The 72,089-nt window shown below is 38.4% G+C and overlaps 3 protein-coding genes and 1 non-coding gene across 4 annotated transcripts; all 4 read right to left on the bottom strand.

The window, feature by feature from the left end:
* Positions 1 to 25,989: 25,989 nt before the first annotated feature.
* On the bottom strand, positions 25,990 to 26,346 carry LOC148568969 (uncharacterized). The gene has a single exon (XM_088484842.1). The coding sequence runs from the start codon at positions 26,344 to 26,346 to the stop codon at positions 25,990 to 25,992; it is 357 nt and encodes a 118-aa protein (XP_088340968.1).
* Positions 26,347 to 26,382: 36 nt separating this feature from the next.
* On the bottom strand, positions 26,383 to 27,032 carry LOC148568970 (uncharacterized). The gene is made up of 2 exons (XM_088484843.1): positions 26,543 to 27,032; positions 26,383 to 26,423 (listed from the first exon to the last, which is right to left on the bottom strand). Exons 1-2 carry the CDS (start codon positions 27,030 to 27,032, stop codon positions 26,383 to 26,385), a joined length of 531 nt encoding a protein of 176 aa, XP_088340969.1.
* Positions 27,033 to 43,817: 16,785 nt separating this feature from the next.
* Positions 43,818 to 43,925, bottom strand: LOC148568971 (small nucleolar RNA R71). Its single transcript, XR_015882549.1, has one exon. It is a non-coding gene; the product is annotated as a small nucleolar RNA R71 (small nucleolar RNA).
* Positions 43,926 to 56,224: 12,299 nt separating this feature from the next.
* Positions 56,225 to 56,938, bottom strand: LOC148568972 (uncharacterized). The gene has a single exon (XM_088484844.1). The coding sequence runs from the start codon at positions 56,936 to 56,938 to the stop codon at positions 56,225 to 56,227; it is 714 nt and encodes a 237-aa protein (XP_088340970.1).
* Between the last annotated feature and the right edge of the window lie 15,151 nt (positions 56,939 to 72,089).

A 72,089-nucleotide genomic window follows, 5' to 3' on the forward strand; every position in this document is an offset into this window, starting at 1 on the left:
AAAAATAAGTGTTGCAGCAGCCCAACATCAAACAAAAGATATCTGCTAATGGGCTGAATGGTAAGAGAAAATAAAGACAAGTCCAAGTCATTCATCTCAAGCAAAATTCTTCAAAGAAGCAAAGGCAAGGCACCAACGGGCTGAACTTGAGAAGAACCCGATCCAAGCCCGAGTTGAGTTCAATTTCCTCCATCTTGCTCTTACCAACGCAACGTTCCTCTCTCCTTTGCCTTAGTCAAATCAGAGTTTCAGAAAAGTAAAAAAGAGAAAGAGAGAAAGCTTCTTCCCTAAGCAAATCACCAAAGAAGCAAGAGAGAGAAGGATTAAGCTTGAAACACAGAAGTCTAATCAGAAAATCCAAACCAAATCAAGCTTAGGTTAAAGGTAACACATTTCCTCTTGCATGCATCAGATCTTCTTCTCTTCTTCCAATCTCTCTGCAAGTCCAAAAATGGCATACAAGGGAAAGTTGTTCTCTGCCCTATTCTGTTGTACATCTACGGTCACAAGTGATACTTGGGGACCAAGTAGTTTCTCAATGGCTAAGATCAAGTTGACCATGGAAAGATTTCTATGGTTACTGCTTTATGGCTTTCGGTCAAGATGAGGAAGTCAGAAGGAGAGTTTCTACTCTGGGGATTAAGGTGAAAAAGTGAATCAGTGGGTTAGTGAAGCTCAAGGCTCAAGGTGTTGACCTTGGAAGAAGAACCCAGCAACATGCAAGGAGAGAAAACCAGAGTGAGAGAACAGTGTTCTGCAAAGAAGTTCCTCTACTTGGATAATGCTTTCTTTCAAAGAAGCATTCGGCCAATACTGAAGAACTGTATCTGAGGTTTGCGAATCTGGTTTTGCACATAGCAAAGAGGCTGTTGATGAAGTCAATCTCCTTCATGTTTTACTGATTATAATGTACTTTTCTAAGTTTATCTTTCTGTAATTTCTTGTGAGAAAAGGCATTGTGAGAAAGCTTAAGAAAAAGCCATGAGTGGAAAAAGGCTGAGAGAAACACTTGAGAGAAAATCCTAGAGTTATTTTCTGATTTTTTTTAGGTTAGTTAAGTGTCTTGTATCTTGTACCTGTAAGGTATCCCTTTCTTAGTTGGGTTAGCACTAAGAGTGATTAGTTAAGTATTAGCATAGCCAATGTCAAGTTAGGTTAGAACTTGAGTGTGAAAGGATTGGGTCAATCCTGTGAAATTGGTGTATGTAATACTGTTAACTATAGTGAAATTCTTCTATAGTTGTGGAGGAGATTGGATGTAGGTTGCATAGCACAAGGCAACCGAACCAGAATACATGCTGGTGTTAGCTTTTCTCTTCTCTGCTGAGTTCTGTTTTCTGATATTCATAAGACAAAAATAAATTGTCTAATAAATTTTTGCTGCTGAGTTCAAACAGAACCTAAATTGAAAGTTTGTTTTAAAAGGGTAATAATAGCAACAGAAAAGGAAGGCATAGATTCAACCCCCTTCTCTAAGCCTACCACAACCTTCAATTGGTATCAGGAGCTAAGGTCTCAAGAATCAAGCTTAACCTCTTGGAGCAAAGATCAAATGGCGAACAACTTAGGCACAACCACAGTTGCCTACACCTTCACTGAAGGCCAGTCAAACAACTGGCCACCTTTCTTCAACGGGAAGAACTACTCCTACTGGAAAGAAAGGATAAGGATCTTCATCCAATCCATTGACTACAACATATGGAGGATTGTTGTGAGCGGTCCCAAGATCCCAACAAAAATAAGTGCTGATGGAATGGTGACTCCAAAAGAAGAAGCTGAATGGAATGAAGATGATAAGAAGAAGATAGAGCTGAATGCTAAAGCAATCAACCTTCTTCACTGTGCTATCAGCTTTGAAGAGTACCGGAAGGTGTCTAGATGCAAGATAGCCAAAGAAATCTGGAAAAAACTCCAGGTTACACACGAAGGCACTAAACAAGTCAAAGAAACGAGGATTGATATGCTGCGAAAAGAGTACGAGATGTTTAGCATGAAGGATGGAGAAAGCATTGATGAAGCGTTTGAGAGATTCTCAATCATAATCAACAACCTTGATGCTATGGGTACAAACTATGCAGAATAAACGTGAGAAAACTCCTTAGAAGCCTCACAAAAGAATGGAAAAACACTGCCACTGTCCTAACCGAAAGTAACAACATAAGTCCGATAACCTATGATGAGCTGAGAGGAAAACTCCTTGCCTATGAAGCCACACACACAAATACAGACTCAGAAAAAAGGAATAGCCCTTAAGTCACAAATAGAACCGAAAGAGAGTGAGTCTAGTGATGGTATTTCAGATGACGAGCTTTTGTTTTTTGCTAGGAGATTTAAAAGGATGATGAAGAACAAGGGCAAATACAAGGGTTCAAGTTCAATGGAGCACAAGATCGACTTGAGCAAGGTGACGTGTCATCACTGCAAGGAAGCTGGACATTTCAAGCTAAACTGTCCAAAGCTTAAAAATGAGGACAAAGGAAAGAAGGAAAGGAATAGGGTACTCATGGCAGCTTGGGAGGATCTTGAGAATGACTCAAATGAAGAAGAAGAATCTGAAGGAGATGACAAAGACTGCTTCATGGCTGGAAACAACAATCTTGATGAGGTAAACTATTATGATTTGACCATTGAGGACTTGCATACTATTATTGATGATCTCACTTTAACACATCAAAACTGCTTGACAAATACAATGAATGCAGATCTGAAAGAGATGTGTTAAGAGCTAAAAATGAATTTTTAAAAGAAAAAGTGAAGGAAACTGAATGTGCTTTGGACATCATTGAAGAAAACAGATTTCTAAAATCTGAACTTGAAAAATTAAAAGGAAAGCACATTGCGGATCCTTCTCATGAGTTAATTGCTGAAAATGAAAGATTAAATGATATGATCAAAAGGCTGAATGGTGACTTAGCAAAATTTGCTCAAGGTTCTAGTAACTTGGACAAATTACTTGCAAGTCAAAGACCATTGTTTGAAAAATCTGGTTTAGGCTACATAGCCAAGGAAGATACAGTTTCGAACACTTCCTCTATAAAATTTGTGGCTTCTTCATCAAATACCAAATCCATACTAAACAAATCAGGTATCGGATATGTTTCAATTTGTGAAGAAAAATTTGATGAAGTATACACAAGTGAAACTGAGCCTTCACCAAGAACTGGTCCAAGTTCAAACCGGCCAGGTTTGGGTTACATTTTGAAAAATGAGGCTGTTTTCAAGAAACTACCATTTTACAACAAAACCTCATATTCGAAAGGTAAAAATGTTCAAAGAAATTCTGGTGAAAATGCTTTTGCAAAGAGGAAAAACTTTAATAAAAATCAGTTTGTCAAAAGAAATGCATCTCCTCCAAAAACCAGAAAATTTCAACAATTTAATCATTTCAAGCAATATAACTCACCTCAATTTTAGCGTCACATATCAGAAAATCATTGTGTCAATTGCAAGAAAATTGGTCACTCATATGCACAATGTTTCATTGAAAAAAGAGTTGTTGGAAACAAAGTTTACAATGTTGTTTGTGATTTCAATGCACTTGGGCAACCAAGATGGATTAACTTCAAAGGATCCAAATTAATTTGGATACCTAAGGCTACTTGAAACTGTTCATGCAGATTTGCCTAGCATCCAAGAACAAAAAGGACATGTGGTACATGGATAGTGAATGTTCAAGGCACATGACTGGAAGGTCAACCTACTTCAATAAACTAAACAAGTATGATGGAGGTTTTGTGACTTTTGGAGATGATGGTAAAGGTAAAATCATTGCTGTTGGAAAAGTAGGTAATGAGCAATCTACTTTCATTGATGATGTACTTTTGGTATGTGGTTTGAAGCACAATCTCTTGAGTATAAGTCAGCTGTGTGATTTAGGATATTTAGTTATTTTCAAAAGGCTTGAATGCTGTGTTGTTAATGAAAAGACAAATAAAGTGATGTTTGTTGCCAAGCGTTTTAATAATATGTATAGACTTACTCTTGATGAACTAAAAGATCAAAATGTAGCTTGTCTTCACTCTAAAGAATCTGAAAAGTGGTTATGGCACAAGAGATTGGACCATGCAAGTATGTTTCAAATAAACAAACTTGTAAAGAAAGAATTAGTAAGAGGCCTTCCTTTGATAAAGTTTGACAAAGACATCACTTGTGATGCTTGCCAAATGGGAAAACAAACAAAAAGTTCTTTTAAACCAAAGGAAGACATCTCTACTAAAAGACCACTTGAGTTACTACACATTGATTTATTTGGTCCAACAAGAACTCAAAGCTTAGGTGGTAAATATTATGGTTTAGTAATTGTGGATGACTATACTAGGTTTGGTTGGGTTTTATTTCTTGCACACAAAAATGAAGCCTTTTCGGCTTTTGAACCTTTTTTGCAAGAAAAATCAAAATGAAAAGGATTTGAAAATTTATTCTATAAGGAGTGATCATGGAACTGAATTTGAAAATAATTTATTTGAATTCTTTTGTGAGGAATTTGGAATATCTCACAACTTCTCTTGTCCAAGAACACCACAACAAAATGGTGTTGTGGAAAGAAGAAATAGAATCATACAAGAGATGACAAGAGCTATGCTTTGTGAGAGTAATGTTCCAAAATTCCTTTGGGCTGAAGCGGTTAACACGGCTTGCCACATTTTGAATAGAACAATCATAAGAAAATTTTTGAAGAAAATTCCTTATGAACTTTGGAAAGGCTACCCACCAAACTTAAATTACTTGCACATCTTTGGATGTAAATGTTTTATTTTAAATAACAAAAAAAATTTGGGTAAATTTGATCCAAAAGCTTATGAGTGTTTGTTTGTAGGATATTCCACAACTAGTAAAGCATATAGGGTTTATCATCAAGATGCTAGGATTATTGAGGAGTCCATACATGTTACATTTTGTGATACTAACTTGGTGCAAAGCATTTTGGAAGACTGTGATGCAGGAAATCAAGCTCAAAAGGAAGATGAAACCACTCAAAATCATAAAAAAGAAAATTCTGGTCAAACTGAACCAGAACTGCTGAAAATTCGAGAGACAATTCCATTTTGTCTCATGAATCTGAAGGAAATCCTGGAAACAGCAGCACCCAGAATCCTTTAGTGACTGAATTTGCCACCAAATCCACCAGACCTCGTGAATGGAGGTTCTTGAAGAACTATCCCGAGGAATTTGTCATTGGGGACGTTTCTCATAGAGTGCAAACACGGTCCTCAACTAGAAAGGCAAATGAAGGATCAAACATTGCCCTTCTTTCACAAATAGAGCATCAAAACGTCAAGGAAGCACTTAGTGACCCCTCTTGGGTTAAAGCTATGGAGGATGAGCTTCTTGAGTTTGAAAAGAACCAAGTATGGACTTTGGTTCCAAGGCCAAGTGGAAAGAAAGTGATCGACACCAAGTGGATATTTCGGAACAAATTAGGAGAAGATGGTAGCATTGCAAGAAACAAGGCAAGGCTAGTGGCACAAGGATATGACCAAGAAGAAGGAATAGACTTTGATGAATCCTTTGCCCCTGTTGCCCGAATGGAAGCCATAAGACTTCTCTTAGCTTATGCTGCATTTTGTGGTTTTAAATTATATCAAATGGATGTGAAATGTGCATTTTTGAATGGTGTGATTGATAGAGAGGTATATGTGGAGCAGCTTCCTGGTTTTGAAAATAAAGAGCATTCTAATCATGTTTTCAAATTATCTAAAGCTCTCTATGGTTTAAGGCAATCTCTTAGAGCTTGGTATGAGAGACTTAGCTCTTTTCTTTTGAAAAATGGTTTTCAAAGAGGCACCACTGACACAAATCTATTTATCAAGAATTCTAATGATTCTTTCATCCTAGTCCAAATATATGTTGATGACATTATTTTTGGATTAGCCAATGAATCTCTTTGTTCTGATTTTGGAAAACTCATGACAAGTGAATTTGACATGAGTATGATGGGTGAACTTAATTTTTTTCTTGGGTTGCAAATTAAACAAACTGAAAAAGGTATTTTCATTCATCAAGAAAAGTATGCTAAGGAATTAGTTAAGAAATTTGGTATGAAAAATGCCAAACATATGGGAACTCCCATGCATCCTAGTTCAAAATTAGATAAGGGAGAAACTAAGAAAGATGTTGATGAGACTAGGTATAGAGGAATGATTGGTTCTCTTATGTACTTAACTTCCTCTAGACCCGATATTGTGCAAAGTGTTGGATTGTGCTCTAGGTTCCAATCCAAACCAAAAGAGTCACATCTTTTTGCAGTTAAGATGATCATTAGATATGTTCATGGCACATCCAATTTTGGTCTTTGGTATCCTAAGATTGATGATTTTTCTGCAGTTGGTTATTGTGATGAAGATTTTGCTAGTGATAGAGTTGATAGAAGGAGCACTTCAAGCTTATGTTGCTTCCTTGGGAAGTCCTTGAATGTTTGGTCAAGTAAGAAACAGCCAACTGTGGCTCTATCCACTGTTGAGGTTGAGTATATAGCTGCTTCTTCATGTTGTTTTCAGCTTTTATGGTTAAAAACACAGCTTGCCGATTACAAATTAAATGCTGAAAATATTCCTTTGATGTGTGATAATATGAGTGCCATTAATATTTCTAAAAATCCAGTTTTGCACTCTAGGACTAAACATATTGAAGTGAAGTTTCACTCAATAAGAGAGCATGTCCAAAAGGGAGATATTAGCATTCAATTTGTTAAATCGGAGGAGCAATTAGCATATATTTTCACAAAACCATTAGCTGAGGATAGATTCTGCATGCTTAGGACTTGTCTAGGAATTTTGAGTTATGATTCTTTATTTGAAAAATGTTGATGTGTTTGCTGGAGCCTTTTGTCTCATAAACAGGTATGAGACAATTCTGGGCAGAAGAAGAGCGTTCCCCTTAATCAGCGTGATCTGGGCTTATTTCAAGTGCAAAATGATTTGGGCCAACCTCAAAAATCATATCTAGAATGGTCCAATGTGTTTCCATTAAATCCAACTATCCCTGGGCCCATATATGAATGTCACAATTTTTTGTTTGGTTATTATTTGTTGATGGGTTGTGTAATTAAAATATCTTTTGAAAGGATTTTCATTTTTTTTCAAAAAGGATTTTCAGTCTGATTTTATTTTTTGGTTGTTTTTCAAAATTTAAAATTAATTTTCAGTTTTATTTTAAAATCAAATAAAATCTTTCTTTTATGAGGTCATGTCTTTTCAAGTCTTTTCAAAGGTGATGCAGTTGCATGGTTTTGGAAATTTACTTTTGGGTACGGTTACCAACACTCCCTCTCTTCTCTCCATAACTTCTCCTCAAACTCTTCAGTTTCTTCCCACTCTCTTTACTGCTTCTCTTCCCTCAAAAGCCTAAATATCACCAAATGAGGAAGAAAACCATTGCTAAAAGACCTCATCGTGAAAAAATCTTCAAGCCTCTCACAAAGCCCTCAACCCGCTCTCACGACCGAACCTTCACTCCATCTCCTTCTCCTCCTACCTCTCCTCCTCGGTGTGATCCCATGGCACGAACCAAAAATCCTTCTAGGGTTACTCCTTCCACCAAGAAGACACCACAGATGAAAAAACCTCCATCCAAGCCAGGGTCATCGAAACCGAGTTCGTCCAAGGGGAAGCGACCAGCAGCACCTGAACCTCCACCTGAGTCCACACAACCAAAATCTAGGTATGTTCCATCACGTTCTCAAAGAGGTAAAACTCGAGTTCCTCTTAAGTCAGTTAAAGAACCAGACATTGGCCCTTTTGATCATAAAGCTCACTTTTTGACTTCTCATTCAAATTATAACCCTTATAGATTCAAATCTGCCATGAACAATGATTTTTATGAGGGGGTTATCCAGTATCGTACCCTATGTCCCTCTTTTCTCGCTGATTTGCCATCTTTAAAAAGAAAAAGTTTTCTATTTGTTGATAACTTGATTTTTCTGGACTGGAATCACCTTTTTGACATCAAAAAGCCTGTTTATCCCTTGTTGGTCAAAGAATTTTATGCAAACATGACTTATCATGAAGGCATTGCTCACTCATATATAAAGGGTCGAGACATAGTTTTAAACAATGAAACTATCAGTAATGCTTTAAAGTATACTGATGTTGGGCCTTGTGCTTACACTTCGGTTAAGTGGGATGAAGGTGTTGGAATTTCTTATCATGATGCATTGGCACACATCTGTGAACATGTTTCTTTAATTGATGGCATTACACTCACTCACAAAGTCCTAGGATATGAGCGTGCTCAATTGCACCGAATGGTCAACCACATTATTCTGCCTCAAAGTGGCTCATATCAAAGGGTTTCCTACACTGATACTCTTGTTTTATATGACCTTCTCACCAAAACTGAAATTTCATTTGCATACTTGATGGTTAAATATATGTTTGACTCTGTTAGGAGTGAAAAGGACAAAGCACTTCCGTATGGCATGTTTCTAACTTGCATATTTGAGTATTTTGGTGTTGACTTGACCAATGAGGACTATGAAAATAGACATTCATACCTAAAAATGGGGTGGTTCAGTGAAACAGAACAAAGGACCCACTAGATCTGAAAGAGTGGTCCTAGATGATGAAGATGATGATTTTGTCCCTGAGGATTCTCCTGCTCCTTCCACTGAGGGTACTTCCATCTCCACTGGGAAGAAATATGCTCTGCTGAATGTGGTCAAGGATGTCGCTCAAGAGTTTGTTTCCCAATCAAATCACTTGATTGAAATGAGCAAAGAGCAAAGGAAGCTGGCTAGCAAGCATGATAACTTCCTTTCAAAATGATGAAGACATTGCCACTGATATTGAAGAGGAAGCTACTTCGGAAGGGAATGGTTCTGATGCCTAGGATTTGTCTCATGAAAACTGCTGCTGCTACTCTCTTTTTGTCTCATAAATTCTGTTTATTTTACTACTATTGAACTGTTTTATCTTGGATGACTGTAATAACTCTAAATACTGCTGCACTTTTGTTAGTTTGGTTAGAATTTTGGACTGTGATCTAACATTTTCTTGTAGGATTTGTATTTTGTCTATCTGCCCTTGATGACAAAAGGGGGAGTAATAGCAATAGGATAATACTTGATCATGCTTATTATCATGTTTTTGTCTGATTGCTACATTAATACTTGAATTCACATGCTGAATCCTTTTGCTGATGACATTAGCTTAATGTTCGGCTGATTATATAATGTTGTTTGCTTGATATCCCTTAGACAAGAAAATTGTGTACAACTCTCTATTGTGTTCTCTTTAAGTACAATGTAAAACAGGAATAAAGAGGAAAGCATAAATCCAGGGGGAGCTAATCTTGAAAAGGAAAGGGGGAGCAACACTAAAGCAAGTAACATCAAAGGGAAGTTTTTCTAACTTTACTAAAAATTTAAATTCCTTTGATCATTGCTTGATTATGTTTGTCATCAAAGGGGAGATTATTGAGTTAAGAAATTAATTAATAAAATTGATGATGACAAACATTTGATTAGTGGGCTAATCACCCAATTAGTTTTGATAAGTGATGCAGGCCAAAAACAAGTGTTGCAGCAACCCAACATCAAACAAAAGATATCTGCTAATGGGCTGAATGGTAAGAGAAAATAAAGACAAGCCCAAGTCATTCATCTCAAGAAAAATTCTTCAAAGAAGCAAAGGCAAGGCACCAACGGGCTGAACTTGAGAAGAATCCGATCCAAGCCCGAGTTGAGTTCAATTCCCTCCATCTTGCTCTTACCAAAGCAACGTTCTTCTCTCCTTTGCCTTAGTCAAATCAGAGTTTCAGAAAAGTAAGAAAGAGAAAGAGAGAAAGCTTCTTCCCTAAGCAAATCACCAAAGAAGCAAGAGAGAGAAGGATTAAGCTTGAAACACAGAAGTCTAATCAGAAAATCCAAACCAAATTAAGCTTAGGTTAAATGTAACACATTTCCTCTTGCATGCATCAGATCTTCTTCTCTTCTTCCAATCTCTCTGCAAGTCTGAAAATGGCATACAAGGGAAAGTTGTTCTCTGCCCTATTCTGCTGTACATCTACGGTCACAAGTGATACTTGGAGACCAAGTAGTTTCTCAATGGCTAAGATCAAGTTGACCATGGGAAGATTTCTACGGTTACTGCTTTATGGCTTTCGGTCAAGATGAGAAAGTCAGAAGGAGAGTTTCTACTCTGGGGATTAAGGTGAAAAAGTGAATCAGTGGGTTGGTGAAGCTCAAGGCTCAAGGTTGGAAGAAGAACCCAGCAACATGCAAGGAGATAAAAGAAGACTTTCTACTCATTCAGAAGCAAGGAGAGAAAACCAGAGTGAGAGAACAATGTTCTGCAAAGAAGTTCCTCTACTTGGATAATGCTTTCTTTCAAAGAAGCATTCGGCCAATACCGAAGAACTATATCTGAGGTTTGCAAATCTGGTTTTGCACATAGCAAAGAGGCTGTTGATGAAGTCAATCTCCTTCATGTTTTACTGATTGTAATGTACTTTTCTAAGTTTATCTTTCTGTAATTTCTTGTGAGAAAAGGCATTGTGAGAAAGCTTAAGAAAAAGCCATGAGTGGAAAAAGGCTGAGAGAAACACTTGAGAGAAAAGCCTAGAGTTATTTTCTGATTTCTTTAGGTTGGTTAAGTGTCTTGTATCTTGTACCTGTAAAGTATCCCTTTCTTAGTTGGGTTAGCACTAAGAGTGATTAGTTAAGTATTAGCATAGCCAATGTCAAGTTAGGTTAGAACTTGAGTGTGAAAGGATTGGGTCAATCCTGTGAAATTGGTGTATGTAATACTATTAACTATAGTGAAATTCTTCCATAGTTGTGGAGGAGACTGGATGTAGGTTGCATAGCACAAGGCAACCGAACCAGGATACATGCTGGTGTTAGCTTTTTTCTTCTCTGCTGAGTTCTGTATTCTGATATTCATGAGACAAAAATAAGTTGTCTCATAAATTTCCGCTGCTAAGTTCAAATAGAACCTAAATTAAAAGTTTGTTTTAAAAGGGTAATAAGAGCAACAGAAAAGGAAGGCATAGATTCAACCCTCCTTCTCTAAGCCTACCACAACCTTCATACATCTTCAGGTGTACGGACTACAGGTCCAAAGACTTCATGTTTTGCAAGTGAGTCTAATTCAGCCTTCATGGCTTCTTTCCATTTTGGCTAATCATTTTTTTGTCGACATTCTTCGACTGATCTTGGCTCAAGATCCTTACTTTCAAGTATGATATTCAATGCCACATTATATGCAAATATTTCATTGACAATTGTCTTATTTCGATCCCATTTCTTTCCTGTAAAGACATAATTTATCGAGATCTCGTCATTTTCATAATTTTCAGGTACCTGAACATCTTCTGGCGTTATATAAGAATTTTGGACAACTGCAGGTGTCTTTACAATGTCTTTTTCAACAGGAATCGTATTTACCTCTTTTCTCTTTCGAGAATTTTAATCTTTGGAACCAACAGGCCTGCCACGCTTCTGGCGTGTATTTGCTTTAGTGGCTATTTGTCCTACTGGGACATCAACTCGAATTGGGGCATTTTCTGCCCTGCCACGCTTCTGGCGTGAATTTGCTTCAGTCACTACTTGTCCTACTGGGACATCAATTCAAATTGGATCATTTTTCTCTGGTATATAAGATTTGGTTATCTTCTTTGTATCGGAAAATGCATCAGGTAATTCATTTGCTATTCTTTGCAAATGTATAATCTTTTGAACTTCTAGTTCACATTGCCCTGATCGAGGATCTAAATGGATCAACGATGATGCATTCCAATTAAGTTTCTTTTCAGGAAGCTTATTCTCTCCCCCTAATGTTGGAAATTTTGATTCATCAAAATGACAATCCGCAAACCAGGTTTTAAATACATCTCCAGTTTGTATCTCAAGATACCTCACTATAGAGGGAGAATCATATCCAACATATATTCCCAATTTTCTTTGGGGTCCCATTTTGACGCGATTAGGTGGTGCAATGGGAACATATATCGCACACCCAAATATTCTTAAATGGGAAATATTTGGCTGCTGGCCAAAAGCTAATTGCATAGGAGAGAACTGATGGTAACTCGTTGGCCTCAAACGAATAAGTGCTGCGGTATGTAAAATAGCATGCCCCCAAACCGAGGTTGAGAGACTTGTTCTCATAAGTAAGGGTCTAGCAATTAATTGGAGGCGCTTAATAAGTGATTCTGCTAACCCATTTTGTGTGTGAACATAAGCTACTGGATGTTCAACACTTATTCTATTAGCCATACAATATGCATCAAAAGCTTGGGAAGTAAATTCACCAGCATTATCAAGGCGAATTGCTTTGATTGGATTTTATGGAAATTGTGCTTTTAATCGAATAATTTGAGCCAGTAATCTCGCAAATACCAGGTTGCGAGAAGATAATAAGCACACATGTGACCATCTCGAAGATGCGTCTATCAGGACCATAAAATATCTAAAAGATCCACATGGTGGATGAATAGGTCCACATATATCACCTTGAATCCTTTCTAGAAATTCAGGAGACTCAAATCCAATCTTTACTGGTGATGGCTTTAAAATTAACTTCCCTTGAGAACATGCAGCACAACAAATTTCACTAGATTTAAGAATCTTCTGGTTCTTTAGTGAATGTCCATGAGAGTTTTCAATAATTCTCCTCATCATGGTTGTTCCCGGATGACCCAATCTATCATGCCAAGTTATGAATTCATTTGGGCTAGTAAACTTCTGGTTTACAATGGCATGTGATTCAATTGCACTAATCTTGGTATAATACAACCCAGATGAAAGTAAGGGTAACTTTTCTAATATAACCTTTTTATTTAAATCATGAGTTGTGATACATAAATACTCATGATTTCCCACATTCATTATTTCAATATGATATCCATTTCGGGGAATATCTTTGAAACTCAACAAGTTCCTCAGAGACTTGGTAGATAATAGTGCATTATTTGTTATAAATTTTGTTCCTCCAGGAAACAAAATTATAGCTCTTTCGGAGCCTTCAATCACATTGCCTGAGCCAATAATAGTATTAACATATTCTTCTTTTGGCACAAGATGGGTAAAATATGGATTTGGATCCTCTAAAGTTTGAAGTTCACTTTAGAGAGTAAAGTGTGATCTTCTACCCTTGAATAGTTTCTCTTTCATATTTATTCTTGGTCCCACTTATGAAATCAATGGTGAGAGATCACACTTTACTCTCTAAAGTGAAATTCAAACTTTAGAGGATCCAAATCCGTAAAATATATATCACTTTTGAGAATAGTGTGCGAACTTGCACTATCCGCAAGGCAATTTATCTTCAGGATATGTCCTTGCCATTTTTCTTCAAAGACAAATAATAATAATAATAAAATAAGTAGAAGTACATGCACAGTAAAATTATTCATATGAATACTTAACAAACACATATATTAAACTATTTCATCATTGATCAAATAGCCAACATTTCCTTTAGGATCCTCAAAGAAATTAGATACATCATAATGAGTGGTAGAATTTTCATCATTTGAAACAAAATTTGTTTCCTTTACTTTGTCATCCTTTTTCAAGGATGCTTGATAAAGATCAACTAGGTGCCTTGGGGTACGGCAGGTACGTGACCAATGGCCCTTTCCACCACAACGGAAGCATTTATCCTCAATTGATTTACTTTGCCTATTGTTTCTTTTTTTATCCCACTTCTGGTGGGATCTTTTCTTGTGAATATAATTTCTTTTCCTTCCATAATTTGTCTTGTTATCAAAATCTTGCCATTTACCTCTTCCGGGGTTATAATTTGCCGCATTTGCTTCAGAAAATGGGACGGCGTCAGCTGGGCGCGCTTCATGATTTCTTAAGAGCAATTTATTGTTGCGTTCAGCAACAAGAAAACAAGAAATTAGCTCAGAATATTTTTTAAATCCTTTTTCTCGATTGCTACTGCAGGAGCACATTCGAGGCATGGAAGGTCGAGAAAGTTTTCTCTAACATATCGGGTTTGAGGAAGTATCACATGATTGTACCTTTCTTCAAGATCTTTCCACAGATCTACAAGATCTTTTAATGTGGGATATTTATTTTTCAATTATACGTCAAGATAACGACGAAGGAAATCATGGCTTTGACTTTATCCTTCTGGGATGTATTATTTTCAGCCTTAACGGTATCTTCAAGATCCATTGAATCAAGAAGGATTTTAGCATCTAGTATTTATGATAACTATTTGTTTCTAGATATATCAAAAGCATTATATTCAAGATGAAAGAGTTTTGACATAATAAAATTTGTTACCTGAAGTTTTCCTAAAACTTCGTTAGAGTTTCGTACTGATAACGTGTTGTGAAATAACTAAATAAATAAATAGGGAAGAGGTAACAAATATAAAATATAGAAATATAATTACATAACTCTACTAGTAATATTCACTAGAATTACTATATCAATATAATGGATATAATTAATATATTTAATTATATTATAATAAAGTATATAAGAGAGAGAATAATATGAAAGAGAGAATGAAAAATATTTGCTATTCTTATTATTGTTGTAGTGTGTTTCATCCAGAGGCTTAAGCCTCTATTTATAATGAAACATTTTCAAACTACATTTAATAGAGTAATCCTTAGTAAAGAGAGTTTCATTGGAAATGGGCATCCACATCAGTACTTATCACAACAGTGTCAAAATTGAGGAATAATTTTCTACAATTAAATTATAAATCAAAAAATATAGAAAATTTGACATTTGTGATATTTGTCAAAAATATATATTAATTTTTACACTTAACTATGGCTGTTAAAAAAAATTATGTTAAAATAGCTCTCTTTTCTTACGGCTATGTTTGGTTGGAAAGAAAGAAATAGAGAGGAAGGAAATAGAAAGGAAAGAAAAGAAAGAAAAGAAATTAAGTGGATTTTTATTTTCTTTAGATGTGTTTGGATGGAAGAAAAATAAGAAGGAAAGAAATGTTATAAAAAGACAATTTTACCCCTATATTATAAAATATATTAAAAAAGTGAAGGGGTAGTATTGGAAGTAAAGAGAGAAACATTAGTTTTCTTTCCATTTTCTTTCCAATGTTGGAGAGAAAAAAATTGGTGGACCCCACCAGTTTTTTTTCATCCATTTTCTTTCCTCTCTAATTTTCCTCCTCAACCAAACAATGGAAAATAATCATTTTCCTTCTCATTTTCTTTCCTCCCTTTTCTTTCCCATTTTGCTTGAAAATTTTTTATTTTTCTGCGGGTAGGGTCGGGTAGGGTAGGGTTTAGAATTTTAGGGTACGGGTAGGGTTAGGGTTGAGAGATTCTCAACCCGCGAGTAGAGTATGGTAGAGTTTTAAGAAAGTTTTCAATCCGTGGGTAGGGTTAGGGTAGAGTCCAAACCCTACCCTACCCTACCCATTGCCAGCCCTACGTGGAATGACAATAGAGTAGTTGGATAGATTTTGACTTAGCTTCTGAAAGAGTTATAGACTCATATTTGGCTTGGCAACTGGTATGATCAAGCTGCGGCTATAAAGTCAATCAATAATATTTGTAAGAACCACTATTATTACATAAATGAATCCAGTTCAAATGCATATAGTATGCTAAACTAAGAAACTAAATACATTCTTAAATATTTGCACTTCCACTAGTAACTAAATAAATAAATAAGTAAAATAAATTCAATTTTGATAAAAAATGAACTAACTCAAAAAGTATAAAAAATTATTTTAATTTTTATTCAATATTTAAAAATAATAAATAGCTTAAGAAAAATAAATTTTTTGCATTAGCAATGCTAGTATAATATACAAATGAATTCTCCAAAGTAAAATTAAAAAGAAAAGATACTTGAATAATTTAAAATATATTTAATATATTTTTATTTTAGTCATTTATCCTTGGTTATATATATTTTGTTAATAGATTAAAAGATTAAATTTACTACTCATTTTAGTCCAAAGTCATATATTTAACTGATACGTGTTTAAGAGAATATCTTCGTTATTTTAGAAACAAGATATAAAATGATAATCTTATCGTGTTCAAAAATCTAAATATTAAAAGAATTACACTATATTGACACTGAATATCAAAAAGACCAAAAATTTATCTAAAAAATAGTGGTGCTAAAATTATGGCACACACTCATAAGATTTATTGAGTTAAGTGAGAATAGTAAAAAACTAAACAGTTCCTTTTAAATTCATTGAAAAGCACAAATTTAAATTTATCTAATTATATTTAAATTTAATTTGTTGTTTGAATTTGTCAAAAGATTTAATTTAATTTTAATTTTTTTAATAGTATTTTTAAAAATTTAAAATATAAATTAGATCTGATTTAAATTAATTATCACATCTTTAAGTGTTTAATATTTAAATCAAATATATCTTTTCTTTGATACTTGTCATTGTCTTTGAAAAAATGAGCAACTTTTGTTTTGAATGGAACCAGTTCATAACTTCAACTTTAGAGCTGAAGAAAGCTAAACTCGTTTAGAGTTTGTTTATCATAAACACATATTAATATTAATTTTTACACAGGTTCCTCAAGACAATTATATTACCGTTATGTTTATTTTATTTTGTTGGTTCAAACAATTTAGTAAATCTTTTTTTCTAATATTTTATATTAATTTAAATTTTGTAGTTTAATATACACTTTAATTTTCGTTGTTCATGTTGTTGACAATTGCTTATATGAATAATTTGAAAAAATTTGATGATATCGAAAGAAAATTTATGTTGTAATATAAATGGTTAAATACTTTTTTCGTCCTTAATATCTTCGGTAAAAATCAAAATTGTCCCTAACCTTTTTTTTTATTAAAATCACCCTCAACGTTACTGAACGTTTTAAAATCATCCTTTTAAACATAATAATTTTTGAAATGACACAAATACCCTTTTTCTATTACCACTAATTACCTCAATCCCCACCCACCCATTACCCCCACCCCTTCCCACTGCATCTAAAACAGAAAAAACTAGAACGGAAAAAAGGAACAAACTTCGTTCATTAGGGCCGTTGTCATCGTCGCCGGAGAACGTGAGACACTTAGTCGACGATGTTCGGGGCTCCCTTTGCTGTGTCCCTGCCTTCGCCAAAGGTGCTGCACGTTGGGGATAGGGTTTTGTTTGGGTGCCATGACTATATGGTGATACTTCTCGCTGGGTGTCCTGTTCTTGAAAAATTGGTGTTGGAATCAACTTACAATGACGCATGTGGAGGACCCGTTTGTACCCAGGGAAGTTTGATTTGAATTTGAATCATTTGGTGAAGGCTAGGATTGGGTTCTCTTGATACAAAACCTATACTAAGTCTATGTTGTTGATCTTCAATTTCCTCACCAATGTTTGATGCCTTTCGATTCACTCTATTGAAGTTTGATTATTTTAGAATGTTGAAGTGAAGTTGTATGTGATGTGTGGGGCTTGGGGATGGCTGTTGAAAAATCACCACTACAAGAAAATAAGCTTTCTGCCACGCTTTTAAAGCGTGCCAAAAAGTGCTAAAAAGCGTGCCGAAAACTTTTTGCCACGCTTTTTGAGCTATCGGCACGCTTTTGAAAAGGTCACATCCGTGAGCGTGCCGGTTGCTCTATCGCCACGCTTTTGTGGATCTATCGGCACGCTTTCTTTTTTCCCACGCTTTCAACTCTTGCCACGCTTCTAAAGCATCCCAGATTGATTGTTTTGGCTATGCTTTTAAAGCTTGCCGATAGGGTGAGATATGGCTACACTTATTAAATGTACCAATAGGGTAATATATAGCTATGCTTGGTAAGCGTGGCTATTGAGCCCAATAGTAAGATATAGCCACGCTTTTAAAGCGTGGCCATAAATTAGGTCAGAAAATTTTTTTCATTATTAATCTTCTTAATATTTCGTGCAAAATTCATATATAATTTTAAAATCATAGACCAAATATATATAAACTTCTCCATAAAAAAAAACTTATATATAAAATTGTCACCACAAAAGTAGACTTTGATCACAAAGTACTAAAAATCAAAGTCATAACAAGAAAATAAGAATTACAATTCCAAGTATCACATATCTACTTTCTTTATATACTTAGTTACAAAATATCAAATTTCATTAGTGTGATCATCTATTATGAGCTCCATTGTTTTTACCATTGTCCTGCAGAATTTTAAATAATCTGAAGTTAGTGCATGTTATAAAGGCTACTTTAATTAAGTCCAACAAATCCAATTCCAAGTCTAAATTAATTAAAAATTGAAAATGGCAAGGCCACTTTAATTAGGTCCCATAATAATGGAGAAAAAATATTTTAGCAAGCACATAATTGAAACATATATAAGAAGAACAATAGTTTATTTGAAGAACAATAGGGGAAAACCCTCATCAATATAGAAGAATAACTAAACATGTTCGAGTCTTCCAGAAGATATCAGCAATCCAACACTACTGTTAATACAAGGAAATAATAATTTATTTGAAATCCTAATTCTGTATGCATAGGAAGAGCAAGAAATGAATGAGCTCTCCACTTGTAAAAGGCAATGACCTTAATTTACAAAATAAATAAGAGAAAAAACGAGAAACACTAAAGAATACTCTACTACAGTTTTTACCTCTGCTAGTAAGCGTGTAGCTCCTAAAAGGCGTTCCATAAAGTTATATACTTTCCATTGTCACATTTCCTCTTTTTTAAGCTGACATGAAGCAGTAAGAAAACAATAGGGCTTATCATCTTATATGCACAGAAAGTATTTAAGAAAAATATATTTCAAGAACCAGTGACAAATTCATGGGCAATAAACAAGCATGATGATGCAAAATATTAAGTTATACATGAAAGTAAGAAATCTCTTAGGAAATAAGAATTTCAATATCTTCTGTTCTGTGCCTTGCACACTCTTATGGCTTCACTAAACCATCTATATATGGATATGGAAAACTACAAAACAAATCCAAAAAATAAACAAGTCAAACATACCTCTCGAAAAAGATGAACATTTTGTTTTGGTCTATCTCCTTTGATAACTAGTAAACAAGATGACACAAGCTCCTCCAAGTTTGCCGATTGCAGAAGCTTTATATCTCTACTCGCCTTCCAATTACAATTCCACACAAAACCCAAAATGACAAATAAATACATACTACATAGCATGCCCATGAAACTTAAAAAAAAGAAGGAAGAAAAATGTTTCGTTGAAAGCTATTCATATCATTGAAAGGAAAACTTTCAATTTTTGTACCTTCAAAAGATGCTGGAAATATGAAGAACGTCGATGCTGGTTCCTGTTCTTATAGACCAATCTTTGTAGAATGCCACACTCACATTAGGTGTTATTCTTGCCTCAATTGTTTCAAATTTAGTACCCATCAAGTACCTTCAATTTAAGACATGATTTACTGATAAAGCAAGTTAACAATCTATTGAACAAAAGAAAAATAAAAAATTTTAGTATGGGAAACAATCTTGCATTGAACAGAAAATGATGGCGAACAGAAAATGATGGCGAACAGTCCTCAGATACAAGATTTGCTACGACAACTTGACAAGGGATAATCCAGGCTTGAAAGCAAGAGACTTGACTTTGAGGCTATGAGCTTAACCGCAGTACAAGTGTTTATTTCAAAAAGTTCTTATTAATAAGCTAGAAATTTTAATTTCCCAAAAGGAACCGAAAATGACTTATAAATGCTATAAGCTCTGACTTTTCTTTTCTTTTCTTTTTGACTAAATTAAACTAAATAAAAATCTCTAGTCTACTAATTCTGGTCCTTTAATTTACCATGAAATTCATTTGCTACCTTCTTTTTAAGTTTCTTGGACATATTGAGCCCACCACTAGCGTATTGTCTTTTGTCTTTCTTAAACCTGGCGTCACCAAGAGGCTAATTTTGTTAAGAAAGATAAATCAAAACCGAACACGTACATATATGCACCTACGAAATTATTTTGATTTATTCCTTAAAAGTATTAATCTCTATTTTTGTTGTCAAATAATATTTTTCTTTAGTATAGAATTCGAATTTTTTATGACAGGTCTCTATTTATTACTCCATAACACCAACAGCAATGTAGATTTGCTAAAAGCCTGTGATGTTTATTTAGTTGATAATCTGATATATCTGTTTTGATGAGATTTGCTAAAGCCTATAGCCTTATCAGTTATATATCTCAAGGTTCTGAAAATCGGACCGGACCGGCCGGTCGAACCGGTTCAACTGGGAACCGGCAATTCAAACGATCCGGTCCTCTCCCTATAACAGTTTGTAAGAAAACCGCTGAAAAACCGTCGAACCGATCGAGAACCGGTTAGTTGGGCCGGACCGGTAACCGGCCGGTTCAGAGTAAATGACGTCGTTTTAAAATTGTTAAAAAAAAATGGATCATCCACGCGTGACTCAACCCCCCTCCCCTCTTCCCCCAATCATTCATTGATTTCATTCATTCATGTACTGGAGAATAGAGAACTCTGATCGAAGAAACCCTAGCCGCCTAGCCCTCCATCGTCGCCAGCTAACCCAGGTCCCCAGCACTGCCGCTTCTTCCTCTTCCTCGTGTCTGAAACCCAGTAACTCGGCAGGTCCTCTTCAGCTCTTCATCTACGCTGGCTTCTCGGCACGAACTCAGGTTAGTGGCTTCTCGTCTTCATCTTCACTGAATGTTTGGTCTTCTTCTTCAGTTTTTTGGTTCTTCTTCTTCTTCACTGAACCCTAGTCTGCTTCGGTCTTGGTTTCAACTGTTTCAAGTTTGGTTCTGAAGGTTGGTTCTTCAATTCTTCTTTTGGTTCTGTCTTGTATTTGCTGGTTGCTAATGGTGGAAATTTTACAAATTTGCAAATTTTTATGTATGATTCTAATTGTATGATTCTGTATGTATGGTTCTGATGGCAGTTGCTGATAGTGTTTTACTGGTTCTGATGGCTCCTAATTTGTTTGTTGCAATATTGTTGAATGCTGTAGGTAGAATTTAGATATGGTCTTGTTGAGGATTTTTTTTATTTTTTATTGTGATTAGTGACTTGTTAAGCTGCTGTTGTTGTTATGCTGCTGTTTTGTTATGGCACTATGATTGTGTGATATTTAGAAGATGGAAGAGCAAGAAAAAGGATGCCAAAATAGAGAGGGTGAGCTCTATTATTGATGATTTTGAAAGAGGAGCAGGACCAAGAAGATTCTCTTATGAAGAGATTGTCTTTGCTATCAATGATTTTTCCCCAAACAGGAAGTTAGGCCAAGGTGGATTTAGAGCAGTGTATAGAGGCTACTTTGTTGATCTAGATTTGGTTGTTGCTGTTAAGAAGATATCAAGTGTTGTTCACAGAATGGGAACAATGTGTTGTTCACAGAGATATCAAACCAAGCAATGCGATGTTGGATTCTAGTTTAGAATTTTGAATTTGTGATTAATGACTTGTTAAGCTGCTATTGTTGTTATGCTGCTGTTTTGTTATGGCACTGTTGTTGTTATGCTGCTGTTTTGTAATGGTTGCTGCTGAATGCTAAAAGTGGAAATCAAATCAAATGCTGGTTGTTGCTGAATGAGTAGGGTAGCTACCTGCCAATGCCATATATAAATAAATTGATGAATGATGATGATGGTAGTAGAAGGAGAGTCAAAGTGTATAAGTAGTTGGTGATATGTTATGCTTTCTTATTCTCTGAGGTGTTAAGTGATCCCGTTAACCCTTAAAGTCAAAATTTAATATTTATATATTTTTTTAACTATTTAACTTTTGAGTTTGTATTTTGATAAGATCATATGAATTTGGTTGATGATTTTTTGTATAGTGTTTTAAATTTGGAAGATATTTTAAGATGTTTATTTATAATTTATTCATTATTTTATTCTAAAACGGTTTTTCCGATTGAACCACCGGTTAGACCAGTGAACCAGTGAACCAGTAACTAGAGCGGTTTGATGACCGGTTCAGTTTTCAAAACCTTGATATATATCACTCCATTTCCACTTTAAAATAATACTAAAACTCAACAGCCCTTTTGTGTTTTGACATGCACAGAACTAAAGGTTAAGCTGGGAGCACATGTTATTGCAAGTTACTTACTTTGTTTGGATCTCCGCTTGGTGTTTTCTGTGAAAGTATTGAATGTCAGTGTCACAACTCAAAAAGAAATCATAATGGTGGCCTTCGTGTTGAGTGCATTCGTTTCAGCACTCTTGCAAGTCTTGCTGGACAGGTTGGCTTCTCGCCAAATTTTGAAACTATTTCATCAGATAACTTTAGGAGCAAATGAAGCACAAGCAGCAGCCAAGAAGCTGAGGTTCCAGTTGCTATCAGTGAAGACAAGTACATAGTAAAAAAAGTTTTATCTAAATTAAGTAGGGTAATTAATTTATAATATATGGGGAAAATTCATAAATTTAATATTTATAAAAAGATTAATGACAATACGATAATCAACAATAATCAATCTAACAGACCAGCAACAATAATAAAAAATATTTATATGGATTGTGTATGAAATTAACACAAACACACCATCAACAATAATCAATCTAACACAAATAGTGAACACAGACTCAAACTCAAAATAGTTAACATCGAATTCCCTTGAAGCACACATAATAGTAGCATTGCATTGGATGCTCCTCAAAATAGTTAACATCAAATCTGCACTGCATTGCTCACACACATTTAATCAAACACATGGTGGGCAGTAACAGTGGCAGTGACAGAGTCTAAATAAAGAAACAAAGAAACCTCAATGGTTGAGCACCGAGTGAGGGATATGCAGCGATAGACAACGCCGATTAAGGGAGGACACGCCGACGGAGCAGTGCCAACGGGGCAGCACCGATGAAAGGTGCGAGAGAGGGTGCGAGGTTGCAAATCTGATGAGCAGCTAGAACAAGTCACCCATAGAAGGTCACTTCTTATAGCACATGATGAGCAGCCAGAACAAGTCACCCATAGAAGGTCACTTCCAATATCAACTTGCACCCAGTAATCAGTACTAGGAGTGCCGAACTTGATTTTTGTGTAATAAAGCCTAAAATCAAAACAAGAATAGAACAGAACATTGCCGATGCATTGATGGTGCGACAGAGAGAGGGCGAACAATTGAGGGTTCCGAATCCAACGAGGGTTGCATTGATGGTGCGAGGGTTGGGTCCGAGGGTTGAGAAACAGCTAGGTGGCGACAAAGAGAGGGCCCGGTGCGAGGGTTAGAGGAAGGGCTGTGTGACGGTCATTGAGGGCTGTGTGACGGTCATTGATGGAGATGACAATGAAGGCTATGCGACAGTCATTGTGGACTGTGCGACGCTCACTGATGAAGACGACGATGAAGGCTGTGCGATGGTCATTGAGGACTGGGTGCGATGAAGATCGATGAACATGTGACGGCGCAGCTTCACTTTTAGGGTTAAAAGGGAATTTGGAAATGAAGTTAAACTCTAGTATGCTGAAAACTGAAAACTTAGAGAAAAAAAAGTAAAGTGTGAACAAAATGGGTGGAAAACTAAATTTTGGGGGAGGGAACTCTGTTGGCACGCTTTTGTAGGGTGCCAAAATAAATACAGGATATGGACATGCTTTAAAAAGGTGACTATTGGACAACAAACTAGCCACGCTTTTTAAGCTTGTCAGTTTCCCTCTATGGCCATGCTTTTCAAGCGTGGCCGAATTTCAAATCAGTAGCCACCCTAAAAAAAGCGTGCCGACAGCCCTCTGCAAAAAAAAAAATCGTGGCCAAATCATAAATCAGTGGCCACCCTCGCAAAAGCGTGGCAATAGCGTGGCGAAAAAAAGGGTACCGATAGACCTGTTTTCTTGTAGTGCACTTTAATTTGAAATTTTTGTGGTTGTTGCTATTGTTGAATTGTTGCAACAAAAAAAAGAGTTCAGGTGGAAAGAAAAGGGTTGGGGACAGTGGGTGGATGGTAATGATTTAGAATGTTGAACTGGTAATAGAGAGAAAGAAGGTGTGATAGTTATGGTGGCTGAGGTGATGGCGATAAGGAAAAGGAGAAAGAGATGTGTAGCAGTGGTGATGATGATGTAGAGGTTAGTGGTGAGGGTTTTTCTATTTTTGTTTAAGAGCAAAATTGTTCAAAAAATATTATTTATAGACAAAAGGATGATTTTATAATGTTTTGTAATGTTAAGGATAATTTTAGTTAATCATATAAGGATAATTTAATATTTTTTAAATTAATGCTTAAAAGAATATCTTAGTCTTTTAAGAATAAATTAAAAGGTATTTTAGTTTTTTTAAAATCAATCTTTAAAAATTATTTTGTTCTTTTAAAAATTTTTATAGGTATATTTGTGAAATATGTTTGATGTGGTATTTCTATATTAACTGTTTTCTGTATTAAATTTTCAACTAATCCTTTTCTATTTTCGTTTGAATTTTATATAAGAAAAAAAATCTTACAATTTTAACTTATATTTGTAATTAAATATATTCTAAAAAATAAAAAAATCTGTTATTCTCAATATACTCTTTTTTTTTCTTTTTAGTATAATAGATTTGTTTTACGTGATTATTGTTTTTTGTTTCTAATCCAACTTTATATTTTTTTGAACATTTTTTTTATCAAAGATAGGAAGACTCGAACCCACAACCTCTTAAATGAGTCTGGAAAGATTATGTCATTTGAGCTATAACTCATTGGCTTTTTTTTTTTGAAAATTTAAAAGGAAAAAAAATGGAATTCGATGCGCATATATATGAAAGAAAGTAAAGTAGACACTAGTTAGGAAAACTAAAAAAACTAGGCAAATACCATCCAATCATGCCAAAAACTCCCCTTATCGAAACTCAATTGTGTGAAATCATATCACCCCATAATAAGAGCTGGCTAAGCCGTGTCCGTGACCAAGCCATCAATCCAAAGTTCTCATTTCTAAAATCTGCAACACGTGTCAAACAAAGAAAAATCTCTATAAACTTACGTATGTATGCTAGTGCTAGTGTGACCCAAAATTAGAATATACAAATGTAATAACCCGTATCATACACGTGATAAGATTGAAATTATAATTTTAAGTTGTTGTATTAAAATTAATTTGAATTATAATTTTTTAATTAATAAAAAATAACATGTTATGTATTATTTTTTTTCTTAATATAGTGTTAATTGTATTAACGGTAAAATAGTTATTAACCAATATTAGTATTGACTATAAATAATCTAGTAATACTTAAATCCACCAACAAAATTTTATATGTTGGTTTACTATGAAGTAAGAACATATTAAAATCAGCTCAAAATAAACAACAAATTAATAGAGAATCCTAATGCAGAAAGTTCTGTAATAAATAATAAATAATTTAAACCCATTGAATATCAACTCAACGCTATCCTTTGATACCTGTAAAATATATACCTGAAACAACACTATATCAATGTTAGTATATAAAATTATATGATTAACGTAATTATAAAATTATTTATCAGGAGAATAAAATAATACGGATTTTTATGATAATTTTAATATTCTCAAGCTATTAATGTACAATAAGAATGCATTATCCATTAGCACCTAGAATTTGTTAATTTTTTTAATAGATAGTAATAAATTAAAATAAATAAATAAATTTAAGTTAGAGATTTCATTATTATCTTTTCATTATAGGTTCTCAAAAGCTTCTCTATATACCACATTCATCGTGCAGTTATCTTCCAAGTGTCCGTGATCTTGCAACAGCACTCGCAGACCATCTTTACTCGTTACCTTGATAACGCAACATATAATTGACCATGGGTGAAAAATGGCCTTGGAAGGTATATTCCAACTTTCGATAGAGTTTCTCCCTGAGACTTATTTATTGTCATTGCAAATGATATAATAATTGAGAATTGTCTTCTTTGAAACCTGACCGGTAATGTTTCATTATTTGGAATTAGATTCAGTCTTGGGATAAGAACAATACTTCCAGCTTTGTTACCGGTTAAAGTCTTGCATTCTATCACATGATTTCTCATTCTTCTAACTTGCATTCTCGTTCCATTTCACAAACTATTAGTTTGGCCTATATTCCGCAGCAACATAACAGGAGCGCCAACCTTCACAACCAACTTGTGTGGTGGTAGACCTGACTAATTTATTCCATTTAGAATCTCTGGCGAGAAAGCATCTAACTCAAATTCCATATTTTCCTCCTCAGCACACATAGAGTCAGAACTTAAGTAGACTCTTTTATGTCCAGGTAACCCTACAGTTATCTTGTTGTTGACATCAATGGCACAATCCAGAGTTGGTGCAAGAATTGCTCTTCTATTCTTGAAATAATTTTCAACGGATAAATTGGATAACATATCTGGATACACAAAATCAATGAGGTCATCCAAAGCTGTCTCAGAGTTCTTAACCAAAATGTCAAATGGTATATGAACGATCAATTCACCATCTGTTGTATCACCAGCCAAATCATCACCAATTTTTTGAGTAGCCATTCTGCAAAATTTTTGAGTTCTTGTATGTTGTTGTTTTCACCCAGTGACAATCTCATGTTTTTTGTAAGCTTCAGAACCTTACAGTTATGCCACAAATATGAAGAATTCATAGAAGAATGAATTATATTTTGCCTTGAGCCTCTAGGAATCACAGGTAAAATTTGTCGAAAATCTCCTCTGAGAACAACAACTTTACCTCCAAATGGCAAATGAGCATAGTACAAATTTGAGCACCTCAAGATGTCTCTGAGGCATTTGTCTAAAGCTTCGTAATAATACTTACTTATCTTTGAAGCTCCATCCCATATGATTAATTTGGCCTTAGTTATTAACCTTGTAAGAGGACTTCCATGTTTAATGCTACACAAAGAATCTTCATTTATGGTCAAAGGAATTTTAAACCTTGAATGTGCAGTTTTTCCATTAGGCAATAGAAGTGCAGCAATCCCACTCGAAGCAACATTTAAAACTATACCTCCTTTAGACCTAATTGAGTATGATATAATTGACCATAAGAATGTTTTTCCATAACCACCTTGACCATGTAAGAAGAAAAGTCCATCCATATTACCGCTAACAGTACCAATTATTTGATTGTATGCAAGTTTCTGCTCATCAGTTAGCTTTTCTAAATACCCACCTAGTTCACTCACAAGAGCATTAACGTCAAAGTTTAACTCTTCCATTATAATTCTGTCTTCTAAGATGGACACCAAATTTTCTGGAGGATATGGCATTCCACAATATTCTTTCAATGACTTGCCATTTGACTGGAGTAAATCTTCAATTTTTGTAAGTGCAATATCTTTTATTTGGGCTTCTAACATCATCAAATCTATATTTTTTCAATTTAAAATAACATAATTATTTGAAAAATTATTAAATAAGTCTCTGACAAAAAAGTCTAAAATGCATTGTTGAATGATAAATAAGACTCCTTGTTTTTTGTTTAAAAAATACTTCATTAGTAACATGTCCTTTTAAAAATTATTGTTGTGATTAACATGGATATCAAAATTATTATAATATATAAAAAAAAGCACACAGACAATCGATGCAAATGCAAGTATTGAAAGTATGTGGATTTAGTTACGATTTCTTTTATATATATATATATATATATATATATATATAATCCAATTTTTGAGTAATAGTTTTTAATATATTTTGTTTTGTTATATTTTCTAAATATTATCAGAGAAAGAGGAAAAGTTAAAGTGAATACTAATAAATAATTTTGTCATATGTATGATAATTTTACTCCCAAGAAAGGCATTTTGTTAAAGAACATCACTCTTAAAATTTTTTATCCAATGTTTTTGTCATAATTATAGGCTAAATTGAATTCTACCATGGCTATAAAAATTTATAATAGGCTATAGTTATTTTTCATTGGCAGTAATCTTCTTTGTTCATATAGTACGTCATCAGAGAGAAAGTTCCAAGTCTTTTGCCAAACAAAATCTGGTCTACTCATGTTATTTGATGTTAATAAAATAACAAAAAGTCTCCTTAGAAAAGTTGTAGAGTGTCATGTTTCTGCTTTAGAGATTGCACTAATGAATTCTTTGTTATCCTGCAATAGTCCTAGTGCATAGCATGCATCTTTGAAGGAGTCATAAACCACACCATCAACTGTTCTTAGATCACTGAAACTCGTACATCCCTTTTGAATGTTTAAAACTAGCTTTAGATAGTAATCTTCCTTATTCATTGGTGATATATGAGATATCCTTCCTATGGCATAGCCTTGCTTTCTATGAGTCCACATATGATGCTCTCCATTCGAAACAAATTTTGTTGGAAACTCAAAATAAGTTAGATTTCTTGTATCATTATGGGCTTCATTTTCTTTGAATTATCCAATCAACATAGATTTCTTGAAAAAAGAAGTCTCAACAATCAACTAAATTGTGTCATTATCTTTGTAGACAATCGACATATCATCAAGAAGATGGAATGTCAATCTTATTACTGCTGGTTCCTTCATTTGAATAGGATAACCAAACAATCTCCATGCAGTTTCACATGCTGATATATATATATATATATATATATATATATATATATATTACGTATTTCATCTACCTGAGATCCATTGTTTTAATAAAATGCAGCTGTCACCCTATCATTACCTTTGTAAAGATACTTCAACAGATATTTGATTACTGAAGTTTGACAAATATACTCAACATTGATGTGACATCCAAATTTTAGAAGAAGACCGGCATTGTATGGAACTATGAAGGACTTGTCAACCTCAACATTTTTTTTATATAGAGTTCGCCCATCATCTCTTCTTTAATATCTTGAAAAGCCTGCTTCGTCAATAATTGTCCTATCTCTGAAGGCTTTGGGAAAAAACTTTAAGCATTTACCATTGATCATGCATTGGCTCTTACTATTTAAATGACCTCATGGACTATGATTGAGTAGATAATTGGATAAGTATGTATTCGGTTTCTTGGTGATCACGTAGATAATTGAGTAATTGAGTTGCAAATTGATCCCTGACGATCGGATTCCTGCCGGTAAAGAAATTCACAAATATAATCGCGTTGTAAGTATAGTTTCTAAACCAATAGAGAATCCTTTCGTACAAAAGTTTGGTTGTCACTTAAGCAAACCCAATAAAAATTAATAATCGAAGTATTTAAACCTCGAGTCGTCTTCTCAAGGAATTGCAGGGAGGTATGATTTATTATTGGTTATGAGTAAAAGTGTATTTTTGGGTTTTTGAAATAAGGAACAAGTAATTTAAATGATAAGAAAAATAAATTAATAATAATAAAATCTCTTAGCAAGGTATGAAAACTGGACGTCCTATCCTAGTTATCCTTATCAATTATGATGAGAATTGGATTTTGCTCCCACCTTGTTAACCTCTAACTATGAAGGTAAATTAAGTGGATGAATCAATTTGATTCCTCTGGTCCTAGTCAATTCCTATGGAAAGACTAGCTTTAGAGGGATCCAAATCAATCAGCAAAGATAACAATTATCAATCACAAGGAGTTTGATAACTCAAATGTCTCCAATTAATCAATTCATCAATTAAAGCCAAGAATATAAAAAAGCAAAGTAAAAATCATAGATCTGAAATACCTCAAATTGTATTAATTAAGAAAATCAATCCTAACATGGAAATTCATAAATTAAATTGGGAAAATAAATAAAAGGAACATTGAACCTAGAAATTGAGAAGAAGAAATCCTAATCCTAAGAGAAATCCTAATTCTAAAACCTAAGAGAGAGGAGAGAGCCCCTCTCTCTCTAAAACTACATCTAAAACCTAAAATTGTGAATTATGAATGTTATATTAATTGTTTTTTTATAAATAGATGCATTCCCCTACTTTATAGCCTTTAATCTGTGTTTTCTGGGTCGAGAACTGGGTCAAAAATAGCCCAGAAATCGCTGGTTGCGAAATCTGCCACGCTGGTTTTTTGTCACTGCGACGTGTTTGCATGAATCATGCGTTCGCGTCACTTATCGTCAGAGAAATTATGGCATATTATATATCATTTTGAAGCCCCGGATGTTAGCTTTCCAACGCAACTAAAACTGCATCATTTGGACCTCTGTAGCTCAAGTTGTGACTGTTTGAGTGCGAAGAGGTCAGGCTAGACAGCTTTAGCAGTTCCTTCAGCTTCTTGTATTCCTTCCATTTTTGCATGCTTCCTTTCCATCCTCTAAGCCATTCCTACCCTGTAATCTCTGAAAGTATTTAACACACATTCACGGCATTGAATGGTAATAAGAGAGGATTTAAACATAGCAAATTTAAGGCCAAAGAAGCATGTTTTCAATCATAGCACAAAATCAGGAAGGAAATTGTAAAGCCATGCATTTTGTATGAATGAGTGTATGAAAGATTGATAAAATCCACTCAATTGAGCACAAGATAAACCATAAAATAATATTTTATTAACCTCCCCACACTTAAACATTAGCATGTCCTCATGCTAAGCTCAAGAGAAGCTATAAAAGAGTGAAGAAGAATGGTAGATAAGTATGAAATGCAACCTATCTATATGAATGCAACTACATGCAGAATGCTTTTTTTCTACTTGGTTAAAAGTAAACAAATCTTTTAAGAACAAATATGAACTGGATTTCACTAATTCAAATCACAAAATAAAGTACAAGTGAACTTGTAAAAGAAAATAGCTCGTGAAAGCCGGGAACAAAGAATCGAGGATCGAACCTCACCGGAAGTGTATACACTCTAATCACTCAGGTGTTTAAGGTTTGACTCTTTCAATTTTCTACTAACCTTACTTTCTAAGGCTTGCTCTTCATCTAACAATCAACATAAATTTAATGCACAGATACACATATCAAGAGGTCTTTTAAGGGTTGTAATGGGGTTAGGGTCAAGGTAGGATTGTATTTGGCCAAGTGGACTAAAATCTGAATCCTTAATTAACTTAAACTTTCCACCTAACTTTAGACAATCCATATAATCATAATACCACATCTAACTATCCATTAGCCATGTTTTTCACATATTCATGCATCCTAATTTCGAGTACAGTACATATGCATTGCTTTCACCATTTACTTTGGGGCATTTTGTCCCCTTTTACTTATTTGCTCTTTTTCTTTTCTTTTTCTTCTTTTTTTTTATTTTATTTTATTTTATTTTATTTTTTTCTAATTTTCTCAATGCATATGATTAAATTATTGAATGCATGAACATGTCCTAAACATTTCTTTCTCATTTTCATAAAGATATATAACACCCAATTCTTAAACCAAACATTTCCAAATCCACTTTCCCCACACTTAATTCATGAGCACTCTCACTAGTCTAAGCTAACCAAGGATTCAAATTAAGGACATTATTATTTTCCGCTTAGAATTAATGATGTGCTAAAGTAAAGAATAAAATAGGTAAAATAGGCTCAAATTGGTTTGCAAAGGATAATGAAAGGTTAAGGCCATATGGGTATGTAAGCTTAGTGAAACAAAGACCTCAATCATATAAGTGCATGCATACATCAAATCATGGAAATATAGAATTAAGCATGACAAAGATCACAATTTTAGAGAGAACAACACACACCAAAAAATAAAATATTGGTTGATAAAATACAACCAATCAAATAGGCTCAAAATTTCACTGGTTTTGTGTGTTCGAGCTCTAAACCATGTTTCAGAATAATATTTCTTCAAACAAGTTTAACAAAAGATTTTAATTTAAATTAGTGAAATGCTATAAAAAATTTCTTGAAAAAGAAAATATTACTTTAACCAAGTGGTAAAATATGCACAAAAATCAAACAAACATGCAATTAAACATGTAAATGCAACAATGAACAAACAAAGAAAATAAAATATTGGTGTTGAGAAGAAAATAACTAACCCATGGAGATCGGTATCGACCTCCCCACACTTAAAGATTGCACCGTCCTCGATGCATGCTAAGATGTGCAGGTGGACGGGTTGCTCCAACTGACGCTTTTCTTCCAGAGAATGGGCAGATGGACTTTTCTGTCTCCCCATGTAAACGTCTTCTGTTTTCCTTCCTCGGTGGCCAGCCTAAAAGAAGAGGAAAAAGAAGAAAAAGTAACCCAGAAATAAAGATAAGAAAATAAAGTCTGTGTAGTTTAATGCCAAATAATGAGGGTCTCAATTACATGGTAGCTACAACATGCAAGTGAGAAAACAATAGAAGCACAAGGCATACCAGTGGTGCAAAAAATTGCAACAAAGGGGAAGAGTGTGGGTAATGAAAGACAGTATAAGTTCATATCACTGCAAGAGAAGTACAAGTATCATAAAAGATTAGCATTGATTTAAATAATATTGCCCAATCAGAATAAAACAAGTCATGAAGCACCAGGATCATTCAAGAGAAGATGCAACAGTTAAATAAGAAAACTTAACACCAAAGAAAAAATAATAAATTTAGAAAAGAAAATTAAAATATGCACAAAATTAAAATGCAATGAATGAAAGTATGCAGATAAATTAAGTAAAATAGAATGAAAGAAAAGAAGGATGAGAAGTTAAAGAGATGAAGAAAAAGAAAGAAAGAAGGGCAGAAGAAAAAATTAGGATTAGGGAAGAAAAGATAAGATTTCTTGCATTTATCTGGATAAGCTGTGCAGTGAAGGCGAGGCGGACGCGTGGGGCACGCGATCGCGTGACCTGATTTGTGCTATTGGCGCGAGTGCAGCTTCGCGCACGCACAACTTTCTGTTTCGTACGCATATTGCCAAAATTTAGGGTGATGCGTTCGCGTAGGTGACGCGGTCGCGTGAATGACCATATTTTGAAAAACGACGCAGCCGCGTGGGTCACGCGGTCGCGTGGTAAGGCTTGTGCTTCCAGCATCATTCCAGCCCTACTCCACCATAACTTGCTGCCATACACCCATTTACGTTGATTTTGCAGGGCCACACGTTTGCGTGGGTGACGCGGACGCGTGGGAGCCTCTTTTTCAAAATGACGCGGACGCGTGGGCATATTTGTGCCTAAGGCTCGCCTTCAGCCACGCTTTCGCGTGACTTTCTGTTCAATTTTTTCTTCAGAACGCATCTATGACGCGGACGCGTCAGCGACGCTTACGCGTTGCGTACATTTTTTTATGCAGTATGCAGAATGCAAATGCTGATGCAGCACTATGAATGAACACTAAGAAAAATAAAATAAAATAGAACTAAAAATAAAACAAAATAAAACAAAACTAAGAACAAAAAGGAAATAATATACTATGGTGGGTTGTCTCCCACCTAGCACTTTTAGTTAAAGTCCTTAAGTTGGACATTTGGTGAGCTCTTTGTCATGGTGGCTTGTGCTTGAACTCGTCTTGAAACTTCCACCAATGCTTGGACTTCCAATAAGCTATATCAATACCAAGTAAATTTCTCAAGCTTTGATAGAGTTCTTCACAAGCTTTGAGCTCCCAAATTTGATCCTCGTATATTTCTGGATCCCAAATCTTGTTTCTACACCCGTCGTCAAGTGGATCATGATGATTCCATCCGGGTGATTCAGCCTTAGAAATCTCATTTAGGCACCCAAACATCCTCCTAGACCCAATTAATTGAGAATTATGCCAACCCTTACAATCAGGCCTTGAACTTCCAACCATAACGAACCTAGGATGGTGTTGCCAACCACTGACCATCTCCCTCTTACTCTTATAGCCACAAAGAGCTCTGAGCTGACCATGTGTCTCAAGTAAACCATATTCAAGTGGAAAAGTAAAGGTCAAGGATAAGAATTTTACCCACTTGAATGTTGTATTGGATGGCAATGACTTTGGGGATGAGGTCTCCAACAAGTTTGGCAAGGTGATTTCAAGCTCCATTCCCTTGTGCTCTCCCTTGATAACTTCCACCTATTTGCAAGCTTCTTCAGTTTCAACCTCTTCCTCTTGGTAGCTTTCTAAATCAAACTCTTCTTCATGGCTTACCAAGGGCATGGGAGGTTGTGCTTCTTCTTCTTTAATCTCCATCTCTTGATCAACCTCTTCAAAGTCTTTAGCCATGATATGCCTTGGAGGTTGTACACCCTCTTTGGCAACAAATTCAAACGTCTTGGAAGAAGGTTCTATGACTGGACTTTCCCATGGAGGTTCTGCATCTCCTAGATCTTCAACCACTTCTTTCTCTTCAATAATTATTGCTTTGTCTAGTTGTTTTAGTATAAAATCGTACTCATCCTTGATGATTTCCTTTCCATGACAACTCCTTTCAACTATTCCTTCATCTTCAAGGGTCTCTCCTATCTCCACATTTTGGGCCTCCTCTTGCTTTAAGACAAAATCAGACTCCTCTTTAATGTCTTCCTTCACTAATTTTTCAACCACTCCTTCGACTTCAAGGGTCTTCACTACCTTCATCTGTAGGACCTCCTCTAGCTTCTTATGAAGTATGGATTCACGAAGATGATTCCTTCTTTCTTGTTCCTTGTCAATAGCATAGCTGGGATCATCTTGCTCTTGGATTAATAGATGTGGGTGCTCTTCCATGGATGGTGGTGATGGGATGGAAAGATTATTATGTGGTTGAAAAGGAAGCGCATTAAAGCTTGAGGGTTGAATGTTGGAGGTAGAGGGTTGGTCCATGCGGGATATAAGTGCTTGAAGAGTAGAGGTGAGACTAGTGATAGAGGCAAGTGTGGTATGAAACTCTGTTTGCCCTTGGTGAATAATACCAATGGTGTTGTCATCCAGTGGAGGTTGGGGTGGATATGGGTTAGGGTCATATGGAGGTGAATGGTGTAAAGGGGCTTGTGAGTATGGTGGTTCAAAGGTGTCTTGGGGAGGTGGTTCATAAGCATATGATGGGGCTTGTTGGTAACTACAAGGGGGTCCACCATATCTATCATCTTGGTAGGCATTGTAGGATGGTTGTTGGTTATAGCGCATTGGAGGGGGTTGTTGCCAAGAGGGTTGATCAAATCCTTGTGGCTCCTCCCATCTTTGATTCTTCCAACCTTGATGCCTATTTTCATTATAGTTTTCATTCCTTACAACAACATTGGAACCAAACTTAAAGCTAGAGGGGTGAGAATTCATAGTAGCTAAAGAAAATAAAAAAAATTAATGAAAATAAACTCCTAAAACTAGAAACACTGACAACAATATAAGATAAAAATTTGAAAAAGGTTTAAATTTTGAAAAAGTTTGATTTTTAAAATTTTAAATTTAAATTTTAAAATTTGAAATTTGAATTTTGGAATTTAAATATTGAAATTTGAAATTTGATTTTGAAATAAGATAAGATAAGATTTTAAAAAAGATATGATTTTTGAAAAAGATTTGAATTTTGAAATTTAAAACTAAGATAAGATAAGATAAAAATTTTAAAATAAAAATTTGAACTTTTTTTTTTGTAATTTTTGAAAAAATTAATTAAAATAAAGAGAAAATATATTTTTGAATTAAATGAGGAAAGAGAAAAATAATAAAATGACACCAAACTTAAAAATTTTTTAGATCAAAACGAAGAAAATAACCAAGAACAACTTGAAGATCAAAATGAACACCAAGAACAAATTTTTGAAAAATTTTTAAGGAATTAAAATATTATTTTTGAAAATTTTAATAACTAAATAAAAACCAATAACCTCTTAATTTATGAAAAAGCAAAAATAAAAACAAAAATAAAAACTAATAAACAAGCAAAAAGTAAATATTTACAATAACCAATAATAAGGCACACGTTTGCAATTCCCCGGCAACGGCGCCATTTTGACGATCGGATTCCTGCCGGTAAAGAAATTCACAAATATAATCGCGTTATAAGTATAGTTTCTAAACCAACAGAGAATCCTTTCGTACAAAAGTTTGGTTGTCACTTAAGCAAACCCAATAAAAATTAATAACCGAAGTATTTAAACCTCGGGTCGTCTTCTCAAGGAATTGCAGGGAGGTATGATTTATTATTGGTTATGAGTAAAAGTGTATTTTTGGGTTTTTGAAATAAGGAACAAGTAATTTAAATGATAAGAAAAATAAATTAATAATAATAAAATCTCTTGGCAAGGTATGAAAACTGGATGTCCTATCCTAGTTATCCTTATCAATTATGATGAGAATTAGATTTTGCTCCCACTTTGTTAACCTCTAACTATGAAGGTAAGTTAAGTGGATGAATCAATTTGATTCCTCTGATCCTAGTCAATTCATATGGAAAGACTAGCTTTAGAGGGATCCAAATCAATTAGCAAAGATAACAATTATCAATCACAAGGAGTTTGATAACTCAAGTGTCTCCAATTAATCAATTCATCAATTAAAGCCAAGAATATACAAAGCTAAGTAAAAATTATAGATCTGAAATACCTCAAATTGCATTAATTAAGAAAATCAATCCTAACATGGAAATTCATAAATTAAATTGGGAAAATAAATAAAAGGAACATTGAACCTGGAAATTGAGAAGAAGAAACCCTAATCCTAAGAGAAATCCTAATTCTAAAACCTAAGAGAGAGGAGAGAGCCTCTCTCACTCTAAAACTACATCTAAAATCTGAAATTGTGAATTATGAATGTTGTATTAAATTTTTTTTATGAATGGATGCATTCTTCTACTATATAGCCTCTAATCTGTGTTTTCTGGACCGAGAACTGGGTCAAAAACAGCCCAGAAATCGCTGGTTGCGAAATCTACCACGTTGGTTTTTCATCACTACGATGCGTCCACGTGAATCACGCGTTTGCGTCACTTATCGTCAGAGCAACTATAGCATATTATATATCATTTCGAAGCTCCGGATGTTAGCTTTCCAATGCAACTAGAACCGCATCATTTGGACCTCTGTAGCTCAAGTTATGACTGTTTGAGTGAGAAAAGGTCAGGCTGGACAACTTTAGCAGTTCCTTCAACTTCTTGTATTCCTTCCATTTTTGCATGCTTCCTTTCCATCCTCTAAGCCATTCCTACCCTGTAATCTCTAAAAACACTTAACACACATATCACGGCATCGAATGGTAATAAGAGAGGATTTAAACATAGCAAATTTAAGGCCAAAGAAGCATGTTTTCAATCATAGCACAAAATCAGGAAGAAAATTGTAAAGCCATGCATTTTGTATGAATGAGTGTATGAAAGATTGATAAAATCCACTCAATTGAGCACAAGATAAACCATAAAAAAGTGGTTTATCAATCCCACAGTGTGCATCTTATTTTTTCCTTATTTCTAAATAAAAGCAAAAATTAAAAGAAATAAGTAGTAGTATATAATAAAAAATAAAAAATTTTGCGTATGAATAGATAATTGTTATAAATAGATAATTGTTCAAACGCTAGAAAAAGGTGGACAGATGGCGTTAAACGCCCAAGGGATGGCCAGTTCTGGCATCCAAACGCCAGCAAAGGGTGGCAATCTGGCTTTAAACACCCATGCAGCCCCCAATTCTGGCGTTCAAACGCCACTAAGGGATCAGACACCTGCAAGTGCTTATAACAACCCCTTTAAGCAGGCTTCTCCAACCACTTCTGTAGGAAATAAACCTGTAGCAACTAAGGTTGAAGAATACAAAGCCAATATGCCTTATTCTCAGAAACTTCGCCAAGCAGAACAGGATAAACAATTTGCCCGCTTTGCAGACTATCTCAGGACTCTTGAAATAAAGATTTCGTTTGCAGAGGCACTTGAGCAAATACCCTCTTATGCTAAGTTCATGAAAGAGATCTTAAGTCATAAGAAGGATTGGAGAGAAACTGAAAACGTTTTCCTCACTGAAGAATGCAGTGCAGTCATTCTGAAAAGCTTACCAGAAAAGCTTAAAGATCCCGGAAGCTTTATGATACCATGCACATTAGAGGGTGCTTGTACCAAGACAGCTTTATGTGATCTTGGGACAAGTATCAACCTAATACCTGCATCTACTATCAAAAAGCTTGGTTTGACTGATGAAGTTAAACCAACCCGGATATGCCTTCAACTTGCTGATGACTCCATTAAGATTCCATCAGGCGTAATTGATGACATGATTGTCAAGGTTTGGCCATTTGCCTTTCTCACTGACTTTGTAGTACTAGAAATAGAGAAGCACAAGAGTGCAACTCTTATTCTAGGAAGACTATTCCTAGCAACAGGACGAACCCTCATTGACGTCCAAAAAGGGGAGATAACCCTAAGAGTCAATGAGAATGAGTTTAAGTTGAATGCTGTCAAAGCTATGCAGCATCCAGACACATCAAAAGACTGCATGAGCACTGACATTATTGACTCTCTGGTAGAAGAGGTCAATATGACTGAGAGTCTTGAATCAGAGCTAGAGGACATCTTTAAAGATGTTCAGCCTGATCTGAAGGAATCAGAGAAAACAGAAGAACCTCTGAAAACTCCTCAGGAAGAGGAGAAGCCTCCTAAACCCGAGCTCAAGCCACTACCACCATCTCTAAAATATGCATTTCTGGAAGAAGATGACACTTTTCCAGTAATCATAAGCTCTACCTTAGAGCCACAGGAAGAGAAAGCACTAATTCAGGTGCTAAGGACACACAAGACATCTCTTGGGTGGTCCATAAGTGATCTTAAGGGAATTAGCCCAGCTAGATGCATGCACAATATCCTATTGGAGGATGATGCCAAGCCAGTGGTTCAACCACAGAGGCGGCTGAATCCAGCCATGAAGGAGGTGGTGCAGAAAGAGGTCACTAAGTTACTAGAGGCTGGGATTATTTATCCTATTTCTGATAGTCCCTGGGTGAGCCTTGTCCAAGTCGTCCCCAAGAAGGGAGGCATGACAGTGATGCATAATGAAAAGAATGAACTGGTTCCTACAAGAACAGTTACAGGGTGGCGTATGTGTATTGACTATAGAAGACTCAATACAGCCACCAGAAAGGATCATTTTCCTTTACCATTCATAGACCAGATGCTAGAGAGACTAGCAGGTCATGAATACTACTGCTTTTTGGATGGCTATTCAGGTTACAACCAAATTACAGTAGATCCTCAGGACCAAGAGAAAACAGCATTCACATGTCCTTCTGGAGTATTTGCATACAGAAGGATGCCATTTGGTCTGTGCAATGCACCTGCAACTTTTCAGAGGTGCATGCTCTCTATTTTCTCTGATATGGTAGAGAAATTTCTGGAAGTCTTCATGGATGACTTTTCAGTATTTTGAGACTCATTCAGCTCCTGTCTTGGCCATCTAGCATTTGTTTTGAAAAGGTGCCAAGAGACTAACCTGGTTTTAAACTGGGAAAAATGTCACTTTATGGTGACTGAAGGAATTGTCCTTGGGCATAAAATTTCAAACAAGGGAATAGAAGTGGATCAAGCTAAGGTAGAGGTAATTGAAAAGTTACCACCACCTGCCAATGTTAAGGCAATCAGAAGTTTTCTGGGGCATGCAGGATTCTATAGGAGGTTCATAAAGGATTTTTCAAAAATTGCAAAACCTCTGAGCAATCTGCTAGCTGCTGACACGCCATTTGTATTTGACACAGAGTGTCTGCAGGCGTTTGAAACTCTGAAAGCTAAGCTGGTCACAGCACCAGTCATTTCTGCACCAGATTGGACATTACCATTTGAACTAATGTGTGATGCCAGTGATCATGCCATTGGTGCAGTACTGGGGTAGAGACATAACAAGCTTCTGCACGTCATTTACTATGCTAGCCGTGTCTTGAATGATGCACAGAAGAATTACACAACCACAGAAAAGGAGTTGCTTGCAGTGGTCTATGATATTGACAAGTTCAGATCTTATTTAGTAGGATCAAAAGTGATTGTGTACACTGACCATGCTGCTCTAAAATATCTCCTCACAAAGCAGGATTCAAAACCCAGACTTATAAGATGGGTGTTGCTTCTGCAGGAGTTTGATATAGAAATAAGAGACAGAAAAAGGACAGAAAACCAGGTAGCATATCACCTGTCCCGGATAGAACCAGTAGCAGGGGCGTCTCTCCCTCCTACTGAGATCTCTGAAATCTTTCCAGATGAGCAACTCTTTACCATTCAGGAATTACCATGGTTTGCAGACATTGCAAACTATAAAGCTGTGAGATTCATATCCAAAGAGTACAGTAAGCAATAAATGAAAAAATTGATTTCTGATGCAAAGTACTACTTGTGGGATGAACCATATCTCTTTAAGAGGTGTGCAGACGGAGTAATCCGCAGATGTGTGTCTAGAGAAGAGGCACAGAAGATCCTATGGCATTGCCATGGATCACAATATGGAGGACACTTTGGAGGTGAGCGAACAGCCACTAAGGTTCTCCAATGTGGTTTCTACTGGCCTACTCTCTATAGAGACTCCCGAGAGTTTGTACGTAACTGTGACAGTTACCAGAGAACTGGTAATCTACCTCACGGTTATGCCATGCCTCAGCAAGGGATCCTAGAAATTGAGTTGTTTGATGTATGGGGTATTGACTTCATGGTGTCTTTTCCACCATCATACTCAAACACTTATATTCTGGTGGCAGTAGACTATGTATCTAAATGGGTAGAGGCAATTGCAATACCCACTAATGATACTAAGACAGTGATGAAGTTCCTCCAGAAGCATATCTTCAGCAGGTTCGGTGTCCTAGGATACTGATCAGTGATGGAGGCACTCATTTCTACAATAAACAGCTTGACTCTGCTCTGGTCCGATATGGAATTAACCATAAAGTGGCAACTCCATATCATCCACAGATAAATGGGCAGGCTGAAATCTTGAATAGAGAACTAAAACGAATCTTGGAATGGACTGTAAGTACCCATAGAAAGGATTGGGCAAAAAGTCTGGATGATGCTCTATGGGCATACAGAACAGCATTCAAGACTCCTATAGGGACCTCTCCATACCAGCTTGTGTATGAAAAAGTCTGTCATCTGCCGGTAGAACTGGAACACAAGGCCTACTAGGCAACTAGGTTCCTAAACCTTGATGCTAAGATAGCTGGAGAGAAAAGATTACTCCAGTTGAATGAGTTGGAGGAATTCAGACTCAATGCTTTCGAAAATGCTAAAATTTATAAAGAGAAAGCAAAAAAATGGCATGACAAAAGGCTGTCATCTAGAGTCTTTGAGACAGGACAGAAGGTCCTACTGTTTAACTCTAGGCTCAGATTGTTCCCTGGAAAATTGAAATCCCGGTGGAGGGGACCATATGTGATCACAAGTGTGTCACCATATGGTTATGTTGAGCTTCAAGATATTGATTCTGACAAAAAGTTCATTGTTAATGGACAAAGAATCAAACATTATCTTGAAGGCAATGTTGAGCAAGAATGCTCAAAACTGAGACTAAATTAAAAAGCTCAGTTAAGTCTAGCTAAAGACAGTAAAGAAGCGCTTGTTGGGAGGCAACCCAGCCATTATTTAGATGTTTATAACAGTTATATAAGTTTATTTAATTTTGTTCCTAATGTTAGCTAATGCATTTCAGTGAATAAGTCAGGAAAATAGAGGTTCAAGACATAAAACAGAGAAATCACAGAGAAAATGAGCTCACTGGCGTCAAAACGCCAGTAAAGAGGCAATTTGGGCGTTAAACGCCAGAATGGCTACCATTCTGGGCGTTTAACGCCAGAAACAGTAGCATCCTGGGCATTCAGAAAAATGCCCAGTGAGAAAGGATTTCTGGCATTTAACGCCAGCCAGGGTATCTGGCTGTGCGTTAAATGCCAGAATGGCTATCATTATGGGCGTTTAACGCCAGAATAGCTAGGAGAGATTTAATTTCGTTTCAATTCAAAAAAAAATTTCTTCGAATTTTCATGTTTTAAATCAAAATTTTCTGCATCCAAACATTACAAACATTCATTTTTTAATTTCCATTAACGAAAATTTATAAACTTATAAATTCTTCTTGATTCTCTTTCAATTCTTTTCAATTCCTTTTCAAAACCTCATTCATATTTCCAATTTCTTTTCAAATCTTTTTAATTCATTCATATCATCTTTTATTTCTTAGATGCATAAACAAAAATTCAGATTTAACTTCCTCATATCTTCTCCAATCTTTTAAATTTTTGAAAAGAATCTCATCTTCTTCATATCATGCTTATCTTTTATCAATCATATCTTTCAATCATATCCTTTTCTAAAATTTCGAAACTGATGAGCGGATAATTTATACGCTTTTTGGCATTATTTTTACATAGTTTTCAGTATGATTTAGTTGGTTTTTAGTATATTTTTATTAGTTTTTAAATAAAAATCACATTTCTGGACTTTACTATGAGTTTGTGTATTTTTCTGTGATTTCAGGTAATTTCTGGCTGAAATTGAGGGACTTGAGCAAAAATCATATTCAGAGGTTGAAGAAGGACTGCAGATGCTACTGGATTTTGACCTCCCTGCACTCAAAGTAGATTTTCTAGAGCTACAGAACTCCAAATGGCGCGCTCTCAATTGCGTTGGAAAGTAGACATCCAGGGCTTTCCAGAAATATATAATAGTCCATACTTTTCCTGAGTTTAGATGACGCAAATTGGCATTCAACGCTAGTTCCATGCTGCATTCTGGAGTTAAACGCCAGAAACAGGTTGCAAAGTGGAGTTAAACGCCAGAAACAGGTTACAAACTAGCGTTCAACTCTAAAAGAAGCCTCTACACGTGTAAAGCTCAATGCTCAGCCCAAGCACACACCAAGTGGGCCCAGAAGTGGATTTCTGCATCATTTACTCATTTCTATAAATCCTAGTAACTAGTTTAGTATAAATAGGACTTTTTACTATTGTATTTACATCTTTTGATCATGTTTTGATGATTGAACCCTCCTTGGGAGGCTGGCCATTCCGCCATGCCTAGACCTTGTTCTTATGTATTTTCAACGGTAGAGTTTCTACACACCATAGATTAAGGTGTGGAGCTCTGCTGTTCCTCATGAATTAATACAAAGTACTATTATTTTTATATTCAATTCAAGCTTATTCCGATTCTAAGATATTCATTCGCACCTCAATATGAATGTGATGATCGTGACAGTCATCATCATTCCAACCTATGAACGTGTGCCTGACAACCACTTCCGTTCTACCTTAGATTGAATGAGTATCTCTGGGATTCTTTAATCAGAGTCTTCGTGGTATAAGTTAGAATCCATGGACGGCCATTCTTGAGATCTGCAAAGTCTAAACCTTGTCTGTGGTATTCTGAGTAGGATCTGAGTAGTATCTCTATCCTTAATTTACGTTTTATTTATCTTTTAATTATTAAATCCCCATAACCAATTGAATCTGCCTGACTGAGATTTACAAGGTGACCATAGCTTGCTTCAAGCCGACAATCTCCTTGGGATCGACCCTTACTCACGTAAGGTTTATTACTTGGACGACCTAGTGCACTTGCTGGTTAGTTGTGTGAAGTTATGACAAAGAGCTAAGATTATGAATGTGCGTATTAAGTTTTCAGCGCCGTTACCAAGGAATGAACCGTCACGATTTCTGCGCACCAAGTTTTTGGCGCCGTTGCCGGGGATTGTTCGAGTTTGGACAAATGACGGTTCATCTTGTTGCTCAGATTAGGAACAAGGATAAGAACATTCTTGTTGAAGCTGATCCTGAACCTAAAAGAACTCTGAAGAGGAAGCTAAGGGAAGCTAAAGCACAACTCTCTGGAGAAAATCTGACAGAAATTTTCGAAAAAGAAGGAGACATGGTCAAAAATAATAACAATGCAAGGAAGATGCTTGGTGACTTTACTGCACCTAATTCCAATTTACATGGAAGAAGCATCTCAATCCCTGCCATTGGAGCAAACAATTTTGAGCTGAAACCTCAATTAGTTTCTCTGATGCAACATAATTGCAAGTTTTATGGACTTCCATCCGAAGATCCCTTCCAGTTCTTAACTAAATTCTTGCAGATCTGTGATACTGTTAAGACCAATGGGGTTGACCTCGAGGTCTACAGGCTTATGCTTTTCCCATTTGCTATAAGAGACAGCGCTAGAATATGGTTGGACTCTCAACCTAAAGATAGCCTGAACTCTTGGGATAAGCTGGTCACGGCTTTCTTAGCCAAGTTCTTTCCTCCTCAAAAGCTTAGCAAGCTTAGAGTGGATGTTCAAACCTTCAGACAGAAGGAAGGTAAATCCCTCTATAAAGCTTGGGAGAGATACAAGGAACCGACCAAAAAGTGTCCTTCTGACATGCTTTCAGAATGGACCATCCTGGATATATTGTATGATGGTCTGTCTGAATTATCAAAGATGTCATTGGACCATTCTGCAGGTGGATCCATTCACCTAAAGAAAACGCCTGCAGAAGCTCAAGAACTCATTGACATGGTTGCAAATAACCAGTTCATGTACACTTCTGAAAGGAATCCTATGAGTAATGGGACACCTCAGAGGAAGGGAGTTCTTGAAATTGATACTCTGAATGCCATATTGGCTCAGAATAAAATATTGACTCAGCAAGTCAATATGATCTCTCAGAGTCTGAATGGATTGAAGGAATCATCCAACAGTACTAATGAGGCCTCTTCTGAAGAAGAAGCTTATGATCCTGAGAACCCTGCAATAGCAGAGGTGAATTACATGGGTGAACTCTATGGAAACACCTATAATCCCTCATGAAGAAATCATTCAAATTTCTCATGAAAAGATCAACAAAAGCCTCAACAAGGCTTTAATAATGGTGGAAGAAATAGGTTTAGCAGTAGCAAACCTTTTCCATCATCCACTCAGCAACAGACAGAGAATTCTAAGCAGAATCCATCTAGCTTAGCAAATATAGTCTCTGATCTATCTAAGGCCACTGTGAGTTTCATGAATGAAACAAGGTCCTCCATTAGAAATTTGGAGGCACAAGTGGGCCAGCTGAGTAAAAGAGTCACTGAAACTCCTCCTAGTACTCTCCCAAGCAATACAGAAGAGAATCCAAAGAGAGAGTGCAAGGCCATTGATTTGACCATCATGGCCGAACCTACAAGGGAAGAGGAGGACGTGAATCCTAGTGAGGAAGACCTCCTGAGACGTCCAGTGACCAATAAGGAGTTCCCCTTTGAGGAACCAAAGGAATTTGAGGCTCATCTAGAGACCATAGAGATTCCATTGAACCTCCTTCTGCCCTTCATAAGCTCTGATGAGTATTCTTCCTCTGAAGAGGATGAAGAAATTACTGAAAAGCACGTTGCTAAGTACCTTGGTGCAATCATGAAGATGAATGCCAAATTATTTGGTAATGAGACTTGGGAAGATGAATCTCCATTGCTTACCAATGAACTGAATGCATTGGACAGGCAGAAATTACCTCAAAAGAAATAGGATCCTGGAAAATTCTTAATACCCTGTACCATAGGCACCATGACCTTTGAGAAGGCTCTGTGTGACCTGGGGTCAGGAATAAACTTAATGCCACTCTCTGTAATGGAGAAACTTGGGATCTTTGAGGTGCAAGCTGCTAGAATCTCATTAGAGATGGTAGACAACTCAAGAAAACAGGCTTATGGACAAGTAGAGGACGTGTTAGTAAAGGTTGGAGGCCTTTACATCCCTGCTGATTTCATAATCCTAGACACTGGGAAGGATGAGGATGAATCCATCATCCTTGGAAGACCCTTCCTAGCCACAGCAAGAGCTGTGATTGATGTGGACAGAGGAGAGTTGGCCCTTCAACTGAATGAGGACAACCTTGTGTTTAAAACTCAAGGATCTTCTTCTGTAACCATGGAGAGGAAGCATGAAAAGCTTCTCTCACTGCAGAGTCAACCAAAGCCCCCACAGTCAAACTCTAAATTTGGTGTTGGGAGGCTACAACCAAACTCTAAGTTTGGTATTGAACCCCCACATTCAAACTCTAAGTTTGGTGTTGGGAGGTTCCAACAATGCTCTGAACATCTGTGAGGCTCCATGAGAGCTCACTGTCAAGCTATTGACATTAAAGAGGGGCTTGTTGGGAGGCAACCCAATGTTATCTAATTATATTTATTTATGTTCCATTGTTATTTTATGTTTTCTTTAGGTTGATGATCATGTGGAGTCACAAAAACTACTGAAAAATAAAAAAACAGAATGAAAAATAGCATTAAAAATAGCACACCCTGGAGGAGAGTAGTCTGGCATTTAAACGCCAGAAACAAGCATCTGTCTGGCGTTTAACGCCAGAAACAGGCACCAAGCTGGCGTTTAACGCCAGAAACAAGCATTTGCCTGGCGTTAAACGCCAGAAACAGGCTACATTAACGCCAGAAACAAGCAGCAATCTGGCGTTAAACGCCAGGATTGCACAGCAAGGGCGTTTTACACGCCTAATTGGAGCAGGGATGTTAAGTCATTGACCCCACAGGATCCCCACCACTTTTTTTCTCCTCTTCACTCCTTTTCATAATTCTCTTTTCCAAATACCCTTCACCAATTACCTCAATCACTCTTTCCCATCACCTCTTCACCACTCACATCCATCCTCTCTTCCCCATAAACCACACCTACCTTCAAAATTCAAACTATTTTTCCTCCCAAACCCAACCCTAATGGCCGAACCCTAACTCCCATCCCACCCCTATATAAACCCCTTCTTTCCTTCTTCATTTTCACACAACACAACCCTTTCTTCTTCCCTTGGCCAAATACACACCCCTCTCCCTATCCTCCATTCTTCTTCTTCTTCTTCTACTACTTTCTTTCTTCTTTTGCTCGGGGACGAGCAAACATTTTAAGTTTGGTATGGTAAAAGCATAGCTTTTTGTTTTTTCATAACCATATATGGCACCTAAGGCCAGAGAAACCTCTAGAAAGAGGAAAGGAAAGGCAATTGCTTCCACCTCTGAGTCATGGGAGATGGAGAGATTCATCTCAAAGGTCCATCAAGACCACTTCTATGAAGTTGTGGCCAAGAAGAAAGTGATCCCTGAGGTTCCTTTCAAGCTCAAAAAGAATGAGTATCCGGAGATCCGACATGAGATTCGAAGAAGAGGTTGGGAAGTTCTCACCAACCCCATTCAACAAGTCGGGATCTTAATGGTTCAAGAGTTCTATGCAAACACATGGATCACTAGGAACCATGATCAAAGTATGAACCCGAATCCGAAGCATTGGCTTACCATGGCTCGGGAGAAATACTTAGATTTCAGTTCGGAAAATGTAAGGCTGGCGTTCAACTTGCCAATGATGGAAGAGAACGCACGCCCCTACACAAGAAGGGTCAACTTTAATCAAAGGTTGGACCAAGTCCTCATAGACATATGTGAGGAAGGAGCTCAATGGAAAATTGACTCAAGAGGCAAGCCGGTTCAACTAAAAAGGCATGACCTCAAACCAGTGGCTAGGGGATGGCTAGAGTTCATTCAACGCTCAATCATTCCTACTAGTAATCGGTCTGAAGTTACTATAGACTGGGCCATCATGATCCATAGTATCATGATTGGAGAGGAGGTGGAAGTTCATGAGATTATACCTCAAGAACTTTACAAGGTGGCTGACAAGTCCTCCACTTGGGCATGGTTAGCCTTTCCTCACCTCATATGCCACCTCTGCAATTCGGCTAGAATTGACATAGAGGGAGACATCCTCATTGAAGAGGACAAGCCCATCACTAAGAAAAGGATGGAACAAATAAGAGATCATGGACCTCAACAAGAGCATGAGAAAATTCCCCACCATGAAATCCCTGAGATGCCTCAAGGGATGCACTTTCCCCCACAAAACTATTGGGAGCAAATCAACACCTCCCTAGGAGAATTAAGTTCCAACATGGGACAACTAAGGGTGGAACACCAAGAGCACTCCATCATTCTCCATGAGATTAGAGAAGATCAAAGAGCTATGAGGGAGGAGCAACAAAGACAAGGAAGAGACATAGAGGAGCTCAAAAGCACCATTGGTTCTTCAAGAAGAAGAAGACGCCACCCTCACTAAGGTGGACTCATTCCTTAATCTCCTTGTCTATTTATTTTACTGTTTTTTCGATTTTTGAGCTTTATGTGTTATTTATGTTTGTGTCTTTACTATATGATCACTAGTGACTAAGTGTCTATGCCTTAAAGTTATGAATGTCTTATGAATCCATCACCTTTCTTAAATGAAAAATGTTCTAAAAACAAAAGAACAAGAAGTACATGATTTCGAATTCATCCTTGAAATTAGTTTAATTATTTTGATGTGGTGACAATACTTTTTGTTTTCTGAATGAATGCTTGAACAGTGCATATGTCTTTTGATATTGTTGTTCATGAATGTTAAATATGTTAGCTCTTGAAAGAATGATGAAAAGGAGAAATGTTATTTGATAATCTGAAAAATCATAAAAATGATTCTTGAAGCAAGAAAAAGCAGTGAATACAAAAGCTTGCAGAAAAAAAAAGAGAAAAAAAATAGCGAAAAAAAGAAAGAAAAAAGAAAAAAGCAAGCAGAAAAAGCCAAAAGCTCTTTAAACCAGAAGGCAAGAGCAAAAAGCCAATAACCCTTAAAACCAAAAGGCAAGGGTAATAAAAAGGATCCAAGGCTTTGAGCATCAGTGGATAGGAGGGCCTAAAGGAATAAAATCCTGGCCTAAGCAGCTAAACCAAGCTGTCCCTAACCATGTGCTTGTGGCGTGAAGGTGTCAAGTGAAAACTTGAGACTGAGCGGTTAAAGTCGAGGTCCAAAGCAAAAAAAAAAAGAGTGTGCTTAAGAACCCTGGACACCTCTAATTGGAGACTTTAGCAAAGCTGAGTCACAATCTGAAAAGGTTCACCCAGTTATGTGTCTGTGGCATTTATGTATCCGGTGGTAATACTGGAAAACAAAGTGCTTAGGGCCACGGCCAAGACTCATAAAGTAGCTGTGGTCAAGAATCAACATACTGTACTAGGAGAATCAATAACACTATCTGAATTTTGAGTTCCTATAGATGCCAATCATTCTGAACTTCAATGGATAAAGTGAGATGCCAAAACTATTCAAGAGACAAAAAGTTACTAGTCCCGCTCATCTGATTGGAGCTAAGTTTCATTGATATTTTGGAGTTTATAGTATATTCTCTTCTTTTTATCCTATTTGATTTTCAGTTGCTTGGGGACAAGCAACAATTTAAGTTTGGTGTTGTGATGAGCGGATAATTTATACGCTTTTTGGCATTGTTTTTACATAGTTTTCAGTATGATTTAGTTAGTTTTTAGTATATTTTTATTAGTTTTTAAATAAAAATCACATTTCTAGACTTTACTATGAGTTTGTATGTTTTTCTATGATTTCAGGTAATTTCTGGCTAAAATTGAGGGACTTGAGCAAAAATCAGATTCAGAGGTTGAAGAAGGACTGCAAATGCTGCTGGATTCTGACCTCCCTGCACTCAAAGTGGATTTTCTGGAGCTAAAAACTCCAAATGGCGCGCTCTCAATTGTGTTGGAAAGTAGACATCCAGGGCTTTCCAGCAATATATAATAGTCCATACTTTGCCCGAGTTTAGACGACGCAAATTGGCGTTCAATGCCAGTTCCATGCTGCATTCTGGAGTTAAACACCAGAAACAGGTTGCAAAGTGGAGTTAAACGCCAGAAACAGGTTACAAACTGGCGTTCAACTCCAAGAGAAGCATCTACATGTGTAAAGCTCAATGCTCAGCCCAAGCACACACCAAGTGGGCCCCAGAAGTGGATTTCTGCATCATTTACTCATTTCTGTAAACCCTAGTAACTAGTTTAGTATAAATATGACTTTTTACTATTGTATTTACACCTTTTGATCATGTTTTGATGATTGAACCCTCCTTGGGAGGCTGGCCATTCGGCCATGCCTGGACCTTGTTCTTATGTATTTTCAACGGTAGAGTTTCTACACACCATAGATTAAGGTGTGGAGCTTTGCTGTTCCTCATGAATTAATACAAAGTACTATTGTTTTTCTATTCAATTCAAGCTTATTCCAATTCTAAGATATTCATTCGCACCTCAATATGAATGTGATGATCGTGACAGTCATCATCATTCCAACCTATGAACGCGTGCCTAACAACCACTTCCGTTCTACCTTAGATTGAATGAGTATCTCTGGGATTCTTTAATCAGAGTCTTCGTGGTATAAGTTAGAATCCATGGACGGCCATTCTTGAGATCCAAAAAGTCTAAACCTTGTCTGTGGTATTCCGAGTAGGATATGGAAAGGGATGGCTGTGACGAGCTTCAAACTCGCGAGTGTTGGACGTAGTGACAGACGCAAAAGGATTAATGGATCCTATTCCAGTATGATCGAGAACTGACAGATGATTAGCCATGCAGTGACAGCGCATTGGACCATTTTTACTGAGATGACAGGATGTAGCCATTGACAACGGTGGTGCCTAACATACAGCTTGCCATAGAAAGGAGTATGAATGATTGGATAAAGACAATAGGAAAGCAGAGGTTCAGGAGGAATGAACGCATCTCTATACGCTTATCTGAAATTCTCACCAATGAATTACATAAGTATCTCTATCCTTAATTTACGTTTTATTTATCTTTTAATTATTAAATCCCCATAACCAATTAAATCCGCCTGACTGAGATTTACAGGGTGACCATAGCTTGCTTCAAGCCGACAATCTTCGTGGGATCGACCCTTACTCACGTAAGGTTTATCACTTGGATGACCCAGTGCACTTGCTGGTTAGTTGTACGAAGTTGTGACAAAGAGCTAAGATTATGAACGTGCGTATTAAGTTTTCAGCGCCGTTACCAAGGAATGAACCGTCACGATTTCCGCGCACCAGAAACCATTCCCTCCCTCCCCTATATTTATACATTCGGCCATCCCCCTTCCTCCATCATTCGAATCATTCTCTCCATCTGTTCATCTTCTTTCTTTACTTTTGCTTGAGGACAAGCAAACCTCTAAGTTTGGTGTGATTTTTCGTGATCACTGACCAAGATCATGGCCCCTAAAGGAAAACAAACCACTACAAGAAGCAAGAAAGAAAACAATCCAAAACCACAATGGATGCATGAGAGGTTCTGCACCAAAAAACATGCAGATCATTACTTCAAAATTGTGTGCAGAAGATCAGTGATCCCAGAATTCAAGTTTGATCTGAAAGAAGACGAATATCCGGAGATCCAAGAGCAGATTCGAAACAGAGGCTGGGAAATCCTAGCTAATCTTGAGATGAATGTGGGAAAAAACATGATCCAAGAATTCTATGCAAATCTGTGGCTGACAGATAAGCAAAGAATGGAGGGAACTGCCTTTCATACTTTTCGAACCATGGTCAGAGGGAAGATTATCTACTTCCATCTTGACAAAGTGAGAGAAGTCCTCAAACTTCCTCAACTACAGGATGATCCAGAATCCTTTAATAGTAGAATGGCTAAAGATAAAAAGTTGGATCAAGTTCTAGAGGACATATGCCTCCCTGGAACCAAGTGGATAACCAATTCAAAAGGTGTCCCAAACCAACTGAAGAGAGGAGACCTCAAGCCAGTTGCTAGGGGCTGGCTGGATTTCATTGGGCGATCTATACTTCTCACCAGCAACCACTCTGAAGTCACTGTCAAAAGAGCAGTGACGATCCACTGTATTATGCTGGGAAAAGAAGTGGATGTTCATCAATTAATTCCTTGTGAGATTTACTTATTTGCAAACAAGGAATCCACTGAGGCCAAATTGGCCTACCCAAGCTTGATCAGTCTGTAATGTAAGGACGCGGGAGTACAGATAGGTGTGGATGAGTATATCCCAGTTGAACACCCAATCACCAAAAGGGTAATGGATGGACCTCAAGTTCAGGACAACCTCATCAAGAGGAGGGCGCATGAGCTCCTTCCATAAATTCCTCAATTTGACTATTGGGCCCACTTAGAAGCATCTGTCAACAAGCTGCAAGAATCTATGGATCAACTCAAAGAAGAGCAGCAGAATCAGAACAACATGCTCTGCAAACTGCTCAGAGAACAAGAGAAGCAAGGGCGTGAGTTACAGGAACTAAAGCGCCAGAAGCTGATCCTTGAAGAGCCAAGCGTCCCACAGATTGAAGGAGCACCTACCCCTCAAAATCAAGGTTGTTGAGTCCTAACTCTGTGATAACTTTTATTATCAGAAACCTATTTTAAGAGTCACATAAGCATTAGTATTAGAGTCATTTATTTTTATGTCTTTAATTTCCTTTCTTTTATTATTATTTGTCTGCTTTTATGTTTATTTTATGTCTTATTTTTATTTCATGATCAATAAAGTTTAGAGTCTATCTCTTAAAGCTATGAATGTCCTATGAATCCTTCACCTTTCTTAAATGAAAAATATTTTCTGAAAAAGAAAAAGAAGTACATGAATTTCAAATTATATCTTGAAAATAATCTAATTATTTTGATATGGTGGCAATACTTTTTGTTTTCTGAATGAATGCTTGAACAGTACATATTTTTGATATTGTTGTTTATGATGTTAAAATTGTTGGCTCTTGAAAGAATAATGAAAAAGGAAAAATGTTATTGATAATCTGAAAAATCATAAAATTGATTCTTGAAGTAAGAAAAAGTAGTGAAGAACAAAAGCTTGCAAAAAAAAAATTTGGCAAAAAAAAAAGAGAGAGAAGAAGAGAGAAAAAGAAAGAAAAAGAAAAAGTAAGCAGAAAAAGCCAATAACCCTTTAAACCAAAAGGCAAGGGTAAAAAGGATCCAAGGCTTTGAGCATTAATGGATAGGAGGGTCCAAAGGAATAGAATCCTGGCCTAAGCGGCTAAATCAAGCTGTCCCTAACCATGTACTTGTGGCGTGAAGGTCAAGTGAAAAGCTTGAGACTGAGCAGTTAAAGTCATGGTCCAAAGCAAAAAGAGTGTGCTTAAGAGCTCTGGACACCTCTAACTGGGGACTTTAGCAAAGCTGAGTCACAATCTAAAAAGGTTCACCCAGTTATGTGTCTGTGGCATTTATGTATCCAGTGGTAATACTGGAAAAAAATGCTTAGGGTCACGGCTAAGACTCATAAAGTAGCTATGTTCAAGAATCAACATACTGAACTAGGAGAATCAATAACACTATCTGAATTCTGAGTTCCTATGGATGCCAATCATTCTGAACTTCAAAGGATAAAGTGAGATGCCAAAACTGTTCAGAAGCAAGAAGCTACTAGCCCCGCTCATCTAATTGGAAATGAGCTTCATTGATATTTAAAATTTATTGTATTTTCTCTTCTTTTTATCCTATTTTATTTTTAGTTGCTTGGGGACAAGCAACAATTTAAGTTTGGTGTTGTGATGAGCGGATAATTTATACCATTTTTGGCATTATTTTTACATAGTTTTTAGTATGTTTTAGTTACTTTTTATTATATTTTTATTAGTTTTTATTCAAAAATCACATTTCTAGACTTTACTAAGAGTTTGTGTATTTTTCGGTGATTTCAGGTATTTTCTGGCTGAAATTGAGGGACCTGAACAAAAATCTGATTCAGAGGCTGAAAAAGGACTGCAGATGCTGTTGGATTCTGACCCTCCTGCACTCGAAGTGGATTTTATGGAGCTACAGAATCCCAATTAGCGCGCTCTCAAATGCGTTGGAAAGTAGACATCCTGGGCTTTCCAGCAATATATAATAGTCCATACTTTGCTCGAGATTTGATGGCTCAAAATGGCGTCCAAAGCCAGCCTAAAACTTTCTGGCGTAAAACGCCAAAACTAGCACCTTTTTCGGCGTTTAATGCCAGCTTTGGGCATATGAACGTGAAAGCTTGAAAGCTCAGCCCAGGCATGCACCAAGTGGGTCTTGGAAGTGGATTTCTGCACTATCTGCACTTAGTTACTCATTTTCTGTAAACCTAAGTTACTAGTCTAGTATAAAAACTACTTTTAGAGATTCATTTTGACCTTATGACATTTTTACACTTCATATTATATCTTTGACGGTATGAGTCTCTAAACCCCATAGGTGGGGGTGAGGAGCTCTGCTGTGTTTCAATGGGTTAATGCAATTACTACTATTTTCTATTCAATCACGCTTGATTCTATTCTAAGATACTCACTCGTACTTCAATATGGAGAATATGATGATCCGTGACGCTCATCATTATCCTCAACCCTATGAACGCGTGCTTGACAACCACTCCTTTCTATCTGAGCTCAACGTAGTCATTGGGCAACAGCTTGAGTGCGTATCTCTTGGGTTTCTGATCCACGGACCGAGTCCGGAGGTCAAAACCTTCGTGGTATAGGCTAGAACCAATTGGCAGCATTCTTGGGATCTGGAAAGTCTAAACCTTGTCTGTGGTATTCCGAGTAGGATCTGGGAGGAGATGACTGTGAAAAGCTTCAAACCTGCGAATGTTGGGCGCAGTGACAGTGTGCAAAAGGACAAGGGTCCTATTCTGACGCTAGTGGGAACTGACAGATGATTAGCCGTGCAGTAACTATACATGGTATTTTGTACCTGGTATTTTTCATCCGAGAGGATCATACAGCTTGCCATTGAAGGAAGCCATGCGTGTTTGGAAAAGAAGACAGTAGGAAAGCAGAGATTCAGATGACAGAGCATCTCTGAAACCTCATCCTGTTTCTCATTATTGAATCACAAGTACTATTTATTTCATATTAATTATTTTTCATAAATTCAATCACTCTTCTCATTAATCTCCTGACTAAGATTTACAAGATAACCATAGCTTGCTTCAAGCCGACAATCTCCGTGGGATCGACCCTTACTCACCTAAGGTATTACTTGGACGACCCAGTGCACTTGCTGGTTAGTTGTGCGGAGTTGTGAAAAGTGTAATCACAATTTCGTGCACCAGTAGTCGTTACTATAGATTCTTCTTGCGTTAGTTATTTTTCTGCTTCAATTTGTAACTCCTTTGTCTTCTCCATTTCAATGTCCATGGCCGTCGAGCATGTTGGACTTGAGGACTTGATGGCCTAGTTTCTCCTTGGGCAAAGCGATGATAGCTCTGCTACCCTGACTGCCGACGTGCTGTCTTCTTCCACTCCTGAGGTTCAGTCGGCTCCTCCTCCTCTGGAACCCGCCGGCCCCAGCACTGCTGCAGCTCCTAGTAGTAGCGTGAATCCCCCTTCCGAAGAGGAGCCCATCGATGGGCCAGGTGTTCCCGACTTGACCATAGTCAAGAATCCCTGAAAGAGGAAATCGACCTCCAGCCCGGAAGGGGCGCTTATGGTAATGGAGAGAAACTTTGACGCTGGGGGGTTTATCGATTCGCAACTCATGCCGGGCACCGAAGAGTTCTTTCATGCGGGAGATCTAGCTGCTCAAGCTAAGTGGGTCTACCATTGTATGCTCAGGGTTGCGACCATCACGAGGAGAGCAGAGCCCGTCCTCGCCCAGGCCGGGGTGCTGGACGGGAAGTACTGCTTGTCACAACAAGAGGTTGCAAGCCTGAAGGCCGAGGTGGAGACCTTAAAGGTGAAGTTGGCTGATACTAAGGAGAAATTGAAGACTTCCGACGCGACTGTGGCCCGTCTTACCGATCGCGAGATGACCTTGGAGAGCCAGCTCAATACTTCCCTCGGTCAGACTTCTGCGGCGGAAGCCAAAGTTGCCAGTCTGGAGGACAAGTTGGAGGAGGCCGTTAAGTCAGCGAAGGATGCCAAGACGGAGGTCTCGAGACTAAAGGGGGAGATCGCTGGTTTGAAGAAGAGGAACAAAGAGACAGTTAAGAATGCTTGTGGGGCGATCATTGGCACTGAGGAAGCAATCAAAGTGCAGGTTAAACTGCTTTTCCCTGACTTCGATACCTCCGCTATTAGCGCTTTTAAGACTATCTGGGATGGCCAGATTGTTGACCTCCCGAAGAAGTGATTTTTAGATACTTCAATATTTTCGGCCGTTGTGGCCTTCTGTTTTGTATATTTTGGATATGGTAGTTTCACAACTGAGCTGTTTACCGTTTTGTTTACCAAGCCATTAACTTTAAAGCCGGATTGTGGCTGTTATTAAACATTTTAAATTGTATGGCCTTTATTTTGATAGCCATCGACTAGGAGTCATAATCTTATTTCCCCTGGGGTGATCAATCTCGAGGTGCCGTTGTGCTAACAATTTTGACGAGTAACAAGATGAAACAACTGAATTATGTATTAAGAAACGGCAAGTCAGAAAAGAAATGACTAAAAATTTAAACAAAGCATAGGTAGAGCATACTTAGTGATAATCTAGCAAAAGTGGGACAAGTAAAGTGAATAAAAAAGAATGGGTGTTACTAGACCGGGGACCCGTCTGGTTATTGGGTCCGCTGTAGGTTTCTAAGAGTAGAACCTCTTTAGGTTCACCACGTTCCACGTCTTGGGCACCTCTCTTCCATCCAACCGTTCTAGCTTGTAAGCACCGTTGCCGGCTACCTCTTTTACTCTTTACGGGCCTTCCCAGTTAGCTGCCAGCTTCCCTTCTCCGGGGGTCGGCAGGCCCACATCGTTGCGTCATAGAACCAGGTTGTTTGGTTCAAAACTTCTCTTTAACACTTTGGCGTTGTACCGTAGGGCTATTCTTTGTTTCAACGCTGTCTCTGACAAGTGATCCATCTCCCTGGCCTTGTTGATCAGATCCTTCTCCACAGCTTCCTTAACTCCAGCAAGGAGTAACCGTGGGCTCGGCTCCCCCACCTCCACGGAAGTCACTGCATCGACCCCATAGGTAAGCCGGAAGGGCGTTTCCCCGGTGGAGGATTGTGGTGTAATTCTGTAGGACCATAAGACTAATGCGAAAGGTCTTAACCTGTCCGGGGCCTACCGGGAAGGGTCCCAAAAGGTCAACTCCCCACTGGCTGAAAGGTCGGGAGGCCATCAGCAAACTCAACTCCACTGCCGGGGTCCTATAGAAGTTTGCATTTTCTTGAAACTTCTTGCATCTTTTCACGAATTCTAGGGAATCCGACATCATTGAAGGCCAATAGTAACCGGCCCTAACGAGCTTCCGGGCTAGGGCCTTTCCACCGATGTGGTGGCCGCAGCATCCCTCGTGGACCTCGCTCAAGACATAGTCCGTCTGATCGGGGCGCAGGCTCTTTAACAAGGGTTGGTGCAGTCCTCTTTTGAACAGTTGACCCTGTACTATCACGTACTTGGCCGCTTCCCCCCTTATCACCTTCGCAGCCTTCTCATCCTTAGGGAGCTTACCATTCTCCAAGAAGTCGGTAATCGGATCCATCCATGAAGGGGTGTCGGCTGCTTGGGTTATGCACAATGTGACCATTGGTTCCTTTACCAATCCTTGATCAGGGATCGGTTTTCCGAACCTGGCTTCGTGCTTGCCAGCTTTGACAGGAGGTCGGCCCATGCGTTTCTTTCTCTCGGAACGTGCTGCACCACGACCTCATCGAATTCTTTACTCAAATTTTTTACCCTTTTCAAGTATTTCTGTAACAAGGAATCTCTTGCTTGGTAGGTTCCATTGATTTGGGAGGTGAAGACTTGAGAGTTGCTATTTACCTCCACTTTGGTCGCCCCGACCTCTTTTGATAAGAGGCAGGCCTCCAATAAGGGCCTCGTATTTTACCTGGTTGTTGGAGACCGGAACTCGAACTTGATGGACTGCTCGTATATCATTCCGGTCGGGATTTCAAGGATTATCCCTGCCCTCCCCCCCCCCCCCACCAAAACGTTTGGTTGTAAGCTCCGTCTATATGGAGTTTCCACCGTGTGTCTAGGGTCTCTTGAGGGTCCCCGGTTACTTCCACTAGGAAGTCGGCCCTTGCCTAGGCTTTAATCGCGTGTCTGGGCCCATATTGCAGATCGTACTGAGACAGCTCGACTGACCAGGTCATCATCCGTCCCGCATGGGTTAGGTTTCTGCAGGACTTGGCGAATCGCTTGATCCGTCCAGATGATGATCTGATGTCCCTGGAAGTACTGTCTCAACCTTCGGGACGAGATCAGGAGTGTATAGGCTAGCTTTCCAGCTTGCTGTACCTTAGCTCCGCGCCTTGTAGCGCTTCGCTAATGAAGTAGACTGGCTGTTGGGTCTTTCCTTCTTCTCGGACGAGGACGACCACCAAGGCTTCATCCGTTACTGCCAGATATAGAAATAGTGTCTCGCCATCCTTGGGCTTACCTAGGACCGGTAGTGCTGAGAGTATGTTTTTGAAATGGTTGAAATCTTCTTCACAAGCCGGGGTCCATTCAAAAGCTATCCCTTTCTTCATGAGGTTGAAGAAGGGGAGGGCTTTGGCCGCCGATACACCGAGGAAGCAAGATAGAGCTGTAATCCTTCCGGTCAACCTCTGCACGTCCTTGATACACCCTGGGCTTGTCATTCGCAAAATGGCTTCACCCTAGGAACTTCCCGGCTTCCATGGAAAAAGCGCATTTGAGGGGGTTAAGTCTCATATTGTGTCTTTAAAGAGACATGAACACGGTCTCCAGGTCACTGACTAAGTCTTCCGGTTGGCTGGTCTTCACCAAGATATCATCCACATACACCTCTACCGACTTCCCGATTAGATCGCTGAAGACTTTGTTCATCAGTCTTTGGTAAGTCGCTCTTGAATTCTTCAATCCATATGGCATTACCTTGTAGCCGTAAGTGCCCCCTGGCGTTATGAACGCCTTTTTTTCCTCGTCAGGTCGATGCATCGGTATTTGATTATACCCAGAGTACGCATCCATGGAGCTCAAGAAACGATAACCTGCTGCCACGTCCACCAGGGCGTCAGTGTTAGGAAGGGGGAAAGAGTCCTTGGGATATGCTTTGTTGAGGTCTGAATAATCGACACACATTCTCCACTTTTCGTTGGCCTTTTTGACAAGTACTACGTTCGACAACCATGTCGAGTAGTCAAGTTCTCTGATGAACCCTGCTTCCAACAAGCTGGCCGTATGCTTGACTACCTCGTTGGCTCTTTCCTGGGACATCTTCCTTCATCTCTGGGCAACCGGCTTGGCATCTAGTCTCACGGCTAGTCGGTGTGACATGAACTCGGGGTCAACTCCTGGCATGTCAGCTGGTGTCCAGGTGAATAGGTCGCCGTTTGTCCTTATGGCCTTCATAAGGGACTCTTTCAAGTTGTGGGGGAGGTTCCATTCATCAAGGTGAATTTGTCCTCCGTGTCCCCAACCCTGAATCTTTCCAAATCTCCCTCAGGCTCGGGTCTCGGTCTGTCATCAACCCGAATATCTAAGTCGGCTAGGAAGACCCGGATGCTTCCTTCGATCTCTTCCTTAGGGAGAGGCTGGCGTTGTCGCATGCAACTACCGTTTCTAAGTCTCCCCTAAGGGATCCCACTGATCCATTATCAGTGACAAATTTCATGACCAAAAGCTTAGTGCATATCACGGCAGAGAATTCATTGATTGTTTTCCTCTCCAGGATGGCATTGTAACTCGTGGAGTCCCTTAGCACGACAAACTCCGCCATTACCGACCTCTTACTTCTTCCTCCGTCGATGCGAACCAGGAGGGAGACTACTCTATCGGGCTTTATGAAGTTGTCCCTTAGGTCGACCACTCCGTGCTAATGGGTGTTTAGATCAGTTTCCCGGAGACCCAGGGCGTTGAAGACGTTCCTGAACATGATGTTGGAGTTGACTCCGGTGTCCACGAGGATTCGCTTGACCAAGCCTATTCAGACTATTGCCGTGATCACCATAGGGGGTTCTTCGGGATGTCGTGGAACCATTGGTCCTCTGGTCCAAACGATATCCTTGGAGCTTTCCCGAACAGGTTCCCATGGTTACTTGATGATACGGCCAAGATTTTGGCGTCTTTCCTTGCTGCCGACTTTGACCTTGGGGTTGTGTCTCTTCCGACTACGACATTAACGATAGTGAGGCCGCAGTCATTGTCTTCGTCGGGCTCTTGTCTCGGCTTCACAGCTCGACTTCTTTCGTCGTCGGATCACTCACGCTCTCTCCTCCTGGGTTCCCTTATGAACTGCGAGAACTCCGTCAGTTTGCCTTCGCAAATTGCTTGTTCTAAAGCATCCTTTAAATCGAAGCAGTCCTGGGTTTTATGGTCGAAGCCTTTGTGGTAGTCACAGTAGGGACTCTTGTTCCTGCCAGTTCTGTCCTTGAGTTGATGGAGTTTCGACAAGATGCCCTTATCGGCTATTTGTTGGTAGACCTCAACAATCGGGGCCATCAGAGGGGTATAGTTTGTGAACTTTCTGACTCGGGGAAAGGGCTTGAAATGTTTAGTCAGTCCTCCATCCTTGGAGGGCTCCTTCGGCCTTTCCCTGTTCCCGGAATGATTGAGAGGAGGGTTGGCGGGCTGCCGTTTGTTGGCCACCACCACCCGGCTAACCGCCTTATCGTTAATGAATTCTCTTGTCACGTTCTGGATCTCTTGCATGGTCCATACGGGCTTGGTGGTGAGGTGTTTTCTAAAGTCTTCATTTGACAGCCCATTCGTCAGACATAGGCTAGCCACCGAGTCGGTCAGACCATCAATCTCCAAGCATTCGTCGTTAAACCTGTTAAGATACTTCCTGGTCGGGTCCCTGTTTCTTTGGGTAACCTCTAGGAGGTTGATCGGGTGCTTGTCTTTGGCAATGCGTGTGGTGAATTGTGCTAGAAAGCTGCACGTTATGTCCGTAAAGGTCGTCACGGACCCCTTTGGGAGCGTATTGAACCATCGTATTATCGGTCCTGCCAGGGTCACGGGAAAAGCGCGACACTTGACCTCGTCGTCCACCCCTCGAGATTCATCTTGGCCTCAAAGGCCGTTAGGTATTCCTAAGGATCTTAGGTTCCGTCATATCTCATGTCCATTGGCTTGTCAAAGTGTTTCGGCAGCCGGACCTTGAGGATGGTGTGGTGGAAAGGGATTGCTCCTATGATTATGGGATTTCGATGCCTTCTCGGCCTCTCCCTGCTCTCTCCCTGGCTTTCCAATTCAGCATGGGTCGGGAAGGGCCGGGCGTAGATTACGGGATCTTGTCGCCTTCTCGGTCTTTCCCTGCTTTTGTCCTGGCCTTCTGACTCAGCGTGGGCCGAGGGGGATCGGGAACCCGTTCTACGCTTGACGTAGTTCCTTTGGGGACTTCTCCCACGGGGTTCCGCTCTCCGCGGAGGTGATCGGGTGTGAGATAGACTCAGGCTAGGTCGATAACGATCCCTGGCCGCGAGCTTCCTCTTAAGATTTTGCACTCTGTGGCGCAACTCCTGCATGATTCTTGCGTTATCGCCCCCCGTCCCCCCGAAAGGACGCCTTTCACGAGAGCGGGAACTCGTGCGCTTCGCCTTCCTCATGCCCTTCAACTGGTCCCAACAAGAAATTCATTCAAGCCAGGTTCTCCACAGACGGCGCCAATGTTCGATTGCTCGGTCCTAAACAGGTCGGATGTGCCAGATGCCAGGAAGCGCTGGGGAGCTGGGTTCGGATCGCCTCCGCGCGTTAAGATCTCCCGGGGCAACGTGAAGGGAATGAGGCCGAGGTGTGAGGTTCCACCGGTTCGCGATTTGGTGTGGAGGAGGTCACCTGCAAAAGGACTCTGACGTACAAGTCAGTATCCGTACAAAGGCGGCAATTAGGGAAAAGAGTGGGTGACGTACCTGGGGGAGGGGTATGCCCCTCGCCCCCTCCCCTTATATAGTCTGTACCGTAATAGGCCCTACGCGCCCAGACCCTCTTTGCTAAAGTTTCCTTTTCAGCTGTCTAATTACACGCAGAGGGAGAGGTGTCGTGTGGGTCGCCTCCCGGCTCGAGCATGACCAGTTGTCGGGTCGGTTGGTCGTTCGGACTCGAATTTCCGGTTCGTTAGACTGGACCGAAACAAAATTTAAATTAAAAATTTAGAAAAAGAAATAAATAGTGCCTAGATGATAAAAGAGACACCATTTTTTCTTTAAATAATTGGACATTTTTCAGTGTTATTCTACTACGTGTTTCATACCCCATAAATATAATTACATATACAATAGAAATATTATGTCTTTAAATTGAATTATACATTCAGTTAAGACATTTGTTTTGAAGTATTTATTATTACATATTTGCGTTAAATGTGTAGTTTATTCGAGATTTAATTATTCTGTTAGTTCTTATAGTTTTGTGAAATTTTCAATCAGGTTTTTATATTTTTTTTTTAATTGGGTTCCTGTACTAATTTTTTTTTCAATTAAGTCCCTCTTAGTAGTAATTGACTTAATTTTATAGGAACCTAACTAAAAAAAATTGGTATAGAGACCTAAATAAAAGGAAAAAAAATATAGGAACCCAATTAAAAAAAAATTTGTGCAAGGACTCAATTAAAAGGAAAAAAAGTATAAAAACCTAATTAAAAATTTTACAAAACTATAGAGACCAACAGAGTAATTAAACATTTCTTCAATACAAGCTTCACAACCTATTCATACTTTCTTGATTCTGAAACTAGTGCTCATTTTGTATATAAATTAAAAAATAATTGAAATATGTTAAAGTGATACAAATTACAGTAAAAAGTAAGTTCTTGAAAGAAAAAAAAATATTTTTTAATTATTCTATTACTTTTATTTCCTACCTCTATTATTATATTTGCTGAATGGATATTTATTTGTGAAAGAAAAAAATTTCGAAAATAAAATTTATTATTAAAAAATGTTAATCAACTTAATATTTGATATAAAAATAAGGGAAGAATAAAAGATGTTATCTTGATATTTGATATACAAATAAGTAAAACATAACCCATTTCTATCTCATAAAGTACGGTGTTTTGCTTTTTTTTTTTTAATATATTTTTTTGAGTAACTGGATGGTGATCGAATTTGTTGCGGCACATAGTTTTTCGATTTCTTTTATTTACCCGTTGGGTTACACATTTAGTGATAGGAATAAAACACACAATTTCCTTCTTGCAAGAATTAGTGAAGCAATAATATCCACTCACAACAAATATTAATACCAGCACAATAATACCCAATAGCAGTGGAAAATTACATAAATCAGAAATTAGAAACAAGCTAACACACCAAAATTTTTAACGTGGAAAACCTCCTCAATGAGAGAAATAAAAATCACGAGTCACCAAGACCAAGAAATAGCTTCACTATAATGAAAAATAGGGTACAAGAGAGTCACAAATTACTGCGCAAAACGTGCATACAACAAGCCAAACAACCCAAGTTTCAAAGCTTTCAAAACAAGAACAAGAAGATGAAAATACCACAAAAACAGAGCTACTGTGCGTGGCCAATATCTCCAGCTACAGATATCGAATCAAATATCCAAATAGTGAAATCAAAGAATCAGATATGTAGAACACACTGTCCAAATTTGAGTTCGATCCAACGGTTAACGAATCTGCAGCGACCAATTTATAGAGACAGTTTTGTGTATGTGTGAAAATAACTTTCTCTCTTCTTTTCTCTCTAGTATTTGGTGTTCTCCTTGCAAATGACTTCTCTCTCTCAACCCTAACTCACTGCAGCCACTTCAACTATTCATGAGCTTGGATACTAGCATTTGGGCTTTTTCTCAACATAGGAAGGGAGCCCAAAAACCCAACAAATCTCCCCCTCACGACTATATGGAGGTAACCGCCAATCCGGCGATTAAGTAACAAATTTCAAACTTCCATCTTTGGTAATGCCTTGGTCATCATATCTGAACCATTCATCAGTATGAACCTTTTCAAGTTCCAACAACTCAGCATCCAAAACATCACGTATCCAATGATACCTCACATCAATATGTTTGGATCGAGAATGAAAAGTAGAATTTTTACCAAGATGTATAGCACTTTGACTATCACAAAACAACACATACCTCTCTTGAGTAAACCCGAGTTCCTTCAAGAATTTCTTCATCCAAAGCATCTCCTTGCACACTTCAGTAATGGCAATAAACTCGGCCTCGGTAGTAGACAAAGCAACACATTTTTGTAATCTTGATTGCCAAGACACAGCTCCACCCGCAAAGTTGATCAAGAAGCCTGAAATAGACCTTCTAGAGTCAATATCTCCTGCCATGTCTGAGTCAGTGTAACCAACTAGAATAGGCTTATCACTTCCATAACACAACTTTATGTTAGAAGTACCACGAAGATATCTCATTATCCATTTTACAGCATTCCAATGCTCTCTTCCTGGGTTTAAAACAAAACGACTAACATAATCAACAGCATGAGCTATATCCGGTCTTGTGCACACTATAGCATACATTAAACTACCCACGGCTGATGCATATGAAACTTTTTCCATGTCTTTTGTAACACCCTACCATACAAAGTCTTATGCTTAAGTCATAATTCAGAGATGGCAAGGTATTACGACCTCTAAAACAAAAATTTAGTACGTATAGTAGTATGAATAATTGATTATAACTAGGAGCCTTTGTAGGAAAATGGGGTAAACAAAAACCGTAACTCGAACGCGCAACACTCCGATCGATAACGTAACGAACCGGGATAAGCTAACGCAAGGTCATATATATAAAGAGTGTCAAAAACAAGAATATCAAGACTCAAAATCCGGCTGCGAAGAGAACCGGTCCGAGCATAGCAATATATACATATAATAAAATAAGGAAACCCCAAAGGAAACCCAAAGGGACACAAATACATACAACCTATTCTCCAAAATCCCCTCTAGAAGGAGTCATCACAATTTGTATTATTTAATGGAGATAAAAGTATCTAAACAAGATATATAAACCAAACAGAGTCCCAAGAACAAAGGATCTTCGCTAATCCAGAAGTCTCCAGCATGCCTCAAAGAGAAGCCTCGCGTCCTGCATCTGAAAACCACAAAATCCACATGGGTGAGAACCAGAGGTCCCCAGTACGGTAACAGCTTCCACATATATAATACATAATAATAGAGGAAAGCCGAAGGCAATCCTAGAACTTCCTCCAGGTAATATCAAAGCTTATAAACAAGCTAAACCGTAAGTGGCAACTGACTAAAGATCCTTCATTCTAACTAATACTTCCCTTTCCAATTCCTTCAGACCTCCCAACCACCAGCAGGAGTATAATATAGCAAACACAGTTATATCAGACAAGAGATTTACAAATAGGAACAGATAAGGCATTTAGGCAATTAGCAAGTAATATGCAGTCAATAGGCAATCTCAAACAATTCATGTAGTATGCTTATGATGCATGCCTGTCCCTAGTGGCTGATGATATCATCTGTCGGTTATAGAGCCAACCCGACAAGTCCTGGTAGCTAACCATTGGACTGTCCCTCTGTCGTGCATCCCCAACTCGAGTTATACTCATCATAAACTTGATCATAATCATGATCCATATCCATCACCCTCACTGGTGAATATTTATCCATCACCATCACTGGTGAATATTTATGGGGGCGAGCTCATCCGGGCCTTTCACAGTGCCCGACCACACTTACGACATTGGGTTAACAGTGCTTCGAGTCTCAACCTGGAGCACATGGTGGCTAGCCATTGCTACTACCCAGGGAAACCCTCATCTCCAATGGTGGAAGTGCCAACATTCACAATTCATTCAACAGCATATATGCATTTATACTTAGCCATAAACATGGCTCTGCCGCCACACGGCATAATCCAGCCATCCGGCTCACGGTTAAATCCATAACCAGCCAATTCATTAACAATTACGGCCATTCGGCCCATGGCATAACAAGCACTTCCACCGCCATCCTCCACATCTCACATAATCATCTTTGATCCTCATGGATCATTCATTTTTCCCTTGCTTCACTCGCAAGTTACCACATTCACTAGCCCTTTTCCTCATGCTAGGCATATCATAATGATTTAAGACATAAGTGGTGAGATTGGAGGCTTAGAAGTATGAAATTTGGCTTTTAAAACTCAAAAATCAACTTTGGGATGAAAACAGGGCCACGCGTACGCGCACTCCACGCACACGCGTGGATGGCCTTAAAACTCATCTACGCGCAAGCGTCATACGCGCGAACGTGCGGATTGAAAATTAGCCAAACAACGCGCACGCGTCAGCCACGCATACGCGCGAATACATTGTGCCCCAGGCACAACTCTGGCACAACTCTCTGGAAAATGGCTGGGCATTCGATGCAGCGCATCGACGCGCTCGCGCACACCACACGCACGCGTGGATGATGCTTTCTCGAAGAACGGCGCGTACGCGCCAAGTGCGCCTACGCGCGAGGGGTCATTCTGCTAAAAATTTTCTAAGTTAAAAGCTGCAGAATTCACAGATTCAACCCCCAATCTTCTGACGGTCATAACTCTCTCATTTTAAATCATTTTTCACCCGTTCTTCGAACGGCATGGACATCTCGGATCCAATTTCATTTCTAAATAGATTTGGCACAAATCAAAGATCCGTAGTCCAAGTTATGTCCCGTCAAAGTATGCCCAAAAACCATATTTTCATTCAAAACCACAAAGTGCCATTTTCAAAACAAGTCACTTTCAACTCTTTTCAAAATCAATTAAAACATGCCAATTTCATCCCTTTTCTTTGAAATCAATCAAAGTGTACCAAATTCAACAACAAGCCATCCTCAACTCACGCATTGACATTTTACCAAAATTCTCAAAACTACCTCCAACCATTTTAACACTTCTCAATCAAAAGGCCAAAGGATAAACACAATATTATGTCATACATCCTTCTCATCCCAATTTCTAACAATATCAATTTCCAATCAACCATCATTATACATAATCATCATACTCACCAACAATATGGCACCACCCATCAATTCAACCTCAATCATTCATCAAGCATATATCACAACATGCATTTTCTCACATATCACACAATCAAGGCATCAATATTCATAATCACACATATGATCACATCATATATCTCAACCATTCCACAACATCATCAATTCAATGCCTATCTTAGGGCCTCTAGCCTAAGTATTTCCTACCACATTACATATTAGATACGGGAAACCGAAACCATACCTTAGCCAATTTCCCAAGCTCAACCGGAGCACTTCCAAACCACTTGTCCACAAGCTCTCAAGGTATCAACACCTCCAAGAACAGATTTTATCACACAAAACCCTCTTCCAAGCTTTCCAAAATCACCAATCAAGCTCCAATATTCACATATACACAACCTAAGCCACAATCATCATACCCATACACAACATCTCAATGCCCAAACCTCATAGAACAACAAATTACACTAGGGTTGAGAATCTTACCACACCCAAAGTCCAAGGAGACAAGATTAACCTTCTCCTTCAAGAGAGTTGGGTCCTATAACATCAAAGAACCCAAAATCTCAACATTTTTACTCATGAAACTCGAAATCAAGGGCTGGAATTTCGAACAGTAAAACGTGACTTACCTCAAGATTAATTGTATGGGTTTTGTAGAGCTCTCCGCGGTGAACGCGTGGCCACAAACGGAGCGGCAATCGGAGCTCTAGATCAAAAGTTATGGTGGTTTGAAGATCAAGTGAGAGAAAGAACTTGAGAGAGTGTTCTTCCCTCCATAGCCTCCATTTTCAGCGTGTTTAGTGTGTTGTGAGGAGAGAGAGTGCTGAAAACTAGGGTTTTGGTTTAGTTTAGTTGGGCCAAGGGCCCACTTTGGGTCCGGTTGGACCAGTTTGGTTCGTTCGGTCCAATTTTGGTCCGATTTCTATAAAATTGGTATCGAAATTCTCATCTCAATCTCCTCTATCACATTAAGCCATAAAAATAACATTTTTGGCTTTCTAGAATAAATTCTCATTTATGGGTTAATTAGCCATTAATTAACCGGGTCTTACATTCTACCCACCTAATTGGGAATTTTGCCCACAAAATTCAAATTCAATTACCTGAGAATAAGTGCGGATAATCCGTTCGCATCTCCGACTCGAGTTCCCAAGTGTGTTCCTCAACACCGCCTCAACTCCAAGCCACTTTGACTAATGAAACCTCTTTTTCACGCAATCGTTTAATACTAGTATCATCAATTCTAACTGGAGCCACCGGAAGCGTCAAATATTCCCTTAACTGAACCGATTCAGGTTCTAACACATGGCTAGCATCAGGAGTGTACTTCTGAAGCTGTGACACGTGAAACACATCGTGCAGGTTCGAAAGATGAGGTGGTAGAGCCATCCGATATGCCACCGGTCCAATCCTCTCCAGGATCTGAAATGGACCAATGTATCGAGGATTCAACTTCTTTGCTTTAATCGCCCTACCTACTCCTGTGGTTGGAGTAACCTTCAGGAAAACATGATCTCCTCCTTCAAATTCCAAGGGCTTCCTCCTCTGGTCGGCATAATTCTTCTGGCGACTCTGCGCCGTAAGCATCCTATCTCGGATTTTCTTCACTTGTTCAGTGGTCTCAGCTATCATTTCCGGCCCCAACAAACCTTTCTCTCCAGCTTCATACCAACATAGCGGAGATTGACATTTCCTCCCATACAAAGCCTCATACGGAGCCATTCCGATGCTCGCATGGTAACTATTATTGTATGCAAACTCTACTAACGGCATATACCGATCCCAACTCGCCGGTTGGTCCAAAACACAAGCTCTCAACATATCCTCTAGTGTTTGGATCGTCCTCTCGGATTGACCGTCTGTTTGAGGATGGTACGCTGTACTCAAGCTTAATCGAGTTCCAAAAGCTTTCTGAAATGCACCCCAGAACCTCGAAGTGAAACGAGGATCTCTATCAGAGATTATAGTAGCAGGTACACCATGGAGTCTCACAATCTCCTTTATGTATAACCGAGCTAGCTCCTCAAGGGTGTAAGTCATCCGAACGGGTAAAAAGTGAGCTGACTTCGTCAGTCGGTCCACGATCACCCAGATAGCATCAAAACCAGTCCTAGTCCTTGGCAATCCCGACACAAAGTCCATTGCAATACTTTCCCACTTCCATTGCGGAACCTCTAAGGGTTGCAACATCCCGGAAGGTCTTTGATGTTCAATCTTTACCTTTGGACAAGTTAAGCACTTTGAAACATATTCCGCCACATCATTCTTCATACCCGGCCACCAAAACATCGCCTTTAAATCATGGTACATCTTAGTACTCCCCGGGTGAATGGAGAATCCACTTTTGTGTGCCTCCTTTAAGATATCTTGCCTCAAAGTGCCAACATCCGGCACAATGATCCTACCCTTGAATCTCCATAACCCATCTTTTTCTTCCGACACTCTCCACTGTTTTCCTTGCTCGATAGCCGGTAACACCTTCCATAACGCTTCATCATTTTCATGAGCCTTTAGGAGTTCGGACTTAAAGTCACTCGAGATTTCTAATCGGCTCAAACACAAGGTTCTAGATACTTCTCGAGCACCAATTTTTAGACTCTCGAATCCCTTGAGCAACTTCTCCTCTTGAAGCATCATCCAAGACGCATATAACGACTTCCGACTTAACGCATCCGCCACTATATTCGCCTTTCCAGGATGGTAATTTAACTCAAAGTCATAGTCTTTCAACAATTCCATCCACCTCCTTTGCCTCATATTAAGCTCTTTCTGATCAAAGAGGTATTTCATGCTCTTGTGATCGGAGAAGACTTGGAACTTAACCCCATAGAGATAATGCCTCCACACCTTCAAGGCAAACACAACCGCAGCGAGTTCCAAATCGTGCGTAGGATAACTAACTTTGTGAGGTCTCAACTGTCGTGAGGCATACGCCACCACATTATGATGCTGCATCAGCACGCACCCTAGGCCCTTTAACGATGCATCACAATACACCTCAAAAGGCTCGTTCGGCTCAGGTAACACTAACACAGGTGCAGTGGTCAACTTTTTCTTCAATGTCTGAAAGCTCTCCTCGCACTCAGGAGTCCAAACAAACGGAGTGTCTTTGCGAGTTAACTTTGTCAACGGCAAAGCTAATTGCGAAAAGCCTTTGATGAACCTTCGGTAATAGCCAGCTAAACCCAGAAAACTCCTTATCTCAGTTACTGTGGTTGGTTGCTTCCAATCCATCACAGCTTCTACCTTGGTTGGATCTACGGCTATTCCCTTCTTACTCACCACGTGACCCAAAAACTTCACCTCACTCTTCCAGAACTCACACTTAGACAGTTTCGCATAGAGTTTCTTCTCCTTTAAAATCTGCAACACGGTCCGCAAGTGTTCCGCATGCTCTTCTTCAGTCTTGGAGTAAATTAGTATATCGTCAATGAAGACAACCACGAATTTATCCAGAAACGGACGGAACACTCTATTCATGTAATCCATGAATACTGCAGGAGCGTTCGTCAACCCAAAGGACATTACAGTGTACTCGTAATGACCATAACGAGTCCTGAAAGCGATCTTAGGGATATCCTCACCCCTCACCCATATCTGGTGATAACCGGATCGCAAATCGATCTTAGAGAAAACCCCAGCTCCTTGTAACTGATCCATGAGATCATCAATCCTCGGCAATGGGTACTTATTCTTTATGGTGACCTTGTTCAGCTGCTTGTAATCCACACAGAGTCGCATACTTCCATCTTTCTTCTTTACCAGTAACACTGGAGCACCCCACGGGGAAACACTTGGTCGGATAAAGTTCTTACCCAACAATTCCTCAAACTGAGACTTTAGCTCGGCCATCTCTAACGGTGACATCCTATAAGGAGCACTTGAGATTGGTCCCGCCCCAGGCACCAATTCAATAGCAAACTCGACCTCTCGGTTAGGTGGAAATTCCTCAATATCATCGGGAAACACTTCCGGAAACTCACACACTACCGGAATCTGATCCAACCTTTGATCATCACCCGAAACACCCGCGGTTAACAACAGGATACCCTGACATTCGGTTCCAGAATAGTTCACCATCATTGAATTCAAGTAATAATTATTCACCACAACCGGCCCTTCTGTATCCTCCGGCATAAAGTACACCGACTTGGTAGAACAATCAAGCAGGACATGGTTCTCAGATAACCAGTCCAATCCCAAGATAAGATCAAGACCGATCATCGGTAAGCAGATTAAATTATGGACAAAATCACGCTGCTTGAACCTAAATGAAACTTTCGGGCATCCTAGCCTAGTTACCAAGGCCTCATGAGTAGCATTATACACTTTTAAGTCATAACCTAAGGTTATGATCTTCAATCTTAACTCATGGGCTTTCTCGAATGCAATGAATGAATCCGATGCTCCCGAATCAAATAAAGCATTTAAAGTTTGACCAGCCATTTCACAGTTACCTCGAATGAGTGTCTCGGATCCTTCTGCACCCACAGCTGAGGTGGTGAACACTCGACCAGTTTGTTGTGCTTCCCCAGCACCTTGCTTCTGCCGCTTCGGACACCATGGGAGCTTATGTCCTGCCTTTCCACAATTGTAGCACAAACCCCATCCGGCCTTGCATGGTGCTCTCGGATGGTGACTTCCACACCTAGTACAAACTTGATCATTCTGAGGTTGCTTCCCAAACCTTTTCCCTTGGGAGTTGTTATTGTTGGGCCTCCTAAAGGAACCTCTTCGCTTGAAAGGCGGACCTCTAGGTGAAAAGCTATTCCCTCGGTTCTGTGGAAATGATCCTTTGTGACTTCTCTTCTTAGCGGTTGCCCTCTTCACACACTCTTCAGCAACCCCACACTTGTTCACCAACACAACGAAAGTCCTGATCTCCATTGGTCCCTGAGCTCCATTTCTGTCGTTGCCATGGTTGTTCATCTGTTGACCAAGAGCCTCAGCAGTGGCTTGCATAGCGGCAGCCATGTTCTCCAACGCAGTAATAAAGTTCACCGGGTCATTAGGGTTATTCTCCGGTGCACGAGCATTAGTACGACCTCTCCCACGGCCTCTACCGCGTACATGAGATGCCATCTGGTTCCTATACACACCAAACAATCGATATTAAGTTGATCAGTCTCAATATCGGAAGTTTAGTGTTTCAAAGTCCCAAATGCATGCTCATGAACGTTTATGCTAACTATATCAAGTAGATATACTAACAGCACATAACACACATACAGAGAATGCACAGAAGCATAGTCAGTCCATTCCTCAGGCTCTACAGGAACGAACTGCTCTGATACCATAATGTAACACCCTACCATAGAAAGTCTTATGCTTAAGTCATAATTCAGAGATGGCAAGGTATTACGACCTCTAAAACAAAAATTTAGTACGTATAGTAGTATGAATAATTGATTATAACTAGGAGCCTTTGTAGAAAAAGGGGGTAAACAAAAACCGTAACTCGAACGCGCAACACTCCGATCGATAACGTAACGAACCGGGATAAGCTAACGCGAGGTCATATATATAAAGAGTGTCAAAAACAAGAATATCAAGACTCAAAATCCGGCTGCGAAGAGAACCAGTCCGAGCATAGCAATATATACATATAATAAAATAAGGAAACCCCAAAGGAAACCCAAAGGGACACAAATACATACAACCTATTCTCCAAAATCCCCTCTAGAAGGAGTCATCACAGTTTGTATTATTTAATGGAGATAAAAGTATCTAAACAAGATATATAAACCAAACAGAGTCCCAAGAACAAAGGATCTTCGCTAATCCAGAAGTCTCCAGCATGCCTCAACGAGAAGCCTCACGTCCTGCATCTGAAAACTACAAAATCCGCATGGGTGAGAA

Source organism: Arachis ipaensis, chromosome B4 (assembly GCF_059453495.1).
Source record: "Arachis ipaensis isolate K30076 ecotype BB chromosome B4, ASM5945349v1, whole genome shotgun sequence".
In the NCBI taxonomy this organism is placed as follows: Eukaryota; Viridiplantae; Streptophyta; class Magnoliopsida; order Fabales; family Fabaceae; genus Arachis; species Arachis ipaensis.

Bases quoted from the DNA above. Each gene is read 5' to 3' on its own strand.
- LOC148568970 (XM_088484843.1), bottom strand. From the start codon at position 27,032: ATGGAAGAGTTAAACTTTGACGTTAATGCTCTTGTGAGTGAACTAGGT. The intron at 26,424-26,542 runs GTAAAGTTGTTG...CATAACTGTAAG, and splicing joins TGCTCATTTGCCATTTGGAG to GTTCTGAAGCTTACAAAAAA.
- LOC148568972 (XM_088484844.1), bottom strand. From the start codon at position 56,938: ATGGGCCGACCTCCTGTCAAAGCTGGCAAGCACGAAGCCAGGTTCGGA.
- LOC148568969 (XM_088484842.1), bottom strand. From the start codon at position 26,346: ATGGCTACTCAAAAAATTGGTGATGATTTGGCTGGTGATACAACAGAT.